At 50.2% G+C, this 71,771-nt stretch overlaps 1 non-coding gene across 1 annotated transcript; it reads right to left on the bottom strand.

Annotated features, from left to right (window-relative positions):
* Positions 1-59,023: 59,023 nt before the first annotated feature.
* LOC129401150 (U2 spliceosomal RNA) lies at positions 59,024-59,216 on the bottom strand. Its single transcript, XR_008628121.1, has one exon. It is a non-coding gene; the product is annotated as a U2 spliceosomal RNA (small nuclear RNA).
* Positions 59,217-71,771: the final 12,555 nt, after the last annotated feature.

The following is a 71,771-nucleotide window of genomic DNA, read 5'->3' as shown; positions in this document are numbered from 1 at the left end:
AAGGACCAGGAATATTGCCCCATAGTTGGAAGCCTGCCTCATGATCAGGAGGAAAAGGCAGTCAGAATGGAAAAGGGATCACTAAGACAATGATGGTTGGAGGAATCGTTCGGGATGGGAGATGTGTGCTAAAAGTAGATAAGGGACCAAACATGATAGCCTCTCAGTATCTATATTGCAGACTATAATGACCAAATGTAGAGAGAGTATGGGAGAAATTGTCTACCATGGAGGCAGGGGAAGGGTTGTAAAGGAGTGGGTATACTGAGAACATTGGTGGTGAAGAATGTGCAATGGTGGAGGGATGGGTGTTTGATCATTGTATGATTGGATCTCAAACATGGAAGCTTTGTAACTGCATCTCATGGTGATTTGATAAAAAAAATTAAAAGGAAAGAAAGAAAGAAAGAAAGAAAGAAAGAAAGAAAGAAAGAAAGAAAGAAAGAAAGAAAGAAAGAAAGAAAGAAAGAAAGAAACAGAGAAAAAGAGAGAGAGAAAGAAAGAAAGAAGAAAGAAAGAAAGAAAGAAAGAAAGAAAGAAAGAAAGAAAGAAAGAAAGAAAGAAAGAAAGAAAGAAAGAAAGAAAGAAAGAAAGAAAGAAAGAGGGAAGAAGAAAGAAAGAAAGAAAGAAAGAAAGAAAGAAAGAAAGAAAGAAAGAAAGAAAGAAAGAAAGAAAGAAAGAAAGAAAGAAAGAAAGAAAGAAAGAAAGAAAGAAAGAGAGAAAGAGAGAAAGAAAGAAAGGCCTGTTTCCCCAAGGTGACCGCCACACCCGAAGATGCCAGTCTACCGCAGGGAATGCCCAGCCAGCTGGGGTAGTGGACAGAGCACATACATCAGCACGTTCTGCAGAATCTTCATCGACCTCCCCTTCCTGACATTTCCCCATGTGTCATGTGCAGCTTGGGGGAAAGAAACAAGCACACACAATCTTGCAAGCTATGCAAATGTATCTAAAAATTAACATGAAATCGAGAAATCCTAACAGATACCAAATTCAGCACGCCCGCCCCGGGAGCCTGTGCTCCCATCCTGGCAGGGCTCGGGAGGGTAGTAGATGTTTGTCCCCCTGAAATGTGAGTCCCAGCCGGGCCAAGGCCCCTGCTTCTCTGACTTGGGTCTGAAACTGGTGTCCAGGCCCTTGTCTCCCTGAGAGTCCCCGGGCCCAGAAGCCCCGGCCACAGCCCCTTCTGGGGTAAAGACGTGTGCATGCACCCCTGTCTGTCACAGTACGGGGGGCTGAGGAGGCTCCGTGGCACCTTCTCTGGGGCCCCTGCCAGGGAGGGCCCTGGGCCAGCTTTGGGGAACTGTGGGCTAGTGCGGGGGACCGAGTGGTCAGTGTGAGTTGCCTAGTTTGTGAGTCCAGCAGAGGTGGTGTGAGACGAGGGGACCGAATTGGGGGTTGGCATGTGAGGTGAAGGTGCTGGCTTGAGTTGTGTCTTAGTATCTGGGACTGGGGTGGCGCCGGAAGGGACTTGTCCCAGCCAAGACCCCCGCAAGATGTCCAAGTAGCAACAATTTTTTTAAAAATAAAAGAATATAAGGACAGTTAATACATATACTCAAAGTTGCAGAAATCAGAAAATAAATGCTTTTGAAAATGAAAAATTAAAAATGTAAAAGAAGAGGAAAGGAAAGAAAGAAGAAAAGAAAGGCCTGTTTATTTCTACCCTGCTAAGGGATTTTATACTTTTTCAATAATGAATTAATACTTCATTTATATTGAATGATCTATGTTCATTCCAATGATCTTTATATCTATAGAGACTTTGATTATAATATTTTTATTATTAGTGCCTATAGTCATTATCTATAATATACTATTTTTAAAGGTGGAGCGATAGCACAGTGGGTAGGGAGTTTGCCTTGCACAAAGCCCACCGGGTTCGATTCCTCCGTCCCCCTCAGAGAGCCCAGCAAGCTACTGAGAAGTATCTCACCCGCACGGCAGAGCCTGGCAAGCTTCCCGTGGCGTATTCGATATGTCAAAAACAGTAACAAGTCTCACAATGGAGATGTTACTGGCGCCCGCTCGAGCAAATCAATGAACAACAGGACAACAGTGCTATAATGCTATACTATTTTTTTAAAAAAATTGGGGGGCTGGAGTGATAGAACAGCAGGTAGGGCATTTGCCTTGCATGTGACCAACCTGGGTTCCATTCCCAGCATCCCATATGGTCCCCCAAGCACCGCCAGGAGTAATTCCTGAGTGCATGAGCCAGGAGTAACTCCTGTGCATTGCCAGGTGTGACCCAAAAGGCAAAAAAATAAAATTGGGACCTCACCCAGAAGCACTCCTAGCTCATGTGCTTGGGGGATATATGTGATGCCAGGATTGAACCCAGGTCGACTACATGCAAGGCAAATGTCACGCCAACTGTAATATTGCTTCGGCCTTGTAATATATACTAACATAAAGCCAATATTCCCTTTTTTAGGATAAAACACTTTTATACTTTTATAGGCACAGTCAGATTTCCCCTTCCAATTTTCCTTATTCTCCTCTCCTCACTTTTATATATACTAAATTTTGTCTCTGTAGGATTTATCTATTTCATGTTAATTTTAAAATGTATTAGCATAGCATCATTCACACTGGGTAATTTTTTTAAAGATTTCTATATCTACAAAAAGAGAAAGATACCATTCTTGAAAAGAAGTTTCAACTCATTGACTTACAATTTTGTGGAATTTTAGGGGCTGAGCTCGAATCATCTTTATGAGTGTCGGCGTCACCATCTCCACAATACTTTCCCTAAAAAAAGAACTTCCTCATATGTGGGACACAAAGAAACATAGTAAGGGAACAACAAATGGCCAAATTCATCAGAACTAAAGGTTTTATGTGGAGAACTGAGTTGGGAGTGGCCCCTGAGACGGGTGGAGAAGACCAGGCTTTCAGGTGATGGGTGTGGTATTAGAATGACGTACTGTGAAAAGTATAATTAACGGTATTTTTTGTGGGGTTCTGCACTGAATGATGTTTAGGGCTTATCCCTGGCTCTGAACATAGGTTTCACTCCTGGCGGGCCTTGGAGAATCATAGGGGGTGTTGGCAGGGATCAAACCTGGCCTGGCTTCGGGCAAGGCAAGTGCCCGACCACTATACTATCACAGCAGCCCTAGTTAACAGTATTGCAAGTCCAAATATTGCAAAAATGGTTAAAAAAAAAATAAAGGTCTTAACTTTTCATTGAGCCTTAATGGAATTTATAAATCAATTTTATGGAAAGAGATTTTAAAGACTATGTCTTTGTCTCCCCTCCCCCTTTCCTTTTTTTTGTCGCTGTTGCAGTGGTTAAGGGTCACACACTTAGCCACCATGCTCGCAGGCTGGGGTCGCACTCATTTCTTTGTGACACTCGAGCACATTCTAGTCAGAGCGCTCACTAGGGGGCGCTGTGGCGCTCATACACACGGTTTAATTCAATTACAGAAACCTGGTAGGATTATGACTAAAATGAGTTGACAGGTGAATTTAGAAAGAATTGGTATTTTGATGCGTTGTGTCTTCCACTTCATGAAATGCACATGCTCATATGCGTATAGGTCTTCAATTTGACTTGTCAATGTATTGTCAGTATAGAGATATTAATTGATTTTTGTTCAATATCATCCTAATTTTATGTGCTTTGTTTTTATTTTTTAGCATCTATTTAATATTTTATGAGGGTAACAGTTGTGCAACTTTTGCTTAATGCTGATAGCGTTTCATTGTGTATTTATACCACATATTCTTTTCTTTTCTTTTTGCTTTTTGGGTCACACCCAGCGAAGCTCAGGGGTTACTCCTGGCTTTTGCACTCAGGAATTATTCCTGGCAGTGCTTGGGGGACCATATGGGATGCCAGGGATCGAACTCGGGTCGGCCACGTGCAAGGCAAATGCCCTACCCGCTGTGCTATCGCTCCGGCCCCCCATACCACATATTCTTTATTCCGTTATTGCTGGGCACTTCGGTTGTTTTGTTATATGTACCTTTATGTCCTGTAACTAGAATTGCTTTGTTTGTTTGTTTTTGAGTCCTAAACACACGATACTCAGGGGATACACCTAACTTGGTTCTCTGAAGTTCTTGTGGCGTCATGTGGGGTCAAATCTGAAATAAGTATGTGCTTAGCCCGGTAAGCTATCTCTTTGGCCCCTCAAATTGACTTTTAAATCCTCTCTTCCAATTATTTTCTATCAACATGCAAAAATCTAATTAATTCTTATATTATCCTTATGTATGATGACCTTGCTAATTCAGGTATTAGTTCTAGTAACTGTTTTGTAGTTTTCTTGAGATTTTCTACATAAACAACTACACATTGCCCTCTGAAAATAGAGAAGAATTTACTCTTCTGTTCTTTGTATTCTTTTCATTGCATTATTCCAATGACTAGGATCTTTAACATAGCGTCGATTAAAGTTGAGTCAAAGAAATAACCCTTTTCTTATTTTTGACATTTGAAAACAATGGTTTTTTTTTTTACCACCTAGTGTTGTGTTAGCTATGTAGCTTTCTTAGCTGCCCTTTATAAGACTAAGAAAATTTCCTTCTATTCTTAGATTAAAACCTTTTTTTACTAACTACATCTGAGTCACCTTAAGGCGATTCTCCACTGGTCATATCTTTATTCTTGAAGATGAATCCTATCGGCATGTTCCTGATACTGCAGTAGTTTGGGACTGTATCCTGGGCGTTGTGAACATGACGCTAGAGAAATGTTCCTTTCTAATATGCTCCTCCTAAAAGTTCTGGTGCGTTTTTGATTTTTAGCAAGCTAGAGTCTTAGTCAAACCCAAAGAACAAACTCTGTATTGTCCTTCTGATTGGCAGTAGAAGAAAATTCAGTGCCGTTATTTTTTTTTGAGGGGGCGGAGCGCTGGACCACGTTGAGCATGCTCAGAAGTCATTCCTAGCTCCACGCATGGGGTTGACCTTTGTTAAAGTTCAGTGGACCATAGGCAGAAATAAGAGTCGGATTGGGGTCAGCTGCATTCAAGGCAAGCACCTCACCTCTTACACTATCATTCCAGCCCCTCGTCCTGTTCTTTCCGTCTTGGGTGGGTTGTGTACAGCAGATGGGATTCAGCGGGCATTCTGAGATTTGAGCAGATTTTGGGAAGTTGAGGCCACACCCAGCAGTGCTCAGGGAGTATCACTGGCTCTGTGCTCAGGAGCGACCCCTAGCAGGGCTTCCAGGACCAAATGTGGGACTGGAGACCAAACAGGATCGCAGCCAAAGTGGCTGCACGCGTGGCCAGTTTCTTACTTTCTGCACAGTCTCTGCAGCCCTGGAGCGGATCTTAAACATGGAATTTGGAGCTTGCTCTGCCGGGCTCGGCTCTAACCCAGGGCCCTCTGCATGTTAGGCTGTGCAAATAGCAAATAGCCCTTTGAGCTATTTCCCTGGCTCTATTTTTTCCATTGTTTTAGTGAGCAAAACTGGATTTTCCACCCAAGTTTTAGTAACGCCACATAATGCTAAACAGGCCTTGCTTTTATGCAAAAAGCTGTTGAAATGTGAAACTCATCCAATGTCTTTTTCTTCTTTCATGTGTTGACTCCCCTCCAGTTTCTGCAAGTTTTTGGTTGCTGTCCAGTCCTTTCAGTTAGGTGTTTATTGTATTTTATTGAGAGTTTATAGTTGTTATCTGAGGCAAGGTTGCTTTGATAGGAACTATTCAGCTGTTGCCAAGTGGAAGCTTTATTTTTTTTAACATGTGTTTTAATTTTCTTGTTTTTTTAAATCAGCACTTGTATTTTATAAGCCTGTTTCTTTAAAAATAATTTAATTCATGCAAAGCATATTATTCAACCATAAAAGAATGAGACAGAAAATGATCACATCTTCTAAATTCTTATGAATTAAAACACACACTTCAATTCTATGGACACAGGACAAAAAAAGTTTCCCACAAAGAAAGAAAATATTTTGGATAGATGGTTTTTTTGGGGGGGCATATCTGGCAGTGCTCAGGGCTTGCTCCTAGGTCTGTGCTCAGAGGTTGCTCCTGGTGAGCTCAGGAGATCATATGGACTGTTGGGGCTCAAACCCAGGTTGGCCAGATGCGGGGCAAGTGCCCTGTTGGCTGTACTATTGCTTTTGCCCCCATTAAGTAAGTTTTTAGTAGGAAATTCTGGTATTAAATGATTATATATATATTTAAAACACATTCAGATAAATAACTTTCAAGTCACCTAGAAAAGGAAGAGCACACGCCCCACTTAAGAAAGTTGAAATAGGATATCGAAGAGCAGAGAACAGCAAAATTTAAAGTAGAAGATAATTCTTTTTCATTTGTTTGTTTTTATTTTTGGGGCCACATGCATTGGTTCTCAGGGCTTACTTTCGGCCCTCTACTCAGGGATCATTCCTATAGGGTTTGGGGGTCATATGAGGTGCTGGGGATTGAACCTGGACAAGCCACATGTGAGCAAATGCCCTAACCACTGTGCTATCTCTCTGGCCCCCAAAGAATGATAAGATCTGTGAAACCAGGGTATATTGCTCCTAGTAGACAAGAAGACCATACCTCTGCCGGTCCTTATTGGATATCAGTAATCAAGCCATGCCCCTATATACAGAAATCACCCTATAGATCTCCCAAAACATAAACAATCAGCAAAGGGTGCCTCTTGGCAGCGACACAACCTGGCCAGCCCATAGTCAGTCAGACTCTGCTCCCCGGCAGCTCTGGGGTTCTTGCAAGTGGTCACCAGCTGGGATGGAGGCCCCAGCCTCCTTAGTCAAAAATTAGCTGACTACATATGTGGGGGTTTGTCCTGGGGTATTTTTTTCTGACCTTGGTCAGAGTCTTTCCTTATTTCAGGTCCACATGGACCATGTAAATAACAGCCTCTTCAACAAATGGTGCTGGGAAAACTGGATAAACACATGTAAAACAAATTATAAAGCTGGATTTGTATCTCCCACCTTCAACGAAAGTCAATTCAAAGCAGACCAAAGACCTGAAGATCAGACCAGAATCTATAAAGTTCACTGAGGAAAATATAAGCAGAACACCCCAAGATCTAAAACTCAAAGGTATCTTCAATGATACAATGCCAGTGGCAAAGGCAATAGAATCATAAATAAACAAATGGAACTACATCGAATGAAAGAGTTTCTGCACTGCAAGAGAAACATGGCCTGAAACTAAAAGACAGCCAACTGAATGGGAGAAAATATTTGCATTCAACACGTCAGATAAAGTACAATATCCAGGATATATTTTGGAGGAGGGTCATACCCGGCAATGCACAGGGGTTACTCCTGGCTCTACACTCAGGAATTACTCCTGGTAGTGCTTGGGGGACCATATGGGATGCTGGGAATTGAACCTGGGTTGGCCATGTGCAAGGTAAACGTCCTACCTGATGTACTATTGCTCCAGTTCCTGATATCTAGGATATATGAAATAACCCAAAGATCATCTACAACAAAAAATTCCAAAAACCCCATAAAAAATGATGAGTGGAAATGAACAGGGACTTCTCTGTGAAAGACCAACAGATGGCCAACAGGCACCAGAAAAGATGTTCATTATTACTTTTTATTAGGGAAATTCAAATACAGATGACAATGAGAGACTATCTCAGTCAGTGAGAATGGCACATATCAAAAGTACTGGGAACAATCTGTGCTGGCAGGAGTGTAGTGAAAAAGGCTCTCACCACACACTGCTGCTGGGAATGTTGCCTGGTTCAAGCCCTGTGGAAAAGAGCATGAAGGGTTGTCAGTAAACTAAGAATTGAGCTGCCCTGCAACCCAGCAATTCCATTTTTGGGTATCTACCCCAACGACACACTGTCATCCCATTGCTCATCAGTTTGTTCGAGCAGGCACCAGTAACATCTCTCAGTGTGGGACTTATTGTTACTGTTTGTGGCATATCCAACATGCCACGGGTAGCTTGCCAGGCTCTGCCGTGCGGGCGCCATACTCTTGGTAGCTTGCCGGGCTCTCCAAGAGAGGTGGAGGAATCAAACACGGGTCAAATGCATGAAAGGCGAACACCTTACCACTGTGCTCCAGCCCACCCCAAGGACAGAAGAGCCTGTATTCAAAAGGACATATGTACACCTTTATTCATTGCAGCACTCAGCACAATAATAGCTAAGACTTGGAATCAGCCTAGATGTCCAACAGTAGGTAAGTGGATCATGAAGACGTGGTGTTTATACATAATGGAACAATACACAGCTGTAGGGAGCAATGAAATCATGCAATTTACTGAAATAGGGATGGAATGGGAAGATATTATGTTAAATGAAGTAAGCTAGAAGAAAGTCAAATCCAGGATGATGTCTCTTATAGGCAGTATTTAGAATAATTGGATGAGCGAATGCAATGGTTTAAAGAGGGGGGAAGTGTCTAGATAACCTTTGGCCCCAGATTTTAGGGAGCAAAAGGAAATAAATCTAGGCGGGAGGAAGACAGATGAGAAGCAACAGGGGGCAGGATCCAGTGGGAACCAGGTATGTCATCGGTGGTATAAAGGAGCAGTCTAGCTAAATATCTAAACCACAGAGTCAACACTGAAAACAGGAGATCCAAATTCAAACAGCCAAATTTTTCATTGCAGTTAAATCAGTGTTTTCTTAATGAATCTGGGTTTTACTTGATTATTTTATTGGGGGGGAAGATGGGGCCACACTCACCGGGGCTACTCCCAGCCCTGCACTCACGGGTCACTCAAGGAATCATACAGTGCCGGAAATCAAACCTGGGTCAGTTGCATGCACTTCTTAATCCCTGTACTCTGCCTTCAACACTACTTTGCATATTTTGAAGTCATATTGTTTGCTACATAAAAGCTCAAAGTTGACTTTGCTTTTTGATGAGTTGTCCAATTCTCTCATTTAATATATTTTTCCGTAAATTAATTTTAATTTAACGCTGATAACATTGTTCTAATAACACCAAACATTAGCCAAGCGGCACAAACGTTGGCTGACTTCGACGGTGAGTGTGGAAAGGTCTGACTGCAGCTGAATCTCACCAAAACAAATGCTCATGAAAACAATGCTCATGAAAAACGAACTAGTCCCTGACGTTCCATTTGCTCTCAACGGAACAAACATCTCCAAATGCAGCAACTATCTGTACCTGGATCGAGAATTCAACATGAGGAACGACTTGGCGCCAGAACTGCGCAGGAGGAAGAGAGCAGCGTGGAACACCTTCAAGAGCTTCAAAGAAGTGGTTAAGAGGACGAAGAACCTCCAGCTCCGGGCACATCTTTTCGACTCCACCATTCTTCCAGCACTAACATATGCCTCAGAGACCTGGGTCTTACGAAAACAGGATGAGAACGCTATTCGGGTATCCCAAAGAGGAATCAGAAGAGCTATGCTAGGAGTATCACGTCTCACTCAAGGGAGAGAAGGAATCCGGAGTTCCGACCTCCATCAGTGATCAAGAATCAGGGATGCTGTCTCGTTTGCCAAAGTGTCAAAAATCAAAAATCAGATGGGCCGGACACGTAATGCGATTCAGAGACAACCGCTGGACTAGAGCAGTAACCGACTGGATTCCATGGGACGTCAAAAGACCACATGGCTGGCCACCTACGAGATGGTCAGACTTCTTCGTCAAAATCCTGAACAAATGGTTTGAGGCTCTTCGTGTTCCTAGAGCAAGCAGATACCATTGGGCTACACTAGCCCTCAACAGGGACAAATGGAGACGTTACTGGAGCCCACTCGAGCAAATCAAAGATCCATGGGATGACAAGTGACAAGTGAATTAATTTTTCTATACTTGTACAGCTTCTTTTTAAATTTTAACATTTATGGAATTAAGAGTCTCCTCATACGGCCACCACCAACTCCCCCAGAGCTTCTAAGGACATCCTTCTATAGAAGCTTGATTCCAACTCTTTGACCTGGAGCTCAGGCTGGAGTGGTGCTTGCACTGGCTCGTAGGATGTGCCAGAAGCATGTGTTCCGTGCCACCCTGTAAGAGCTCCAGCCACTTCCAGGTTTGCGCTCTTGCAAGCCTGCTGATGTGAAATAATTTCAGACAAGACCAGGGAACTCTACGTGGAAACAGAGAGACCTAACGTAGGAGCATTCAGCTACTGGGGAGAGGAAAGTCTTTCTGGAGCTGTCAGCCCAGTCACCTGCTGAATGCCCCCAAGTGAGTGTCTTCAGATGATCAGATGATACCAGGCAGTGCTGGACTCGAAGCTAAGCCCTGGCAGAACTCCTGACACGCGGGACAGTGAGAACCAGGTAGCCATCGCTGTTTTGTGAACCTAACTTTGGAAGTTGCTTGATACTCAGTGAAAGAGTTAAAGAATGTTTCCTATCTCTTCAAATCTCTAGTCTATATAAGTTTTTTTTATTTGGTTGGATGCTTTCTATGATTGAGTTTTTGGAATTCTTGTCTATATTCTGGATACAAATTCTTCTTTTTTTTTTTTTTTTGCTTTTTTTGGTCACACCCGAAGATGCACAGGGGTTATTCCTGTCTCTGCACTCAGGAATTACTCCTGGAAGTGCTCGGGGGACCATATGGGATGCTGGGAATTGAACCCAGGTCGGCCGTGTGCAAGGCAAACGCCCTACCTGCTGTGCTATCGCTCCAGCCCACAAATTCTTTTTTTTTTTGCTTTTTGGGTCACACCCGGCGATACCCAGGGGTTACTCCTGGCTTAGAATTACCCCTGGCGGTGCTCAGGGGACCATATGGGATGCTGGGAATCGAACCCAGGTCGGCCGCTTGCAAGACAAATGTCCTACCCGCTGTGCTATTGCTCCAACCCCCCACAAATTCTTTATTATACATAATTCAAAAATATTTTCTCCCCTTCTGTGATTTGTTCTTACCTGCTTTCAATACTGTCTTTATTATCTCATCGCCACCACCATTATCATCATCATTATATGGTTTGGGGGTCACACCCAGTGCTGCTCAAGGCTTACTCCTGGTTCAGTGCTCAAGGCTTACTCCTGGTGGTGCACTGAGGACCATATAATGTGTCAGGGATCACACGTGGGTCAGTCACATACAAGACAATCACCTAACCTGTGGTATTATCTCTCTGAGCCCTCAATATTGTCTCCTTAAAAGTTTAAGTTCTTCATTTTGGTAAAATAAAAAATTTTCATCTTTTACTTTTGTGTCAAAGTTGATAAAATTTTGCTTACTCCAAAGTAATGAAGCTTTAGCATATGTCTTCCTCTAGAATTTTTCTAAACAGAATGTGGCCCATTTTGAATATGAATACAGTTTTTTTTTCACAGTGAAAGGAATGGATTGAAGCTCATTTTTTGCAAGTAGGTATAACTGTTTGGGTACCTTTTATTGAAAAAGACTATACCCTCTCTGTTGAATTGTCTTTGCACATTTGCTAAAACTTACATAACTGAGTGTGTTTCATATCATATATCAGTGACTCTATTTCAGAATCTATTCTGTTCCATTAATTTGTATATTTATCATTATTCTAATACATTATTTTGAGAAAGCTAAGTTTTAGCACAAGGTATATGAGATTTCCAACTTTACTCTTCTTTAAAAGTTTTTATTTTATTTTTATAAAGTTGTTCACAATAATTTATTACATTCAATATTCCAACACCAGTCCTACCACTATTATACCTTCCCACCACCAATATTTTGAATTTTCTCCATTACCACCCAAACCTACCCCAATAGCAGGCCCTAAATAATTTATTTTATATTGCGCATTATGAATAATTTGCCAAAAATTATCAAAGTTTCCTTAGGAGAAAGTGTGTGAAGATTGTTGTATCTCAGCCTAGAGCCATTAAGCTCTTGTATAAGAGATTTATTAGCATGCTGCTACAGGTTGAGCCTTGTACGATATATATTTATATATAATTATATGTATATAATTTTTAATTTTTTAATCGAGATCAGTTGCCTTCTACTTTACACCCCGTCCAATGTGGTATGCTACTCCTGGTGCAGAGTATGAGAAATTCTAAAATTTTAAATAGGGTGGTACAGCTGGAGCTAAGTTTTCAACTGGATGGTGACTTGGGGGTCCAGAGGCATGTCTGCAGCGCATTGCTCTCTCCCGAGATTTATTTGTGAGTCTCTGAGTCACGGCTATTAATGAGCTTACATGGCAGCAGAGGCAGTTTGTGGGTGTGACTGCCAGGCTCCCAGAAGAACAGGGAGATGGGAGGAGGCGGCCCATTCCTGACTCTGTGCAGGCGTGGGCATTTCAGTCACAAAACCCGCATACCTGAGTGTTTCAGCAGATTCACTCGAGGATGAGGTTCATCCGAGCCTGTGGAGATGGGCCATGAGTATATCGGTGATTCTGGAGGTTTTTGGCTGCCAGGGCTCTGTCGGGGCAGGTGAGTCCCTCAGTCACCTGGGCGGGGTCCAGAGGCATGTCTGCAACTTGTTGCTCTCTTCTGAGATTTATTTGTGAGTCTCCAACTTTACTCTTTTAAAAGATTCCAACTTTACTATTTTGAAGATTCAAGTTCTCTCATCTTTCCACTTACAATTTTGAATCAGTTCGCCCCGCTAAAGTTTTCTTTATTAGAATTATTCAAATCTGTAGATCAATTTAGGGAGAATTGACATATTAGCTATACTGAATTTTTGTATACATAAACCTGGGCTTTGTATTCATTCACATGGCTTCTTTGATTTCTTTCATCGCTGTTCTTTAGTTTTACAAATACAAATCTTGCACATATTTGCTGGCTTTATACAAAAGAATGTTGTTAGTGCTATTGTAATTGATGCAGAAGCAACTGATTTTTTGAATGGACATCATATCTTGAAAGCAAGGTAATCACTTGCTTTCAAAAAATCATTCTAGGGTCTGGAGCACAGAGGGTAGGGCGTTTGCCTTGCACACGGCTGACCTGGGTTTGATCCCTGGCATCCCATATGGTCCCCCAAGCACTGCCAGGAGTAATTCCTGAGTGCAAAGCCAGGAATAACCCCTGAGCATCACTGGGTGTGACCCAAAAAGCAAAAATAAATCACTCTAAATGTAGGGTCTTTTGCTAACTTCTTTCGGATTTTTCAACATGGATTTTTAGACTCTTCCAAATAGGGTTTTGCTTCTTACTCTCAAACCTGAAGTAATAATGCACATCTTTGACTTGTAGTATTAATATTTCTTCATATTAAGGAAAAAGATTCTGCCTTTCATCCCTAATTGCAATTTAGTTGAAAGATCTTTGTTGTTATCTACTATCCCTAACTTGCTGAATTAAAAAAAAATCATAAACCAAATTTTATTAGTAAAGTGTCCTGCATTTACTGAAATGATCCTAATTTTTCTTCTTTGTCTTTTAATATTACAAGCTGTATTGATTTAATAAATTTATAATTTAGCCATACGTAGTAGTACTCAGAGTTTACTCCTGACTCTGTGCTCAGAAATCACACCTGGAGATGCTCAGGGGACCATATGTGGTGCCAGAGATCTAACTGGGGTTGGCTAGAGACAAGGCAAGCTACTCACCCACTATCCTATCTCTTCTATTGATTTTTTTTTAAGAAATATTTTATTGAACCACCGTGAAAACAAGAAAAAGAAAAAAAAATACAAAGCTTTCAGGTTTAAGTCACAGTCAAATACTGATTAAACCACCATCCCTTCACCAGTGCACCCATTCCACCACCAAAAACCCCAATACACCCCCCTCCCACCCCACCCCCATCTAAGTAGCTAATGATATTCCCATTATTCTCTATATATATTGAGTACATTCCATATTTCCATACAGAACTCACTATTATTGATTGGAAATTTTCCCCAACAATCAGGCCTGCTGAATAGGCATCATCTAATAATTTCTCTTCATTGCTAAGAGTGAAGACTGCTATAGAGGCCCCGCGGTTTTAGGTTTCTAATATTTTAGCTCAGTTCACAGTCAAAATGGATGGCTGCAAGAATCCGCTCTGGTGCCAAAATGGGTTAGGAGACCTCAGGATCACAGTCAATAGGCGCGGAGGGTTTGCTTCTCGTGGCGCGGCTCCCAGTTCATCTCTGGGCAGAAGGCGCGCCGGGAACGCCCCCCCTCCCAGGACCACCTACAGGCTACGTCACTAAAGAAAGTCCTACCTCCTGGTGGAGGGGTCTTAGAGGGTGGCTCTCACTGCGTGGCTGCTGCCGCTGCCGCCATTTTCGCTCAGAAAAATGGGGTGGAGAGGGAAAAAAATCCCTCCCCGGGCTGCACGAGGTTGTAGCTCAGTTCACAGTCAAAATGCATGGCTCAAGCATCTGCTCTGGTGCCAAAATGGGTTAGGAGACCTCAGGATCACAGTCAATAGGCGCGGAGGGTTTGCTTCTCGTGGCGCGGCTCGCGGTTCATCTCTGGGCGGAAGGCGCGCCGGGAACCTCTTCTATTGATTGGTCTTAGTGCTCAAGAAGATCTTACTTTGCTTGTATTTAATTGACTTTAAAAAAAAAACTATACTCATGAGGAATATTAGTTTGTGTTTTTTTATTAATGTTTGTGTTGATTTCACATTACAATAATGCAGTCTTTATAAAATGAGTTGAAAAGTCTCCTCTAGTAATATATTATAAAATCGTTTGTATAGAATTGGTTTTATTTATACCTTTAATATAGGATATAATTCCCAACACAGCCATCTGGGCTTGAAGTTAACTTTATAATAAGTTTTTAAAGTATGAATCACATTTTTTAAAAGTTGTAGAACTGGTTAGGTTATGTTTTTCTTTAAGAGATATTTGGCAGTTGGTGTCTTGCATGGAATTTGTCCATTTCAGTTTTTTGGTCAAACTCATGAACACAAGGTTTGTTGTCAAATTTTCTTATTGTCCATTTGATGGATTTGTTGTAGTTGTTTTGGGGTCACACCTGGTGGTGCCCAAGGCTTATACTCCTTACTCTGTTCAAGAATCTCTCCTGTGGGTAAGGTAGGAAATGTGCAGTGCTAAAGATCGAACCAGCCAAGGTCAAGTGCATTACAGACAAGGGCCTCAACCCCCATACTATCTCTCTGAGTCCCTTTTAATGCACTTTTAAGCATCATTTAAAAAGAAATATCCCATTTTTTTAAATTTTTATAAAGTTGTTTATGATGATTTATTACATTCAATATTCCAGCACCAATGCCAACACCATTACACCTTCCCACCACTATTATTTCCAATTTTCCTGACCACCATGTAAGCCTGCCCCAATAGCAGGCCCTAGATGATTTATTTTGTATTGCTTGTTATGATTCATTTGCCAAAAGTAATCAAAAATTATTTCCTTCAAAGAAAATGTGTGAAGATTGTTATATCTCATCCTGGACCCATTAAGCCCTTGTGTAAGAGATTATTAGCATGTTGTTACAGATTAAGTCTTGTGCCATCCCTGGTACATGAGTGGTGTAGAGTATGAGATGTAGAGTATGAAATTTGTGGCCACATGCTTCAGGAATTCTAAAATTTTGAATGGGGTGATGCAGCTGGAGTTAATTTTTTAACTGGATAGTGACTTTGAGATCTGGAAATATCTGCATCTTGCTGATATCTTTCGAGATTTATTTATGAGTCTCCTGATCACGGCCAGTTAATAAATAAGCTTATATGGCACTAGAGACAGTTCACAGGCATGACTGCCAGGCTTCCGGAAGAACAGGGGAATGGGGGGAAGTTGCCTGTCCCTGACTCCATGAGAACTTGGAGATTTCGATCACAAAACCCGCAGACCTGAGCTTTTCGACAGATTTGTACCTGGATGAGACTCCTCAGAGCCTGTGGAGTCCGGTTGTGAGCATGGCGGCAATTGGGTTCTGGAGGTTTTCAGCTATCAGGGCTCTGCATGGGCTATCAGCTATCTGACTTTTTAATTTTTATTTTATTTTTTATTTATTTGGGTGGTTTTTTTTGCTATCCTACTTTTTATTCCTGACATTCTCCTCTCTTTTCCTTGACTTCTTCTGAAGGATCATCTTATAGGTTCATGTGATCTTTTTCTGCCTTGTCTTAAGTTTCCGTTTGATCTTTTTTTCTGTTTCATTGATTTCTGTTCATGTCTTTTGTTCCCCTTTATTTGATTTACATTTTACTTAACTTCCTCATTCCCTAGAGTATAGTAATTCTTTCTTTTTTTTTCAGAGGCGCACCCAGTTTGTTTGGAAACTCAAGGGTTCCTCCCAGCTTTGTGATGGGGGTTGTTCTTCATGGTGCTCGAAAGAGCATGCACTGTCTTTTGAAAGAACATACAGAACCTGGGCTTCGGGCCTGCAAAGCCTGCGCTGGCCTGTGTGCTCTCTCAGCTTTCATCGTCCTTCCTGGTGGATGTTTTGCACCCTCCTGAGAAACAATGTGCATTCTTGCTGTTGTTGAGTTTTCTTTATAAATATGTTTGATAGGAATTTGATAGTACTCTATATAATCTTTCTGATTTTTTTGGTCTACTTGTTCTTTTTATAACCGAAATAAAGATGCCAAAACTCCAAGTAAAATGAACTCATCTTAGTCTCCTTTCAACTCTATCAAATTCTTTGCTCCTGTTTTTTTTTTAATTTTATTTTATTGAATAACCATGTGGAAAATTACAATGATTTCAGGCTTAAGTCTTAGTCATAAAATGCTGAAACAACCATCCCTTCACCAGTGCCCATATCCCACCACTGAAGACAAAAAAAAAAAAAAAGAACCACAGTACACCTCCCATCCCGCCCACCCCTGCACCACCCCCCTGCCTTGTAACTGATAAATTTCACTTTACTTTCTATTTACTTTGGTTACATTCAATATTTCAACACAAACCTCACCATTATTATTAGGAGCACCCCACTAGAGTAAGACCTGTTGTGAAGAGAAATGAGGCCGCGCAGTTTTGTATTTCTGTACTTTAACAACTAAGTCCAGGGAGATTTCTTTCGGATCATTGCAAGCTGGTAAACCCCATCTGTGGTCGTCAGAATATGGCGGTCCCCACGCCCTTCATCCCCGGGAAGGGACAGGCGAGAGAGAGAAATACCTTTCCCCTCTGGGCCGGCATGGGGTCGCGGCTTAGATCTCTGGCTGGAGACAATCTGCAAGGAGCTGCCCATGTTGAAGTTGGTTCAGCTGGGTCTGGATTCACGCTCGTGCAGCTGTGGAGGAGCCGCACGCGCGTGCGGCCCCCGGGGTCACATCTCGGCAGCGGTGGGCTTTGCTCCTGTTTTTTAAATTTCCAATGTTATATGTTCTCATGTTTCTTGGCAAGCTGATCGCTTTATCACTAGGTGGTATCCTTCTTTAGCCACAGCAACACTCCTTTTTCTGAGTTTTGTTTCATCAGGTACTGAAGTAGCCATGAGTAGTGGTGCATAGTTTCCTTCTCTTACTTTTACTACATCCATAACCTTTATATGTCCATATATATAAGCGTGTATATATATATGCATATATAATGCAAAAATCTTGTGGGCAGGACACATGTTGTGTCCTGCTTTTAAAAAAATACTTTCTGACTATATACATATCACAGAACCACAGACATAGATGTGCACTGTAGCACTGTCATCCTGTTGTTCATCAATTTGCTCGAGCGGGCACTAGTAATGTCTCCATTGTGAGACTTGTTGTTACTGTTTTTGGCATATCAAATATGCCACAGGTAGCTTGCCAGGCTCTGGCGTACGTGCGGGATACTCTCGGTAGCTTGCCGAGCTCTCCGAGAGGGACGGAGGGATGGAAGCCAGGTAGGCCGCAGGCAAGGCAAACGCCCTACCCGCTGTGCTATCTCTCTATAAATAAATAAATATATATATATATATGATGCAAAATCTTATAGACAGAGTACAGCTATATCCTGCTTTTAAAAAATACTTTCTGAGGCAGGCTGGGGGAGGAGAGGTTGGGGGAGGGAAACTGGAGTCATTGGTGGTGGTTGGCACTGATAGAGGGATGGATGTTGGATTATTATAAGACTGGAATCTGATCATGAACAGCTTTGTAACTGTGCATCTCACGGTGACTCAACTTCAAAAATAAAAAATTTAAAATAATTTAATTTAAAAAATACTTTCTGATTACTTATTTGCTCTACTTGGAGTATGCACTTTTAGTGAAATCCTTGAAAAGGTTAGGTTAGGGCAGGAGTTATAATACTGTAGGCAGGGCACTTGTCTTACATGCAGCTGACCGGGGTTCGATCCCCAACATTACATATCGTCTCCCCAAGTCCTGCCAGGAGTGATCCCTGAGCATAGAACCAGGAATAAGCCCTGAGCATCACCAGATGTGGCCCAAACAAACCAACAAATGGTTAAATTAAATACAGCACTTTTCTGGTTGTTTTAAAATTTGTTTCATCTGTTTTTTAAATTTTTCTTGCTTCTTCTGGATTAATTGAGCATGTATTTTTACTTATATTTGTTAATAAAAATTGAGGGGCCACAAGGAAATGGCTCAAAGGGTTGGAGTGCATGCCCATGTGTAGGAGACTTGCCCCCAGCATCCCCTGGTTCCCAGCACTGTGCTGACTGCTGTGTCCCCCAAAGTCTTTTGGTGGCTACCTGGGGGTTTTCAGTATGCATGTTTAATTGACACTACAACTAACATCAAGCATAATTATATCAAAACAATAATGATTTCCATCATAATTAGTATAATTAATATTATATTGCTCATATGTAGTATAAAGATTATACAACTATATGCTTCTTTTTTTCATTGAATAATTGTGAATTACAAATATAGGTATGATTAAGTTTCAGGCATATACTGTTCCAACAGCAGTGAGCAATGTGCTTCTAATTTCTCTCTCCCATCCATTGGGGGTTTTTATTACGCATTTTACCACTTTATATGTTGTAAATTAACAATACATTCAACTGTATGCTAACTTTGGCCTATATTTAGTGTTCTTTATTTCTTCATGTGTATCCACATTTGTTATCTGGCATTCTTTAATTTCTACCTCCAAAACTTTGTCTTACTATGTCTTTAATCTGTTGGGAATGGATTTTCCATTTTTGTTTATCTCAGAAAGTTTTCACTTCTTCTGAACCTTAAATGATGTTTTCAGTAGGTAGATCAGTAGAAGTTGAAAGTTTTTCTTTCTTTTGAATGGTGTTGCTCTGGGTTCTGACTTAGCCATTTTGCTGAGAACTTTCTATTCATTTCCACCATTGTTCCTGTTTTGCTAAGGTGCCTTTAAAAAAAATCTTTGGCTGTCCATAACAGTCAAGATTTTATCTTCATTTCTCAGTTCAGCAGTTTGAGTGGCATGTAACTTTATCTTTAAAATAGGAAAAAGCATTCTTCTTGGTGTGCTCTGGGCCTCTGGCTTTGTGGCCTGGTATCTTTTCACTAATTTAGAAACATTCTTCGGTGTTATCTCTTCAAATATTTCTTCTGACCTGTCTGTTTTTCTCACCTACTTACTTCTGGAATTCCAGTTACGTGTACATCATACCATTGACATTGCTCCTCAGCCGAAGTTATTCTCTTCCCCATTTCTGAAGGATGCAAGAATCTCACACCCATTTTGAAATATTTCCTCCTTCCTGGCCTTTGTGGTACTGTCATCTGTTTTACTTGATATAGTTCACAAGCCCATGACATCTTTACATCATTCTTGTTTTAAATAGTTTTATCCTTATATTCACTTATTTTCTTCTTGCTTCCTGAATCTGTCTGGAATCACTGTTTGTTTGTTTGTTTGTTTGTCTTTTTGGCCACACTCAGAAATGCTCAGGGTTACTCCTGGGTCTACACATAGGGATCATTCCTGGAGGTGCTCCCGGGACCATCTGGGATGCCTGGAATCAAACCCAGGTTGTCCACGTGCAAGACAAGCGCTTTACCCACTGTACTATCTCTCTGCCCCCAGGATCATTTTTAAAATGTGAATCTGTGTGGGCTCATTTATCTAACATGAGAAAGTTATCTTGAGTCTAACTTACACTTTCTTCAGTGCTGGGAACTGAAGCCAGACCCTCACCCAAAGACGACAAGGGCTCTACCGCTGAGCTGCATCTCTGAAAACTCTTTTCTTGAAATGTCATGATTTCACCTTAAATTTTAAAAGGTTTAACTCACTTGTATAACATGCTATATTGCCAGATCTTTTTCTTCTGACACTCTAAAGATTTCATTCCATTGTCTTCTGGATTTCATCAAAAAATCAGCTGCACATCTTGCTGTAACTCTTCAAAGATAATAGGGCAATATTGCTCCTGCAATCTGGGTGTCCTACACATAGCGTCTCTTCTCTCTTTGCCTCTTTCCCCTTTTAAAATTATCGCAATCTTGGCTTGAGAGGATTGATCTGTAATGCCCTTGGATGTGCCCATCATGCCGGATAACATCCCCTAGTTTGTTTTTATTTATTTTATTTATTTATAAAGCTTTCCAAACTTTCTCTATTTTGGAGTAACAGTCCCGCCAAAGTTTTGAAAAGTTCTCAGGTAACCACTCTCCAAATATTTTTCCTGCCCCATTTTCTTGCTTCTCTCCCTCTTCAAGAGTGTTACACAATTATAAAAGAGGAAAAAAGAAGGATTTTCTGTTTGCCTTGCACTCCATAGGTCTTTGTCTTTTTTTTCTATGTTCTATACTTTCCCTCTCTCCATGCTTCTGATTTGTTTGAATATTTTCTTCTGACCAATTTTCCACTTCACTAGTCACCTTTTCAGTTGTGTCTAGTCTATACGATCCATTTAGATTTTATTTTAATTTTCATATGCTCGTTTTAGAATTTTCATTGGATTATTCTTGTATAAATTTTTATTTATACAATAAAAGCATCTTAAATGTTCTATCTCTGGGAGGCTGGAGTGATAGCACAGTGGGCAGGGCATTTGCCTTGCATGCAGCCGACCTGGGTTTGATTCCCAGCATCCCATATGGTCCCCTGAGCACCACCAGGAGTAATTCCTGAGTGCAGATCCAGGAGTAACCCCTGTGCATCACCGGGTGTGACCCAAAAAGCAAAAAATAAATAAAAAAATAAATAATTTTCTATCTCTTTATTTGTCTTGCCCCTCTCTCTCATGACTTAGTGTGACATACTCTCGATACTCCTTATCTGGTAACTATAATATTTGATTTATCTCTAAGTTTGCATCTAGAATTAATTTTTTCTATTGGTGATTAATTACATTTTCTTGCCTCTATACATGTGGGGCGATTAAAAAATATACAGGCCACACATTGTCTTCAAAACCACTGGGTGGGGCCGGACCAGGTAGGGTGCTTGCCCTGCACACAGCCATCTGGGTTCAATCCTGGCATCCCATATGGTTCCCTGAGCCTCCCGGAGTGATCCTGAGCACAGAGCCAGGTGGAATCCCTGAGCACTGCCAGGTGTGGCCCCCCCAAACCAAAATAAATAAACAAATGCACCCCAGAGGGGCGAGAAAAAGGCTTCCCCTCCCCGTGCTAGGAAAGGGGAGCTGTTTGGTTCTCGAAAACAAGGGACCCACGAGGCGAGTCAGGGAGGGCTGCGTGCTTGCAAGTCTCCATCCACAGCTGACTCGTTCCTGTTCTTTGGACCAGGCGTGCCTGGGCTTTGACTAGGAAGGAGAGACCAGACCATCACTGGCGCCGCAACACTGGGATTCCGCCTCTCTGGAGGTCGGGGATGTGAGCTGGGCAGCCACAATGCTTGTGGCAGGCTTCTGCCTGGGAGCCCTAAGAAGTGACACACTTCACCCCTCCTTTGAGAAGTTTCTGCTGCAACCAGTCAGCCTTCTGCTGAGTCCCGAAGGCACTGGGGGAGGGGAGGGCGGGGATATGGCCAGGCGCCAGGGACCCCTAGAGGGTCTGCCTGGCACGGTGACTCCACGCAAAACCACTCCATACTTTGCTCTCTTGTCCTTCCTTCGTCCAGTTGAATCACCCAGCTTGAGTCCAGCAGAATCCCTGGACAGAGCCTGGGGCTGGCAAATGCTTCCAAGAAGGAGACAATTCGGAGCATCGCTCCCCTGGGAATTTCCGCTATGGTTTAGTCTGCCTGGTCCTCCTCATGGCCGCAGATCCGAGTCTCTGGCACTTGATATTGCAGTTCGTCTCTTTCCTGGCCCTTGTTGATGGAGTGAAGGGACTGGGCAGACATGTCCTTTTCCTGCCAAGTCTTTGGGCCATACCCACTAGTGCTCAGGGGTTACTCCTGGCTCTGTGCTTAACGGTCACTTCTGATGCTCCAGAATTATGTGGTGTAGGGGATGGAAATGGAGCTGGTGGCAGGTAAAGCCAAGTGCCCTCCCCCCGTGCTATCTCTCGGGCCCCCTCTCTCAGTAGATCATACTCAGAAAGAGAAAATTAGTAATGTCATCCTAGACACAATAAGAAATGCATTAAAGCTTATAGAATTGCTCTCCTGGGGCCATCTCGATCTCAGACTACAGTGCTCAAGCTGGATCAGTCTTTCCTATCCCTAGCAGGGTCCTAGTCTCCTCATTACTTTTGGATCATGACAGCATTTGTCTATGATCAAGCTCTTAACTTATAGTTAAGAATTAGGCACTTTGGCCAGGCCCATCTCGATGCCAGGGTAGCACATAACTCACCGCTTGCCCTGGATCTGTCCCGTCCCTCGTCGGGACCCTGCTTTTGGGGTGCTAGGAACTGAGGGCAACTGAGGCTTAAGTGGAGAAAGCAGATGCCCAGGAGGGAATAATATTCGAAGCCAATTAAGTCCCAAGTTACAAAAACATAATATTGTCTTCTTATGTCTATACAAAAAAGACAATTGCTTTAAAGTAAATTATTCAAAAGGCATAAAGAGGGGAGAAAGGCAATGTTATAATATTCAGTGTCCTAGGAAGGTCTGACCTTACAAATTAGCAGAGTCAGATTAGGGGAAGAAGCTGATTAACTCTTTTTGGGGAAGAGAGCATAGAGAAGTGATTATAGCTAAACAAAGGAATGGGAGAGATTCGGGAACACCTTGATGGGTGAGATTGGGGTAAGCCTAAACTCCGGGAAAACCCGGGACTAGCTCCTCGTGGCAAGGGGGGGAGAGGACAAAGTAATGTCATTCTACAAAAATTTCCTTTCCTTGAATATTTAACATGCACCTAACCTTACTTTGCTTTTCTATTCCTGTTTAAAGTTTCTTGGTTCTTCTGCCCCCTCCTCGGACAAACCAAGAACACTTTCACTCCCCAGCTCTGCGCCGGAATACACACTGCCCTTAGAGCATCTGCAACGTTCACTCTGGGGCTTGTCATCACTGGTGCTGCTGCTGTTGGGTTATGATTAAAAATTAGACTAAGTGGAACTAGAGAGATAGTACAGGCTTAAGGCACTTGCCTTGCATGCACTGACTCCAGTGAGATTCCTGACACCACATGGTACCCCAGGCACCACCCTGAGTGACTCCCAAGCACAGAGCCTGGAGTAGTCCCTTAATACCACCACGTGTCACCCAACTCCTGTTCCCACCCCAAATTAGACTCAATTACAAAGTTTTATCCTGTGTTCACTACAGGATTGCTCACTTATCCTGTGCCCAGCATCTCACTTGGTCTTATATTCACTTTTGGTCTGACATTCATTAATTTTCCTTCATCGCAATACTTTTAGTGTTCCTTTAGAGCAGGCAACAAATTTGAATAATACATTGTTTTTGTATTATTTTGGGGCCACAGTTGACTGTACTTAGGACTTATTCTGATTCTGTACTAAGGGATCACTGCTGGCTGTGTTCAAGTGTTGTGTACGTATGCAGTGTCGGGAATCGAACCAGGGTCAGCTGCATGTAAAGCTAGTGCCTTACCCCTGTGTCATCTCTCTAGTCATTGAATAATAAATTGTTCAGGGTCCGTGCAAAGCATCTTTACTTTCTTCTTATTCTTGAAGGCTAGTTGAGTCTTAGGATCAAAACATTTCTTTTTCCCGGGAATTTGAAGCTCCATCCAGCATGGCCAAAGAAACTATTTGCTAACCTGACTCTTGCCCAGACAATAAACAGTTCTCTCTATCTTTGTCTCTCTCTGTCATCTGGCTGTCTCTCCATCTTTGTCTTTATCTCTGTTTTCTCACCACATTTTTTTTTCTAAAATGTTACCGCTATGTGTCCCAGGGTTAGCGTGCTTATAGCTTACCTCGCATTTGATTGGTTTTCACAAACTCAAGACTCTGACCTGTGGGGCTGGAGTGATAGCACATTGGGTAGGGCATTTGCCTTGCACGCGGCCGACCCGGGTTCAATCCCCGGCATCCCATATGGTCCCCCAAGCACTGCCAGGAGTAATTCCTGAGTGCAAAGCCAGGAGTAACCCCTGAGCATTGCTGGGTGTGACCCAAAAAGCAAAAAAAAGACTCTGACCTGTCTCCATCCTGAAATGTTTTCCTCTCGATGGACCACTCACCTTTTCCCCAGCTTCTGCTTATGGAACTGCAGCGCATGCTAGAGCCACACTGAAACTTCTGTAGCTTAATAATTAGTATGTTCTCTTTGTCTTTCAAACATCTTGCACTGTCAACAGAGCGAATATCTCAGCTTATTTTATTTCGCCAATTCACTCTTCCCCCCCCCCAAAAAAAAACTGCTGGGGGCTGGGGGCTGGGGTGTGCGGGAGGTGGGCCAGAGACATTGTATAGTGGGTAGAGCTCTTGCCTTGCATGTGGCTGATCTGGGTTTGATCCCAGTCACTGTAAATGGTCCTCGGGTCCCACCAGGAATGGGTGTGGCCCCCAAACAAAAACATCCCCAACCCCCCAAGCAGGGAAGGGTTGAGCTAGAGCTCGTCAGGAGAGCATCTGGCCTGCAGGCATGAGGACAATGTGCCAGCCTAGTGGCACTGCAATTTGGGGTCCCTGCCACCACCACGGCAGCCTGAGTTCTCAACACACTGCAGCCACACATGTCAGATTCCAGCAGGTACCACGACGAAGGGGCAGCCCTAGGGCCAGGAGGGCAACCCCCATGGGCAACCCCACCACAGGGCCCAACTGCACCTGCATGTGTGAACCCCATGACCAAGAGTGCGAGCCCCGGCCACTGCCACAGCTGGCTGAGGGGAAACAATTTTGAGAGGCCCCGACAGTAAAGTGTGAGAATGAATATAACAACGGCCACTCTGGTCCTCGCTCCGTCCAATCTTAATATTTTGCCATATTTGTTTCATATTTTTTTTTTGCTTTTTGGGTCACACCCAGCGATGCTCAGGGGTTACTCCTGGCTTTGCACTCAGGAATTGCTCCTGGCAGTGCTTGGGGGACCATATGGGATGCCGGGGATCGAACCCAGGTCGGCCGCATGCAAGGCAAACGCCCTACCCGCTGTGCTATCGCTCCGGCCCCTTGTTTCATATTTTGAAGGAATAATAGATTGCCAATATTGTCAGAGATTTTTGTGTTCTCATCCCAATCCCAACCCTCCCCTCCTTGCCTCTCTAACAATATTAAATTTTGTCTTTATGATTTTGAGGGGGCAAGTGTTTGGGGTCACACCTGGCTGTGCTCAGGGCTTTCTCCTAGCTCTGTGTGCTCAGGGATCACTCCTGGTTGTGCCCAGGAAATTGTATGTGATGCCAGGAGTAGAATACACACTATCTGTGTGCAAGGCAAGTGCCTTACCTGCTGTGTTATTTCTTTGGCTCCCTTTATAATTTTTAAAATTCAAATGAAGGTATTGTTTGTTCTATAATTCACTTTGTGGGTCATTGACAACTTTTGGTGTTTGTATAAAATTTTGTTACCACCGCCCTTATTGTAATATAAAACGATTCCATCACCCCCAAATTTTCCTTGTGCCCTTCTGGACTTGATCTCCTGCTCCTACTCCAGCCCCAGATCACATATATATTCTGTCTCCAAGGCTTTGTTCTTTCTAGAATCATATAAATAAAATCATACAGTGCGCCGTCTTTTTCATTTGGTTCTTCCTTCTAGGAGGGTATTTTTGAGATGCGGCCATGTTGTTTTGCACGCATTATTAGTGTATTTGCTTTCTATTGCTGAGTGGTGTTCCCAAGGAGTATAGATATGCAACTATTCACTCATCCACTGCCAATTGATGAACATTCAAATTAGTTCCAGGTTAGGACTATTCCACACGCTACATCTATGAACATTTGTGTACAGATCTTTGTGTAGACATATGTTTTAATTTCTCTTGAGTAAATACCTGGAAGTAGAATTGCAATGTTATGGAGTAAATGTGTGTTTGACTTTATAAGATGCTAACATACTGTTTTCCAAAGTGGCAGTGCCATTTTGCGTTCCCGCCAGCAATTTCTGAGAGTTCCAGTTGCTCCGTATTCTTGCCAACACTTGGTATTGCCAGTCTTTTTAACTTTAGTGTGTGGTGGTAGTTCCTTATTATTTTAATTTGTATTTCTCTAGTAACTAGTGAAGCTGAGAATCTTTCCATGTTTTTCCTGCTGTTCGCATGTCTTCTTTTGTGGAATTTCTATTCAACCATTGCCCGTCCTCATTGGGTTGTTTTTGTCTTCCAGTCACATCGTAAGCGTTCTTATCTGTTGTTGGAGACACACATTCCTTATCTTTAATGTCAATTATATTGAGGTAGAACTATCAAAATTATTCTAAATGTGTAAAAAGTATTTACTATTGTTTTTTAAGTCTTAAGATGGTATAATAGATATCCTGATCTAGTATTCTGTAATTTGTGGGGCTTTTTAATTCAGCATTATATCTTAGTCACGGATACCTGGGGATATGTGTAGCTCTAGGTAATAATTTCACCTCTAATACGGGATTCTATAATGTGGTGAAAACACAATCCCTTCTCGGTTGGATTATAGGTTGTTTCCAATGTTTTGCCACTACAAATGGTTCTGCCGTCAACACTCGTCTGCCTTCCTCCTTACACATACACACATACACATACACACAAGTTTCTCGACGCGTACACCTAAATGTGGCTCAGAGGCTGCATATCTTGAAACATATTCCAATTTTTTTCTTTCGCTGTGTTCATCCAAAGATTCCGCCAACCTACTGAGTTCTAAATTATTTTGAAATTTCAACATCTTTCCGTGACTCATCTCAGTACCAACCTACTGTCAGCGTGGGGGCCCGCGTTCCACTCTCGCAGGGGAGGGCCTCGTATACGCCCTCTTCAGTTTTTGATTTGAGGTTTGCTTCCCTGATTCTACTCCCTTGGGTCTTAGATGATCTGTTTCAGTTTGATGCCTCAGAGCATTGACTTCCTTGAAGGTTTGGTTTTCTGTTCACTTTTGCTGGGGATTCTTCTCTGCTTGGCCAGCTCTGACTTGGACCATAAGCATCATTTCTGATAAGCACATGAAGGATCCCTGTGGAAAGAGGATGGGAAAAGGTCTTCCTTCCCCTTTTGACTGTGTCACTAGCTCGCTAGGGCAGGTCCTCAATGCTCGGACACCCCAGACACCCACATATGGCTCTGACAAATGGGCACACTCCCCGACTGACAGATGTTTTACATGAACAATGGGGGGGTTAGGTGAGAAGTTGGGTAGCATCTCAGTGCTCACTCTCAGGTTTCCCTGGGACCCCCTGCTGTTCCAGTGATTTGAGGGTCCTATTGGCTCTGAGTTTGGAGATTTCCTGGACCAGTCACTCTCCCTGGTTGATGCTCTCTGCATGCATTTGAGGCTACAGGCACCTAGGCCAGGAATCTGCCATTTTGGGCCTAGTTTTCTGTTAGGAATTGAAGGGGGTATAGTTGACATCAGCCCAGATTTGTGGGAGGGGGGGTTAATGAGAGATTTGGGGAAATAGAATTGGCCCCAGCCTGTCACTCTAGTCCCATCTTTCGCGTTTCTCTCTCTCTCTTTCCTGCCCCTCTCTGCTCTTGGGGTCCCCAGGGCACTCCTTATCCCTGTGGACACCTCTCGGTTCTAGTACTTTCTCTCCATGCCATCTTTTCTCCTTGGTTGAGCTCAGCCTCTCTGCCTTCTCCCCCCCTCTCATCTTGGTGGCGGTTCCCCCATCACTGCGTGTCTCTGGCCCCATGGCTGGCTGGCTCCGGAGCAGTTTGTGGGTGGGGGGGCCCCAGATTGCTGCAACGTGGAACAAGGATTTCTAACACATGCTCGCACTGGCAGCCTGCCACCTCCGCTCACTGCCTGCCAACATCACACTTCAACTTAAAGAGGGAAAACTGCCAGACCAATGTTTTAGCTACAGCCCTGTGTCAGGGCTGCATGGGGAATCTCACAGCAGCCCCTGCCAGAAGCTACAACTGGGGGGCGGGGGGACAGGGGAAGGGGCTTGAGACTGCTCGGTGCTGCTGGCGTCTCCTGCCTGCCCCCTACTCTCGGCCCTGCCAGCTCTCAGGACGGGAGGTTGGCTGGGGACCCATCCCGGGCCTGTCCTGGGCTGGGCTTCTTTTCCTTCTGGGCTTCTGGGGCAGAGAGGGGGACCAGTGATGCCACTTCCCTCTCTCTATTGGCCACCCCTGGCCCAGATTACCACCGTGACTGCCGCCTTCCCTCTCGGGGGACACAGCCTGAGTAACCATATGCTGGAAACTGAGATGCCCTGAGCTCAGGGAACGGGCTGGGACTGGTTGCTGGCCCAGAGTCGGGAAATGTCAGAGACCCATCAAGGAAGTCCCTTCCCTGGGTCCCGAAGCTCCCTTCTCTAGGACATAGCCATCCCGGTGTCCAAGTACTGTCATCACGTGCGTCTCTAGACACACTCATTCTAGCCAAGGTAGAACCCCGGTGAGCTGCGTGCAAGGCAAGTGTCCTACCCGCTGTACCATCTCTCCAGGCTCACTGATTCTCCCTTTCGTGGCCATCATACCCACTCCCGTGCCAAGAGGCCATTGCAGCTCAGCACCATCTCCCCGAACATCTGCTTTGGTCCTCAGGGCAGGAGAAACCCGCCACTCTGAGCTCTGCTCCTTTCCCTGCCATGGTGCTCCCTTGCTGATGCCCCCGGGGATACCAGGTGGCTGCGTCTTCCCTTCCAGCAGGGACGGTATCCTCCCTGCATGGAGAGGGCCCTCCGTCGGGGCAAAGAAGAACTGTGCCCACCTTCTGCACTAAATGTTTCTCATTCTTCCCAGATGGATTCACCCAGGATTCATTCCAGCAGAGACGGGTCTCCCCCAGACTTGACACAGTGCCCTGGTTTCAAGGCACAGAGCCTGAGAGCCGCACAGACAAAAGTATGCAGAAGCTGGGGCCGGAGCACAGCAGGTAAGGTGCATGCCTTGCACGTGGCCAACACGGGTTCGATTCCCAGCATCCCATATGGTCCCCCAAGCATGGTCAGGAGTGATTCCTGAGTGCAGAGGCAGGAGGAACCCCTGAGTGCTGCTGGGTGTGGCACCCCAAACAAACAAAGTGTGCATGCTTTGGAGCAGAGACGTCTCTTTGCTAGCTCACGCAGAGACGGTCATACTTGAGAAATACACAGGTTCCTAGTCGCCCCATGCCCATGGCTCCCAATGTGACAGCGTCCATCTGGAGAACACACAAGCCCCTGCCCTGCCAACACGGACATGCCCTGGCCTGGTGGCCCAGAGCGGGCAGGCCCCCCCTCCCGCCCCGAGACGCCTGCAGACTCAGAAGGAGCTCATGCCGGCCAGGAAAGGCAGAGTGGAGAGGTGGGAGCTGGCCACGGAGCCTCTTGATCAGCCCGACAGCCTGGCAGAGGTGCCGGCTGCCAATATAAACAGATAAGCACTAATAATCACTCCTTCTTACAAGCCCACTTGCGTGTCCCGTTTCCTGGGGACGCCACCTGCACAGCTGCTCCTAATCAAGGACCATTTAATTCATTCCCAGATCATTGTCTGCACTAATTGTCTTAAACAAACCGAAGTTCATTTCACCTTATTCCCTGCGGGCCTGGAGGGCATCTAATTACCTGTAGGTGGTTTTCCACGCGGCCCCGCTTCATTAAAGATCACATATGTTCCTCTAATGGGTTTCCCATTAAAATCCAATGGGTTCCCATCAAAATGAGTTATGTCCCAGGGAAAAAAAAATCCACTCAAATATATTTTAATTAACATGAATTAAATATTGCATATGCTCCATTTCTGCCAACAGGTTGCACTTCAGGCGGGGCTGCCAGGAAGTGGAGGGGAGCAAGAGCGAGAGGAAGGGGAGGGGTGGGGGTGGCCAGTGGTGGGGTGGAGGGCTTGGAAACCCCACAGCGGCATGGCCCCTCATGCCTGCCTGACTTCAACCAGGGAGTCGTCTCGCCTCTTTGAGCTTCAGCGTCGCCATCTCTAAAATACAGATTAGAATCCTGAATGTGTTTACTAGGAGACCAAAAATGTAAAGTTTTCACACAGGAAAAGTACTCAGTGGATGTCACCCTTTAATCTAGAACGTGGCTAATAAGTACCGTGTTCGTCAGCTGTGCTGGGTAACAAAAAAAGCCCCCAAACGGCTCAGAGGTTCTAACAGGTCCACGTTTGTCCCCAGAAATACTGACTAACACAGCCCCCAGGTATCACCTGGTCTTGGAACTCACGCTGAACGTCTTCCCCGGGGATAGGCCAGAGGGCAGAGGGCAAAGGGCAGTGGAACTGCAGAGTCATGCAGCCACCTGGGATGTGATGTCAGTGCTGCTGTGTCACCCACTCACTCTCCCAAAGCCAGAGCCGCTCATGCCACCCGATCCAGCCAGGTGCTTAGAATAGGCTGGTCTCCTGGGGGGCAGGGGAGGGGGGGCTGCATAATCCTCTCACGGGGAAAAGGGGGATCATCGCCCACAATAAATAAACCCCATAATCCTGCTGCTGGGTGTTACGACAGGTTTCCCAGACATCTCCTGGGGATCCAGTTACAGGCCCCACGCCCCAGTTCCGGGCTGCTTCGATAGAGCGATGCTCCAGGGGCGGGTCTGGGACCCTCCAACAAGGACCTCAGATCGTCTCCACCATCCGAAACATGGATGGCAGAACACCTGCTTTCTAGAACACGGGGGCGGAACTTTGGATTCAGACAGAGCTGAGATGACAGCAGCTCTCCCCCGATGGAAAGAGCTTCTCGAACGGAATCTCGGGTCCCCTCCTGCGTGATTTCACACGGTGACGGCAAAGCACGGAGTGCAGGGCGACACGGACCCTGTGTCCACTGGGACAACACAGTTCCTAGGGAGAAAGAACGAGAGAGATTCAACGACAACTTCGCTGAGCAGGAAGGGGAAACGCCCGGCTCAGGGCAAAGCTCCATCCGTGGTAGCTCGGGGACCCGTTGGCGCCGGGCGGGCCCCAGACAATAAGCACACACGTGATGTGACTCTATGATAATAGTGGGCACGGAAGGCGCCGCACCACCACCAACACCGGCTGGAGTGCTCATCTCCTTGGTCACCGTCCCTGACCCCCGCCACACAACGGAGTCACCTGTGGAACCCAAACAAGCCCCCCTGCTCGGCCCAGCCCTGGGGAGTCTGGTCCAATTAGCCTGGGTCAAGCTCCCCAGGTGTTCTATGGCGCCAAGTGTGAAAACCACCTCCCGCCTGGGGGGGACCTATGGGTGGTCCAGGGACCCGCAGCATCACCTGGGAGCTTGTTAAAGCTGAGGCCAGAGGAAGCAGAGTTCGCACCTGAGCAAAAAAACCCTGGAGGTGCTTTTGTGCTCTCTGAAACGTGAGAAGTGCAAAGACCTCACACCCCTCACCCTAGGCCCGGCGGGGGCTGCACAGGGCTTGGCCTCTGATCCTCGGCGCCCCCCAACCGGGGTGTCCCCCACTAAGTCCCAGCTTTAGATATCACTAACTTGTAGCTCGCCCCCGCTTGCAGAAAAAGAAGCCACCATACTCCCCTGCAAGGCACCTTCCCTAAGCGACATCACCCCGCACTGCACCTGAGGCTGCTCCCCGCCTCCCAGCTCCCCTGCAGTGATGCTGTGGACCAGTTGGGGCTGTCACCTCTTCCCCAGGTCACTTGTTGTGCCTCCATTCCCACCAGCCCCCCTCTGCCCGCCCCACCTCAGCCATTGCCCCACTCCCCGTTACCCTGGGGGGGCCCAAGCCATTCTCATCCCCTCTCAGTTCCAGACATCTGCCTAAAGCGCCAACGGGCCATCGTGGGAATATTTGTACCACGGAGACCGGCCGGCATGCACGGTGAGTCACGGCTTGTGTGTTGGGGAGCCTGTGGGCTCTGTCCTCGCTCGGGCGCCTGGACTTCATCACTGAGACCCGGGGCTGGAGTGATAGTACAGCGGGAGGGTGTCTGCCTTGCACGTGGCCGACCTGGGTTCGATCCCCGGCATCCCAGATGGTCCTCCAAGCACCACCAGGAGTAACCCCCGAGCATCGCTGGGTGGGACCCCAAAGTAAACAAAAAGAAACAAACAAACAAAAATCCCCCCGATGTGAGGCTGGCCTGGATCCCCGTGGCTTGGGGGTGCAGCCACAGAGCAGCCCCCATCCTCACAGAGACACTCTAGCCCGGTGCTGGAGACACCGGGCATCAAGATAGCAGGGCTGGGGGCCATGTGGGTGTGTGCTGGCCTGCGGGAGCCTCAGCATTTGCCCTCTGAGCGCTGCCACCCAGTGCCCCCCCCAAAAAAAACCAAACTCAAATCAATGAGCTAAAATGATCAGAAAATAGGCTTCTGGGGAAAATAGATGGAGCCCCAAGATACAGACTCAGGGACCCATCTTCTGTGGGAGAAGAGATTAAGGTACATCTTGGAGCTGGACCCAAAGGATGAGAAAGAGCCAGTTGACAGGAGCAGCAGGAGGAATAGTTTGGGCGAGACAGAGCAGGTGCAAAGGGCCTGTGGCAGCAGGAGGCAGCCCATGGAAGTGGGGAGCAGGGGAGCTCTATAGGGGGTCAGACCAGGCAGGGCCTTCCAGGACTCCAGTGCCACTGGCTCCCCCAGTCACCTGAGGTGGAATCCAGCCGAGGTGTGGAAAGCGAGTGGGTAGGAGAGGCCCCTCTGGAAGAGGCGGGGGTGGGGGAAGCATGGAGCAGGGGTGAGGCCTGGGATGGGCAGCGGCTGGCAGGGCTGGGACGGGGAGGAGGAGAGCCAGGCGCTCTTGCTGAAGGAGGCGTCAGGGCCTCTGTAGGTGGCTGGAGCTTCTGGGGAGCCCCAAGCTCTGGGACCAAGGGTTTGGGGGGGCCGGGGGCGGCTGATAGACGGCCCTGGAATGACGGGCACGGGGAGGTCCCGGGGGCTGCTGGGTGCTTCGTGCTCAGCTCATACCAGCCGTTCAGCTCCACGCGGGCCGGGGAGAGAGCACTGTGGGGAGCTCGGGTCCCCGGATGGAGAGGCCGCGGCAGGGAGGGGCACTTGGCGAGGCGCCCACGGGAACAAAGTGAGCCGGCTCCAAAGCCTCTTGATGGTGGCGTCCCCACCTGGCCGGGGTCTCCTCTGTGACCTCGTCCTTCTCCTTCCCTCTGTGGGAAACACCCCGCCCCACCTCCCCCCTCCCCGAGCCCGAGCTCCACGTGGCGTCTCTGGGCGGTCAGCAGACCCAGAGCGAGAGGCACCCGCGTCCCTGCGACTCCGCGCCCAGGTCACGAGCGAGAGCTGCTGACTGCCCAGGGCCAGCGTCACGTGACCCTGGCAGGGTCACGTGTCCGCAGGTATCAGGGCAGCGACGAGGGTGGGGGGCGGGGGAGACTCGAGGGCGGCAGGGGCAAGGCCCAGGGAGGTCAGGAGGAGCTCGAGTCGAGGCCGCCCCCCTGCCCTCTTCCCCCCAGCCCTGCCCTTCCCGGCTTCTTCACCTGGGTGACCTGCGGTGGCGCCCCTCCCACCTGCGTGGTCTCCAGAGGCTGCCGAGACCCCGAGGGCCACATCCCTGCCCCGCTGTGTCCAGGACACGCCCGAGTCCCCGATGTGGCCCTGGTCGTGTGGCCTTGGCTCTGAGTTCCTACCCGCCCCTCCCCCTACACGCCCCCCCACCCCACCACCTCCTATGGCCACCGTAGCCCCATAGTCACGGCCCTGGCACCCATGTCGGGGGGCCCACTGCATGCCAGGGGCTCCCCAGTCTCCACCGAGTCCCCCAGCCCCCCATCTGGAGCCATGTGAGGGGGAGAAGCAGGAAGCAGGAAGCAGGGGGACACCCAGCGCCCCGGGCGTCCCCTGGTCTCCCGGCATCTGTGGCCGGAGCAGCTGCGGCTCTTGTTTTGTTGTTTTCTCACCTACTGAGCCAACAGTGAGGGGCCTGGGGGGGTGAGGGCCGTGGGGGGCTGGAGGGGCAACAGTGGGACTTGGGAACCTCAGTCCCTGCCCAGCCTGGCAGAGCTGACCCAGGCCCAGGCCCTCCTGCTAGCCCCGTGGGACAGACGCGGCCGTCCCCGAGTGAAATCTGCGAGGGGACCCTGCCAGCCGCCGAGACGCGGGGTGAGTGGCCTCTGCTCCACTCTGACCCCCGGGCCTTGCACAGGCCCTCTGGGTGGGCTTGGTGCTGTGCACATTGGGCTCATCGTGGCTGTCCTGTGGGGGCACTTCCGCCGATGTTCCAAACTGCACGGTGACATTCTTCCTTGAATGTGGCCGTCCCCGCGGGGGTGGGGGGTGGCCGTAAGCTGGACTCTCCTTTGCCGGCTGACCCTGGCGCTTACCCCAGAACCCCACTTTCTTTCTTCTGTCTTTATACGGGGTGCCCACCCACCAGTGCTCGGGGATCACTCCTGGCTCTGTGCGCAGAGATCACTCCTGGCAAGGCTCGGTGGGGGGGTGATTAGAGGGTGCCGGGGTGGAATTCGGGGTCAATTGCAAGGCGAGCGCCCTCCCCGCTGCACTATCTCTCGGCTGCAGAAGCCACATTGTCTACGGGCAGCTCTCTCCAGGGGCCACACGCCCACCTGTTAGGACACAGGCGCGGGGCCGGAACCTGACCGGGCACTTTCTGCCTCTCCCACGAGCAAACTTCAGGGAAACGGGCTGGGGCTGTGCAGGCTGGAGCGTGCAGGCTGGCAAATACTCACTCTCCTCTCTGGGAGCCCACCCACCTCTTCAGCTGGCCCCAGTCCCTCTCTCTCTCCCTCTCCCTCCCTCCCTCCCTTCTCTCCCTGTCTCCCTCCCTCTCTCTCTCTCTCTCCCTCCCTCTCCATCCCCCTCTCCCTCCCTCCCTCCCTCCCTTCTCTCTCTGTCTCCCTCCCTCTCTCTTTCTCTCTCCCTACCTCTCCCTCCCCCTCTGCCTCCCTCTTTCTCTCCCTCCCTTTCTCTCTCCTCTCTCTCCATCTCTCCCTCTGTCTCCCTCTCTTTCCCTCTCTTTCTTTCTTTCTCCCTGCCCCTCTCTCTCCCTCCCTTTCCTCTTTCCTGTCTCCCTCCCTCTCTCTCTCTCCTCTCTCCCTCCCTCTCTCTCCCTCCCCTCTCTCTCCCTCTCCCTCCCTCTCTCTCCCTCCCTTTCTCTCTCCCCTCTCTCCATCTCTCCCTCTCTCTCCCTCCCTCTCCCTCCCTCTCCCTCCCTCTCTCTCTCCCTCCCTTTCTCTCTCCCCTCTCTCCATTTCTCCCTCTCTCTCTCCCTCTCCCTCTCTCTCCCTCCCTCTCTCTGCCCCTCCCTTTCTCTCACCTCTCTCCATCTCTCCCTCTCTCTCCCTCTCTTTCTCTCTCTTTCCCTCCCTCCCTCTCTTTCCCTCCTTCTCCTCTCTCCCTCCCTCTCCTCTCTGTCTCCCTCCTTCTCTCTCCCTCCCTCCCCTGGCAGGGCTGAGGGACCACATGAGGGCAGGGTGGGGGCGAGGCTCAAACCCAGCTTGACCACAAGCAAGGCAAGCGCCCTACCCACTGTACTACCTCTCTGGCCCTTGGCCCCATTTCTTTGACTGTTGGAATGTGAGCAGGTGTGACATGAGCTGTCTTCAATGTGCTGATGCCATTGGTCGGGTGACCTGGAGACAGGGTCTCCCCTGTGCCCAGAGGCTCTGTAAAAGCAGGGGCCCCAGAATAAAACACAAGGGGCTGGACCGAATCCAGCAAAAGCAAGTGGCCCACCCGGGTTTGGTTGCTCTGTATGCGCATAGCAGCGCTGCAGAGTGTGGGTGCTCTGGGGGTCCCCCTTCATCCCCAGCCTGCCCATCTCCATGACTCCGTCCTAAGAAGGCACCTCCTGGTGGCCTTTGGCTGTGAACCAAGGCACACCCCTCCCCCACCGTGGTCCTCTCCCCCCATAACGGCCCCCTCCTGTCAAATGCGCAGTCTCTTTTTTTGTCTCTTTAGGTCACACCCAGCGATGCTCAGGGCTTACTCCTGGCCCTGCACTCAGGAATCACTCCTGGTGGTGCTCGGGGGACCATATGGGATGCCAAGAACTGAACCCAGGTTGGCCGTATGCAAGGCACACGCCCTCCCTGCTATGCTATAACTCTGGCCCCTCAAATGTACAGTCTTGCCCCAGACCTAGGGCTCAGTCCCCCAGCCCCCATGGGTGCCCGGCCAGAGGGCGCAGATCCGCCCCCCGCCCCCCACCCGAGACCTTTTGCATTCGTGAACAATTCCTCCTGCTCGCGGTGGGGAAGGGGGTCCATGAATCATAGAACCAGGCGCCATGACCAAGCAGGGGGAGGGGAATGGGCCGCAGTGACAGACAGGGGGTCCCACAGGGGAGCGGCAGACTCCTGCTGTCCCCAGGAAGCGACAGTCATGGCCACGGCATTCGGCTCCCGGCTCTGGGGGTCCCTCGGCACGCTCAGTCACTGGGATCCACATTCCGTCTCGCGTTTGCCCGGTGCGCACGTCAAGCCCCTGAGCCACCCCCTGGGGCCTGGCGGCCACCTTCATGCCTATGTCCCCAGCAGAGGTACCAAAGCACCTTGTCGCACCGATTCAGGAGGCCCGACCCACACAGCCCGCGGGCCACAAGGGGCAGCGGCTGCCAGACTGGGGCACATATAAAACCCAGACACCACCCGGCGCCCTGGGGTGCGCTCAGGCATGGAGTGGGCTGGGCAGGGGGGAGGGGGGAGGGGAGGAGGGCCAGTTCCAGCCCTACTTGCTTGGCCCCCCTCTCTTCCATGCCACCGAGCCCCTGGGAGATTGTCAGAGAGCCCAGGGTAGCCCTGAGTCAGCCAAGAGATTTTGCCCCAGGTGCCACTATTAGAAGCCCAAGCAATGAGACTTCCCAAGCTGCAGGGGGCGCCATTGGGAAGACCACCCTTTCTGTATCCAGGGTGAGGTGTGGGGGGCGGTGGCCTGGGCTACGCCTCAGCTGTGATGGTCCCTTGGGGGAGTCTCTGGGCCTCTGCATCAGCTCAGAGGCAGGATGAGCCGGTGGGTTCTCCCGCTGCCACATTCCAGGACCCCCGGGCCAGCCCACCCGGGTGGGCCTGCCTGGACGCCTCGGCTGGGGGATAAGACAGAAGCGGCCTGGGCGGGCCTGGGCCAGAGGGAGGAAGTGCACCCCCCACGCGCCCCCACGCGCTGCACCATCTGACCTGGTTTAAAGGAGCCGGTGACTCAGCCTCCGCCCTATCTGATTGTCTGGTGGATTCCTAGAAGCTGAGAGTCACTTCTCCGCACTGGCCGAGCCCTCCCCGCACGGGGCAAGTCCTAATTCGGTTCTCTGCCTGCAGACCGGGGCGGGGGGGGGGGGGCACTGGAGACACCAGGAGAGTTCGGGGGGGGGGGGGCGCAGGGAGCCTGGAAGGTGGGCCAGGCCAGGCGGGGGCGAGAGAGGGTCCCAGTGAGGGAGAAAGGGGGGAACGGTGAGCACCAGGCAGGGCACGCTGCTCCTTGCAGGCCGTGTGCCCTGAGTCACCACAGAATTTCCTCCACCTCTGCTGGCGGGGACGGGGAGAAAGTCGCCTTCCCACTTTCTCTGCTGCGGCTCTGATTCTTCCAGACTCATCTCTCAGCAGACGAAAGCGGGCAGTGGGGGTGGAGGGGAGGTGGGGGGAGGGGCCACAGAGGGCTCAGTGTGGAGCTGCCTGTGGAAACTTGCGGGGAAGGAGCCTGGGAAGCCCCCGCCCACCCACCCACCCGCGTATGCCCCGTGAGCACCGCAGACAGGGCTGAGGGCAGGACCTCTGGGAAGTGAGGCTGGGGAAAAAAGAGGTTTGCCTCGGCCCCTGGTCATCCTAGTGCACGGAGGTGGGAGCTGAGCAGTGTCCCCCCAAGACGATGAGACAATGAGTCACATGTCGGACAGCACCTCGTGCCCTGCGCCCACCTTCCCAGGGCGCGAACAGGCGGCTGCTCCACTCCCGCCACCCAAGCCCCTGCAGGCCTCTGACCCCCACCGCCCAGCGGTGCCCGGATGCCAGTCTCCCGAACAGATGTTCCAAGGGGGTTGGAGCGTTAGCACAGCCTGGGGGCAGGGGAGACGCCCCCACTTAGGCAAGGACTCTCCCCTCCCTCTGAGGAGATGGAAGTGAAGTGACACATTCCACAGACCCATGGCCGCCAGCTAAGGGACCACCTGACAAGGACTCTGGTGGCCCCTGCACTGAGCTGATGGTAACTCCTGTCGCCTGCCACCCGCCCGCTGGTTTCACAAGGTCTTTACTGACAAATGGAGTGGGGGTGAGTGGGTAGGAGCCCCCTCCTGCTTCCTTCCCAGCCTGCAGGGGGGCGCTGACCGCTGCTGAGTCCTTACCACGTGGCAGGCGCTCTGGGCTGGGCACGGAGCGAGATCTACAGCTGGGGACTCTCCTGTGGTTACCCACCCCAACGACATACCACGGACTGAGTGTGGACTCAGGGACTCACCCAGTGGGACCGTGGGAGATGGACGCAGGCCAGCACCTCTTTCGTGGTCTCTGTATCCCCAGGATGGCCCGTGCCATAGGCCACATTCCATATGAATACTCCGTCCCCCAAAGGGGCTGCACCACACAGAGCAAAGCCCCGTCTTTCTCAGATCCCTGTGCCATCGCTACCGTAATTCTCAGATTCTTGGGAACACTGCCATTCCGCAACCCTGTGTATCAGTCCACCCATCACTGTCTTCCTCTGGTGAACTGAGGGACGATGCCTGTGGGGTTTCCCTCTGATTCCTGACCACACCCCCCAAGGGCCCCCGGGCAGCCCCCTGGAGCTGCTGCGCTTCTTCTCTTCCTGTTTCCCAGCTTCTCTCCTTCGGACATGTTGGCACCGGGTGTCCAGCCTGCAGCTCGTTCCCCTGGCACCGCGGAAGACCCTGGAGCGGAGGGTCCCCATGCTCCGAGCCCGGCTCCCGGCCCAAGGCCCTGCCGTTTCTGCTTTGCTTTTCACTTCCTTCCTCCAACCCCTCTGACTCCGGTTCCTCCCACCTCGCCAAGAACACGCTTCCCTCTGGGCCCTGCCCTGCTCCCCGCGACTCTAGGTCCAGGCCAGAGGCAGCCGATTCAAAGCCAATTCGGAGGTGGTTTGAACCAGCTGCCGAGGGCTGAGGCAGCTGAGACCCTTGGAGGGGCTCAGACCTCCACAACCCAGCCCGGACGGGAGACCCTAAACAGGTCAGGCAGCCCCCGGCCATGGCTCCAAGCCCACCCAAACGTCCCTGCTCATCCCACCTGGGGTGCTCCATCCCAGTGAACTCGAGGTATCCCAAAGGCTACCGGAAAGTGCTTGGAGTGTGAGCGCCCGGGTTAGAAGCCCGGGGCGGGTGCTCGTCAGCCCTGATCATCCTGGGGTCAAGTGCTAAAGAGGCCAGACTCTCTCCTTCCCGTGTTTCTTCTTAGGAACTTGGAGAACTTTACTTGTGTTTTGTTTTTAAATTTGTTTTGTTGGGGGGCCACACCCCACGGTGCTCAGGGCTCACCCCTGCCTCTGCACTCAGAGATCACTACTGGTGGGCTCTAGGGACCACAAGGGATGCCAGGGACACAACCCAGGTGGCCGCATGCAAGACAAGTGCCCTACCCACTGTGCTATGTTTCTGGCCTCTGGTTTTCAATTTTCAGGACTTGACTTTTTTTTTTTTTTGCTTTTTTTTGGTCACACCCGGTGATGCACAGGGGCTACTCCTGGCTCTGCACTCAGGAATAACCCCTGGTGGTGCTCAGGGGACCATATGGGATGCTGGGAATCAAACCCGGGTTGGCCGCATGCAAGGCAAACGCCCTACCCACTGTGCTATCGCTCCAGCCCCAGGACTTGACTTTTTAGATAAAAGGGGCGGAAAGCACCTGAAATTCCCCAGAACCCCTCTCCCTTGAATCATCTTGCATTCGTGTGGTTCATTTGTACAGCTGATGAATTGATATAATTAATATGTCAATATCATTGCTAACAAGCCTCTTTTCCATACAGCAGGTCAATGAGTATAAACAGCCATGTTACTATCAATATATTGATACTAATGTTGTGATTCGCAAGCCCATGGCTCATAGTGGGATTCATTCTGTGTTACACATTCTTTGGGATTTGGCAAATATATCCTAACACGCATTCCCCCCGCATCGCAGACTCGTGCACGGTGGTTTCATTGTCCCCAAGACCCCCACCATCCCTCGCTCCTTCCCTGGCCTCACTCCCGATCCCCGCCAACCACTGATCTTTCTACTGTCTCCACAATTTCACCTTCTCTAGGTCATCATGGGGTTGTGCTCATACGAGGAGCCGGTGAGGATGCGTTTCCTTCACACAGAAGCCGTTCTCGTTCAGGGTCCTTCCTTCTCTCTTCGCTGCCGGCTGGTGTGTTTCTAAGGTGTGAGTGGCCACACACAAACGGCATAACAACGTTTCCCTCCTCTCTGTAAGTGCTCCCTGCTGCAGCCTCGTCTTCCCAAACGGAAACTCCATCCCCACGGTAGCCCCATCCCGTTCCTATGGCGCGCTTCTTCTCACTCGGCTGCTGTCTGATGGACCTTAGTGCATCTGTCTGCTTGCCAGAGGAAAGAACTGCTCCCGAGCACTGCTAGCAAGAGCACTTCGGACACATCATGGGCAGTTTTTCCCACTCAAGCCAACGATGCCTATGGAGCATGACAGCTGGATCCCGTCTGGCCAGACCCTCCACACCCACCGTGGCTGGGCACCTGCAGCCATTTCCAGCGCCCGATGTTCCTTCTCTTATTTCCTGGCTTCACCCTGAAAGCAGGCCCTGTTCTACTCAAACCACAGATGGGCAAACTAAGGCCCAGAGGAAGCAAAAACAATGCCCTAGGTCCCGTATCTCCCAAGTGGCAGAACGTGGACCCCCTTCCCAGCTTTCGGGTGGAGAGAAACACTCAGGATGCAGAGAACAGGGTGGGAGGGGGAGAGAGACTATTTCCAGCACCCCGTTCTGGTCAGCTAGGCATCCTTCCTCTTCTCCTTTGAACAAAACACAAACAAATCAGTTTCCCAACGTGATTGTTCTTGGAGAAGTGTCCCTTCCTTCCTGGCTGCTCTCTGTCCAGTGAGACGGGGTTTTGCTTTTTTGGGAAGTTTTGTTTTTTGGGGGCCACATCTGGCATTTTTGCTCTGGGCTGACTCCTCGTCCTACACTCAGGAATTACTCCCGCCAGTGCTCAGGGGATGCCAGGAATTAAACCTGGGTCGGCCGCATGCAAGCTCGGCGCCCCCCGTGCTGTGCTATCTATCGCTCTGGCCCCTAACTCGAGTGGGCCTGACTCAGAAGTCAAGGACCTGCTTTGACTAAAACAGGCATCTGCATCCGCAGGTCCCCTCACGTCCCCACCTGACCCCTGGGAAGCAACAACTCAGGACGGGGGGCAGAGCCACATTTTCCAGTAGACAAATGCGCTTCTCTTGCACCCTGTCCTGGGCGTGCCGTGATGGAGGGGCCTGAGGGGAGAGACCAGGGCTGAGCCCCAAAGGGGGGAAAGGTGGGACAGAGACTTGTAAGGGCACAAGGTGCTCTGGGTCAAAGGAAACTTCCTCCAGCCGAAGGACGGGGCCCACCCGGGCCCACGGCTCTGCGTCCCGGCGCCGTCCAGGCCCCCAGATGGCCGCCCTCCCCTCCCTCCCCTCGGCCCACCCCCTCCATCCCCAAGCCCCCTTAAGCACCAATAATGGAAGTGCTTACTAGGCCCCGCAACAATTCACCCTTATCTTTTATTTATAGCTGACAAAGCTCCAAGCAGGAAAAATATAATCACACTTTAAATAATGGAAGTTGTAGGTATTAGAGCTACACGGGCAGTTACGGGAGCCTCGGCAATGCCTCCCTGCAGACCCCACGGGCCGATGCCAGCTGCATTTTTAATTTTTCAAACATATTTCTTCCCAAATTATTCCGCGTTACAGAGGAGCCACATTTATGGGGGTGATAAATTACTGTAATAAAGTGCCTCTTCCTCAAATATATAGGACGGAGCCACGCGGCGCCGAGCCCGGCACGGGCGGCCCCGGGAGAGCCAGGAGCAGTCCCAGCACCGCGCGCCTCGCTTTAATTATCGGGCGGATGTGCCCTACATTTTTAATACACTCACAAGTTTTATTTAAGCAAAGACTTCGAACCGGCCACTAATTTGCATCTGTGTGGACCCGTGTGCGTGCACACATGCGTGAGGGCAGGCGGACGGGGGCCCGAGGCGTGCAGTAAACCTGAAATGTGCACGGCACATAGACAGAACCGTGCAAGGTGGGGGAGAGTAGACCTCACCCCCCCGCACCCCCCCTCCCATGCAGGCACATGTGTTTCCACAGTCCCCCCGAGCCCAGGTTACTGCACGGACACATGCCACACATCTCCGTGTGCACTGGCCAACCACGCAATTTCCGGTCGGCTGGTGCCAACACAGGCCCAAGGGACGCCGTGCCCGGCAGGCTCGCAGGGGTGGAGACGTGTGCTCCGCTCTGAGCTGCCGGCTCCCCTCCCTTCTTCTTCCTTCTCGCAGCGGACTCACCCCTGCCCTCCCGCCGTCCCTCCTTCCTGGGCTGTGGCACGCACAGGTTTCTCAGGGCTGCCGGGAAGGCGCGTGGTTGGAGGCCTCGGTGTGTGTGGCACGCGGGGGTCCGAGCGGAGACATTCCCTGCTCTTCCTGGCCACGGCACAGCTACTGGCACCTGCCCCGGGACCGAGTGGGAGAGAGCCGGGGCTGGGGAACGGAGGCTCATGAGGAAACGTCTTTGCTTGGCTCGGCTCTTGGCTTAGCCTGTCTCTGCTTCCTAGGTGGCACTGGGGGGCACCCTGTGAATTTCGGGCTCCTGGAGACCCTGCGTCCATTTATGCACATTTGTCTGTTCTCTGGGGCAAAGCTTCACCCCGCACAGGCCACAGGCCCAAACATTTGCTCTTCTGGAAACACTGATGACCTGGAGGGACCTGGGGTACCTGGGCGCAATGATGGGGTGGAGGCAGGGGGCGCCTCACGGCCAATAGTGTGTGAGTGGTCAGTGAGCAGGTGGCTCATCCCCCAGTCCCCCGAGGGGAGGTGGAACCCCCTCTCAGACCGTCCCACCAGAGGCAGGCAGGCTTGTGGGAGCAAAGTCACAGCTGCAGCCCTGGTGCCCGGGGGGGGGGGGCACCGAGAGGTGGGGTGCCAGGCCTGGGGGGCTCACCTGGGTAGGAACAGCGCCGTCTGCTGGAGCTGACGGTTTTGGGGTGTAACCGTTGGGCAGGAGGAAAAGGCTGGAGCTGCGCAGTCTCCTCTCTCCAGAGGCTCTGAGAAGGCTTGGGGGGGGGGGGCAGACACCCCCAGAGAGGCTCAGGGAGGCAGCTAGGAAGGGAAGAGTCGAGGGTGGGGATCTGAAGACCTGTCACACCACTCACTCAGGGCTCGGCTCTGGCTCCTGCTGTGTCTCCATCTGTCTCCGTCTCTCCGTCTCTGTCTCTCTGGCTATCTCTGTCTCTCCCTCCCTCAGTGCCCTTCCCGCCTCTGACGCCTGGCACGGTGCCGTAGGAGAAGCTGACACGCCGGCTCTGATGCGTGGCGTCTGTCCCCTCGGAGCCCAACTGCCCCTCGCCTGGCCGTGCCCACGTGAGCTGGGCTGGCCTCAGTTTCCCCACCAGCTCCGGGGTGCTCGGGCCCCCTCCGCAGGCCGCCTCAGCCCCGGGAAGCCTCAGCCTCTTCTGAGATGAAGAGGCTTGTGAGCCCAGGGCAGTAGGACAGCGGGAAGGCACTGACCCGGGTTTGGTCCCCGGCACCCTCCGGCGGGTCCCCTGAGTGATCCCCGAGGGCAGAGCCAGGAGTCAGCCCTGAGCATTGTCAGGTGTGACCCCAAACCTCCAAATAAGTAAATTCATTGATCAAAAGTCCTTTCTTAGTAAATTTCGGACTTTTTTTTCTAAGAGATGGACCCCCCAAACATCTAATCTGGCAGCCCCCCACACCCGGTGGTCTCCCACAGTCTCTGGGGTCCTTCCACCTCCCAGGGGGGCCTGAGAAGAGGGTGGTCAGCTCGAGGCGCCGAGGCTGCAGGGAGGGGACGATGCGTCCGTGTCTGAGCCCCTCACTCCGCTCAGGCGGGAGGGGGGCTGCCCCCCTCCGGGTGCAGAGATGACTGGGTGTCTCCAGAGGGCTGTGCCAGGGCAGCTGTGGGTGGGGGTGCCCAGGGACCGCAGCTAAAATAAGCAGCAGCTGCCTCCGCACCCCTCTGCGGTCTGAGCGAGGGAAGGAAGTGGAGGCCCCGGAAACGGGAGGGGGCAGGGGGCAGAGTGTGAAACTGCTGCCAGCGGCGGAACCAAGCTGGGCAGCCCCCACTGCCCCTCCCGTCGGCCAGACAGGCCGGGGTTACGGCTAGGAAACCCCCCGGGCACAGGCTCTCCGACTCGTCTCACCTTTGCATGTGCCAGTCCCGTTAGCTGGAATATGGGCCTCTTCACCCTCTCCTGTAAGACCCAGCACCAGAGTCACATCTTCCTCTTCCGGGAAGGCTTCCGTGACCACTCCCTGGGCACACACACTCTTCACAATTACCGTCCTAACTCACATTCATACACACTCTCACATTCATACACACATTCACCCATGTTTGTGCACATTGGCACAGACTCACATACACACATTCATGCACAGACACACACTCACACTCACAGACGCATTTGCACAAACACGCATATTCATACATACACATTCATGCATATGCACTCACACATCCATATACACTCACCCATATGCCCACTTGTGCATATGCACTCACATGTGCACTCACACTCACACATTCCTAGGCACTCCGGTATACTCACATTACATTCATACGTGTATCTCCATATTCATTGACACTCACACATTCATATATAGAGTTTGTGCAGATACACTCACACATTCATAGACAGACACACATATATACACACACTCATGCATGTACACTCACATATGCACCACACTCACACATTCATATACACAAATACTCATATACATATTCATACACACAGGCACACATTCATTTTCACACCAATACTATCCATATACAACTACATTCATTTACACACACACACTCACACACTCACATTTAGATCCACTCACAAATGCAAACACTCTTACACAACTCACCTGCTCATTCACACACCCACATTCCATGCATTCTCATGCACACATGTGCTCATATGCACATTTTTTTCTTTTTTTGCTTTATGGGTCACACCTGGCAATGCTCAGGGGTCACTCCTGGCTCTGCACTCAGGAATCACCCCTGGCAGTGCTCAGAGGACCATATGGGATGCTGGAAATCGAACCCAGGTCGGCCGTGTGCAAGGCAAACGCCCTACCCGCTGTGCTATCGCTCCAGCCCCTCATAGGCACATTCTTACCACACACTCACTCCTTCACTCTCACACAGACCACGTAGGCAGGGCGGAGCGCCCCAAGCCCTCCTAAGCAGGGCTCTGTAGTAGCTTCAGTTCCTGAAGAGAAGACAAGGCCCAAAGTCTCCCAGGGCCGCCGCCAGCGAGAGCCACTCCGGGGGCTGAGCCGGGTGGTTTCTCCAGGCTGGCACAGGAGTTGAATGTGCCCCCAGAGCTGTGCAACTTCCCTGCACTTGGGAAGCTGCCCGAGACCGGGCACCTGGACGTCCAGCCTTGCTCTTGCCTTGCCCCCTTAGTGGGAAGCACGGAGTGCTTAGGGGCGAGTGGAGGGGGGGGCAGTGGAGAAGGGAGAAGCGTTTCTGTGATCTAGACACATCGCCAACACTTCCCTCTGGGCCAGAGTTCTGGCCTCTCGCCCAGGTTCCTGTCAAGGAATCTGCCCCGCTGCCCGCCACCATCCACGCTACCCACCCCCCTATCAAATAGGAAGGGAGGAGGGTGGGAGGGAAGGAAGGAGGGAGGGAGGGAGGGAGAGGGAGGAAAGGAGAGAGAGGGAAGGAGGCAGGGAGGGAGAGGAAGGGAGAAAGAAAAAATCAAGGGGAAGGGAGGGACAAAGGAATGGAGGAAGGGAAGGAGGGAAGAAGGGAAGGGAGGAAGGAAGGAAGGAAGGAAGGAAGGAAGGAAGGAAGGAAGGAAGGAAGGAAGGAAGGAAGGAAGGAAGGAAGGAAGGAAGGAAGAAAAAATGAAGGAAGGGAAGAAGGAAAGGAAGGAAGGAAGGAGGGAGGGAGGAAGGAGGGAGGGAGGAAAAAAGAAGAGAAGGGAGGGAGGGAGGAAGGAAGGAAGGAAGGAAGGAAGGAAGGAAGGAAGGAAGGAAGGAAGGAAGGAAGGAAGGAAGGAAGGGAGGGAGGGAGAAGGGCGGGAAGGAAGGAGGAATAAGGAAGGAAAAACAAGGGGAAGGAGGGAGGGAGGGAGAGAGGGGGAAGGAGGGAGGGAGGAAGGAGGAAGGGAGGGAAGGAAGGAGGAAGGGAGGGAAGGAAGGAGGAAGGGAGGGAAGGAGGGAGGGAGGGAGGAAGAAGAAAGGAAAAGCAAGGGGGAGGGAGGGAGGGAGGAAGGGGGAAGGGACGGAAGAAGGGAGGGAGGGAGGAAGAAGAAAAAAAAAGCAAGGGGAGGGAGGGAGGAAGGGAGGGAGGGAGGGAAGGTAGAAGGGAGGGAGGGAGGAAGGGTGACATCTGATGCCATCTGAGGGCCAACTCCAGCTTGAACATGCTAGACCCGCCTCTCTGTGTGCCAGCCTATAGGGCTGCGGGCTGAGGGGTTGACCTTCTGGTCGGGGTCCAGCCCAGGACCCTCCTGGCCCTGCCATCCGCACAGGCCCCAGCCACGTTCTAGGTCCCCTGCTGCCTCCTGACGCCTCCCAGAGCCTCGGTTCCTTCAGTGGAAAACGGAACCGGAAGCGCCCAGAGCAGGGGCGGACTCTCGGGCGGGCCTCAGTCCGTGAGGACCCCGGGGAGGGGGGGGCTCCGTCAGTGCTGCGCCCGGTCCACGGATGGGAAGCCCACGTGTCGTCGGGGCTGGAGTCTCGTAGGGGGTCCCGCGGGCTGTCCCTGCTGCTGCCCGGCCCGGCCTGGCGTGGCTCCTCCTCGTGAATCTACGTGGCTCTGTCACCCCCGCCCCTGCCACACACGCGTCTCACCCCCTTGTCCCTGGGACCCCCAGGCCCGTGTCTCTGTGGTCCTGCCCCCTTCCCCTTCCATCCTGTGAATTGCCCCTCCTTGGAAGCCCGGCCTGTCCCTCCCTCTGCCCCCCGCACACCGCCCTCAGAGGAAGGGGCTGGTGGGGGGAGAGGTAGGGAAGCCCTCCCCCCAACACTGACGACCCTGCTCACAATGTGCACTGGAGCACTGGAGCACTGTCCTCCCATTATTCATCGATTTGCTCGAGCGGGCACCAGTAACGTCTCCATTGTGAGACTTGTTGTTATTGTTTTTGGCATATCGAATACAGGGAGCATGCCAGGCTCTGCCGTGCGGGCGGGATACTCTCGGTAGCTTGCCGGGCTCTCCGAGAGGGGAGGAATCGAACCCGGGTCGGTTGCACACAATAGGCATGGGCTTTAAAGTTCCTTCCTCCTTGATTATAAAAAAACAAATTTAAATCCTGAGTAGTTGTTTTTTGAAAAAAAAAATAATAAAAAGATTATTAAAGCACTGTGATTCACAAACCCATTCCTAGCTGATTTTTAGGCCCACCGTGTTCCAGCATTGGCCCCCCGGCTATCACTGCACCTTCCCCGCCCCTCCCCGCCCCCCTCCAGCGTCCCCAGTGTCCCCACCCCAGTCTACCTCCTCGACACTCTTTTAGTTCTGTTGCTCCGGGCTTCCTCCTGGCTCTGCCCTCAGGAATTGTCAGGAATTGTTTCTGGAGGTGCTCAGGGACCCTATGGGATGCCAAGGACTGAACCTGGGCCAGCTGCACGCAAGGCAAACACCCCCCCTGCTGTGCTACCACCCCCGACAGACACGTTTTAGACCTGGTTGTAGCCTGGGGTGTGACAGCCAGCCCTACGGGGAGTGAAGGCCAAGCCACGTGCTGCGAGCCCCCAGACGGGAGGCTCTGGGGGACCCCTTCGGCCCCTCCTGCGGTGCCCCATTCTGGGCTGGCACCTTTCTCCACCACTCCAGCCCCTCTCCCTGCGGTCGGGTACCTCCGGGGCTGCCTCCTCTGCAAGGGAGGGACCCCGAAGCTCCAGCTCGGCCCCGATCTCCACATGACAGGGGGCGGGGGTCGGCCAGGGCTGAGAAGGGCTGACTGGGAACTGCAGGATCATCGTCAGCTTCGGGAGACAGAGCTGTGACAGGCTGACACCCACCCCCACTCGGACTCACGAAGGACCCCGGAGGCCACGACCCCCTACTGACACCGCAGGCACAGGGGTGGCGGCGGGAGGGGCAGGCCTGCAGACCTCGAGCACTTCAAGTGCTCACAGACCCAAGCACACACGTGCACAGGGGTGCACCCACACGCACATTTGCCAGCACACTCATAGCCACGCGCCCCCCCCCCACACACACGGTCCTGCACAGTCTCACATACGTGTGATCTGACCTGAGACCAGGTCCCCAGCAGGCGTGCATGCAGCAGGCACCTGGACACTCGTCCTGCCCTGAGGCCCTTCCCGTCTGGTGCCTCCCCAGCGGCGGGGGGGTGACTGTCCCCCGTAAGTGGCATTGACCTGTGCCCTTTGCCCACCCGTCTATGTGTCCAGGCAGCGTCACGCAGCCCTCACCTGAGCCTTCACCCTCCCCGCAGTCCTGCTCCCTCACCCCTCCTCCTCGGTGGGACCGTTCTGGGCGCCCTGGAGGATGTCCCCTGCCCCGCTGTGCCCTCACGTACCCCTGCCCTCTGCCCCCACTGCCGCCCGTTTTCTCTAAGCCAGTGGCCGAGGCTCTGGAGGGCTGGGAGCTGCCCGGAGCTCGGCGTCTGGGGCCAAAGTCCCTGCGTGCGGCCGGGCGGAAGTTACTCAAGCCGCCCGTGGCCGAGACTCGGGCTTATTGTCTCCGGCTTCCCCTTGGCTGCAGGCCCGCACAGCCCTCGGCCTGCTTCTCTGGGGGAGGGGCAGGAAGCTGCCGGGGGCCTGGGGACCCCCAGCCTGACAGTGAAGCTGAGGTCGACAGACAGAGCCCTCCCCTTCTCCCCCAGCGGGGACAGCCGGCGGGGAGGGTGGGCAGGGAAAGGGGGGCGGCCCGGGGGTCCCGCTAGCTGAGGGCAGAGCGAGGCCTGCTTGCCTGTTTCCTTAGACCTTCTGTCAGCAGAAAGATCTCGCAGAGGCCTGGGGGATCCAGGGCAGAAGTGCAGGGCTGAGCTGGGGGCGGGGGAGGGGACCTGACCCCACTGGGGCTGAGATCAAAGGGTGGGTCTGAGCTGGAGAGACCCCAGCACGAGGCTCCATCCGGGCATCGCGCAGTTTCACACACACTCACACACACACACACACACACACACACACACACACACACACACACACACACACACACACACACACACACCCCGGGGGGCGCCGCCCTGGCACTGGCTCCAAGGGGGCCCAAGCATAGCCTCAGCCTCAGATCCTATATAGAGCCCCAGGCTTGCAGCCTGAGCCTCACAGGGAGGGTCCCCCGGCTTCCGGAGGACTGCCTGAGGTCCCCCTGCCCCCCACAGAAAAAGATGAGTTTGCAACATCACCGCACCCCTGGCTTCCTGACCAACCCACCCTGCCTAGAGAGAGTTGTTACGCAGATTGGGTTTAAGGTATCTCTACTTTTTTTTTAGTCTCAAGAAATTTTTCTTGGGGCTGGAGTGATAGATAGCACAGCGGGTAGGGCGTTTGCCTTGCACGCGGCCAACCCGGGTTTGAATCCCAGCATTCCATATGGTCCCCTGAGCACCGTCAGGGATGGTTCCTGAGTGCACAGCCAGGAGTAATCCCTGTGCATTGCCAGGTGCGACCCAAAAAGCAAAAATAAATAAATAAATAAATAAACATAAATCTTTTATTTAATTATTTATTAATTTTTTAATTGAATCACCATGCCTCCGTGAGATGCAGTTACAAAGCATTCATGATTTTCAGTTATACAATGTTCCAACACCCATCCTTCCGCCAGTGCACACTTCCCACCATCACTACCCGTCCCCTCCCACCACCACCTCTCTCCTCCTCTTCTCTCTCCCTCTCTGTCTCCCTCCCTCTCGTCCTCTCTTCCTCCTTCTCTCTCTCCCTCTCTCTCCTCTCTCTCTCTCTGTCTCTCTTTCTATCTCTCCCTGTCTCTCTCTCTCTTTCTCCCCCTCTCTCCCTCTCTCCCTTTCCCTTTTGGGCATTATTATTTGCGATACAGGGTATCTGTAAAGTTTTGTGTTTTCTTTTTACACATCCTGGCTCTTCCACCATGCCCACCACCAGAGGGCCAGGATCCCTCCACCAGAAAGTTCTATCCTTACTTGTGAAGTCTGAGCAGTGGAGTGGCATGAGACGGCCGGGCCTGGAGGGCCGTGGGCAGCCAGGATGTGGTGTCTCGAGACCTTCAGAACTGGAGCAGCGTTCCCGGGTTTACCCCCTCCCATGGGGCTGGTGAGGGGAAGCAGCCACCAAGGAAAGGCCCCGCGTCTCCAGAAATCTTCCCAGCGCCCATCCCCGCCCTCCCTCCCTCCCCGGCTCCTCTGCTCCCTTCCCGCCTGCCACTGCCAGTCTCTGCTGAGGCAGCTGAGAGGCACCCGGCAGGTCCTGGAGCCTTTCAGAGGTCAGAGTTAGAGCCGGGCACACCGGAGTCTGGGGGCGTGCAGGGGATGGGGCACACACAGACAAATACCTGGGCGCCGGGTGGGTGCTCATGGCTCTCCAGCAAGGTTCCTGTTCCTCATCAAAGTAGAAGGAAAAGGGGGCTGGAGCAATAGCACAGTGGGTAGGACATTTGCCTTGCACGCGGCCAACCGGGGTTCGATTCCCAGCATCCCATATGGTCCCCCGAGCACCGCCAGGAGTAATTCCTGAGTGCATGAGCCAGGAGTGACCCCTGTGCATCGCCGGGTGTGACCCCCCAAAAAAAAGACAAAGTAGAAGGAAACGGCCTGCAAGATACTGAAAAGAATGTGAAAGAATGTGTGTTGGTACAAGTCAGCGTCGACAAAGCCACATGCCCCATGAGAGGAGGCCGAGAAAGCAGGCCTCACGCCTGTGACCTGCCTGCCCAGAGACCAGTCAGGGCCTGATCCTAAGGAAGCAGAGACAACGCAGAGTGAAGGACATTCTGCAAGAGGCCTGCTAAGCTCTGAAACAGGAGTGACCTTCCCAGTAAGATGGAGAGGCCAGGGCTGGAATGATAGCACAGCGGGTAGGGCGTTCGCCTTGCACGCGGCCGACCCGGGTTCGATTCCCAGCATCCCATGTGGTTCCCTGAGCACTGCCAGGAGTAATTCCTGAGTGCATGAGCCAGGAATAACTCCTGTGCATTGCATCGTCCAGTGTGACCCAAAAAATAAAAATAAAAAGAGATGGAGAGGCCACTCTGGGCTGGAGAGGGTCTGCTATGGAATACTTTGTCATTTTCTTGCACATTCCCATTGTTTAAAAACGCCTTAAAATCAAGTGTGGGGAGCCATGGCCAGTGGTGATGGGGACCATGTCGTGCCAGGGATCAAAGCCAGGGCTCCAGATTCAAGGTCTGTGATCCAGCCCTTGCAGCCATATGCGGGGCCCGGAAAACCAAACTGTATTTCATCTCAGGCAGCACAATTTTAGAAATGTGTTGAAGGAGATTCATTGGATGAGTATCTCCAAGAAGAAAAGGGGAAGAGGTGCTAGCTGATGGCTACCTCCTGCCAGCTTGGGTAACCTGGAGTGAGCACTTGGAAACCTAGCAAGCAAAAACAGGAAACAAACAAACAAACAAACGAAAAACAATTCAGGGAGAGGCAGAGAGAGAAGGGGTCAGAGAGATAGATTCATGGGCTGGATGCCTGGTTTGTGGAAGCCCCAGCCGAGTTCCCAGAACTGCACGGTCCCCCATGCACCAGGCAGGAAATGACCTTCAAGTACCCTGTCCGGAGTAGCCACTGAACACCACTAGACGTGGCCCCACCCCCAAAGAAAACCTAAGTACCAACAGACAAACAAAACAATAATGCTCTATGTGATTGTCAATGATATTTGCATTGCTGCAAAATAGACCCAGAATATTCATCCAACCAAAAACTCTGACCTGATTCCTTAAGGAAGATGAGCAGCGAGGAGGTGGAGAGTATGGAAAGAAAAGGATCTTCCAAAGTGGAAAGACAGTAAGTTGCAAGTCACTGTCACTGTCATCCCGTTGCTCGTCGATTTGCTTGAGCGGGCACCAGTAACGTCTCCATTGTGAGACTTGTTGCAAGTAAAACTGAAAATCAAGGAATAGGATTCGGCACCATCTCAGCACATCAACGGCCTTGATCCAGAGACACAGCAGTGAATCCCGGCAGACAGCAGCTCGCCAGAGATCTCTCTGGACCCCGTACTGAGCCAATTCCACCAGGGCACCTCAGATTGGAGCGGGTGTACCCTCTCTGCCTGCTCCAAATGAAACCCCAGTGGCCATGAGCTTCCAGAAGCAAAACCCAGGTACAAGGGTTCAGGGACTAAGGCTCCAGGCCACATGGTGGCAGCGAAGATGGGTCACCCCTTCCCGTCTCCCCTCCTCACTGGGGTCCTGGCCTTCACGCTCATGATCTGCCTACAGGCGCCATCTCAATGCATCAACAGCCTTGATCCAGAAATCCCCAGATGAATCTCAAAATGGATTAGGTACCTACAGAGATATCTCTGGACCCCAACCATTTACAATTTTAGAATTCCAGAAGCACGCAGCCGCACAATCTCTCATGATATTCATAATAAGCAATAGAAAAAAAAAACTATCTAGCTTCTCTGCCCCTGGCAGACAGGCTTGAATGGTGGTGCAAAAATTTAAAATAATGGTGGTGGGAAGGCAGAATGGTGGTGGGGTTGATGTTGAAATATTGAATGTAATCAATTGACGTGATCAATCTTATGAAAATTATTTTTTTTAAAAAAAAAGAAAATCAAGTAATACTATATTGAGGCTGGGAAAGGACTCATTGCTATAACTGGCATTCTGACTTTTAACAAAATTCTTTATACTTTGATGCATCGAGTCCTGCTTATACATTGCTATTTTATGCATTAAATTCAATGAAGAAAATAAATCAAGAATAGATGTATAGGGGGCTGGAGTAATAGCACAGCGAGTAGGGCGTTTGCCTTGCACACAGCTGACCCAGGTTCGATTCCCAGCATCCCATTGGTCCCCTGAGCACCGCCAGGGGTAATTCCTGAGTGCAGAGCCAGGAGTAACCCCTGTGCATGGTCGGGTGTGACCCAAAAAGGAAAAAAAAGAATAGATGTATATAACATGTTTTACAAAGGAAACCCAGTATAAGAATATGGTTTAGAAGCAGAGAAAACCATGTAGGAGAAACCTCTGGATGTTGTGAAGATCAATTGCCCAGGAACCCTAGGACAGCAGGTAAGGGACTAGCTTTGCTTGTGGCTGACCCAGGTTCAATTCAGAGCACTGCATATGACCCCTTAAGCCCCACCAGGAGAGACACCTGAGCACAGAGCCAGGAGTAAGCCCTAAGAAACAAAACCAGATGTGGCCCAAAACCAAAAAGGAAATTAAAAAAAAATTGATCACCTCTCAGCTAAGATGGAGAGTGATCAGAAAGCAGAATGACTGCTGGCTTCCAGATCAAGTCTTGCAGGACACAATACATACATTATTTTAATAAAAGTGGATATCAAGGGGCTGGAGCGATAGCACAGTGGTAGGGCGTTTGCCTTGCACGCGGCTGACCTGGGTTTGATTCCCAGCATCCCATATGGTCCCCCGAGCACCGCCAGGGGTGATTCCTGAGTGCATGAGCCAGGAGTAACCCCTGTGCAACGCCAGGTGTGACCCAAAAAGAAAAAAAAAAGGTGGATATCAAGGGCTTGGAGCAATAGTTCAGCCAGTTGGGCATTTGCCTTCCATACGGCTGATCAGGGTTCAATCACAAGCAATTCATTTGATCGCCTAAGCCTCATCAAGAATAACTCCTGAGCACAGAGCCAGGAGTAAGCCCTGAGAAATGCCAGGTATGGCTGCCAAACAAACAACAACAAAAAAAGTGGATATCAGACTTGAAAATGCATAATGAAAAGAAATACACTTTGAGCAAACAATAAATTTGGACAACTTGTAGAGTTGACTATTTCAGCAAACTCTGCAAAACATCTTGCCCCCCACCACACACACACCAAATTCTAAAGTGCTGATATAACATAAAAATGCTTTTTAAGAGATTCTTTTTTTAAAATATAATTTCAAATGGGAATTTCCCATGTGATACAAAGAAAAAAATCCACGACATACTATTTTAAAAACAAAGCAATTCTAAAAGAAGTTTTAGGATCCATCCTTAGCCCTGGGCCAGTTGTATCAACTTTGAAACGCTATAATGAAAAACATCACTGTATCACTATATCACTGTCATCCCGTTGCTCATTGATTTGCTTGAGCGGGCACCAGTAAGGTCTCCATTGTGAGATTTGTTGTTATTGATTTTGGCATATCGAATACCCCATGGATAGCTTGCCAGGCTCTGCCATGTGGGTGGGATACTCTCGGTAGCTTGCCGGGCTCTCTGAGAGGGGCAGAGGAATCGAACTCGGGTTGGCCAGGTGCAAGGCGAATGCCCTACCTACTGTGCTATCGCAGGTAATAGAAAAAACATACACTTAAATATAAGCAAAAGGAACAGAATTTTGGGAAAATCAGTTAATTTAATGATTTGGGACAGCAATCCTTCAAGGAGCCCTCGGAGCATGAAATCTGGCCAAACTCGCACCTGGAGGTTCGGTGGCTATTCCTGCTCCCGAAGTCTTAGTACATAGAGATGAGAGGCCAGGGAGATGGCACGAAGGGCTGGAGCCCAGGCTTTTAATGCAGGAACCCCAGGGTCCATCCTCAGCACCACAAGTTCCCAGGAGTCACTCCAGTCACCAGACCTGCCAGGTGATCTACCACCTCCCCAAAGGTGTCAAGTCATCAATTCCATAGGCGACCTCCACGAAGAAGAGGATTCTTCCAACAATTTTTTGTCAGATAGATGACTATCCCCATTTTACAGATCAGAAAGTAGAGGCTTGGAGCAAGGACTTGCCTTGCCTCAAGTCTCAGTCCTGAAGTGGCTGAATGAGATTGGGGAGCAACAGGTGGACAACCTCTCAGACCAGGACTCCGGGTTCCCCCGGTGGGCTCTAGGCTTGATGGATTGGGCTGGGAGGGAGGGAGGTGAAGGTGTCGTTAGAGCATGAGACCCTGGAGGCTCCCACACTTAGCATTATGTCTAGTGACATGAATGCAGGCTCCCGTGTGGGCTGGTGCAGCCAGCGTGTCTCCATACCCAGGTGCCCGAGAAATCTCTGCAGCACAGGGGCAGGGCTGCCAAGGAACCCTCGGGACATCGGGGACAAGCCCTCAACCCACCTGGGCAGGAAGTGGAGGAGGAGCAGTCCCAGCCCCTGGTGACAGACACACAGACACTGCACAGACAGCCTTTCACAGACCAGAGAGCTGAACCTTTTCGTAATGAACCCCCACACGTCCATCAGCGCCAACATGTATCTACTTTTTGGACAAGGGCACTTTCCGAGGGACCTGGTACAGGGAGAGGATCCCTCCCATCTGCCAGGGCAGGGATGGCCGGTGGAAACCACCTCGCTGATGGTTTTAGCAGCAGACAGTGCACGACCTGTATCCGGGCATTCTTTGAGGCCCTGGAGTGAGAGAAGAGTCCGTAGTTTCCGGGAGTTTTCTTCTTACAGGGTAGAAGGATAACAAACGTATCGATAAGTGCAAATCAATGACACCCCAGAACTTACAAGTGCAATCAAATTCTCCTGCATTAATCAGGAGAGCCTGGGCCATGCAGGTCCAAATCTCAGTGGCCTTAAGTATAAATTTCTCTCTTGCTTTCTGTACATAGTGAAGATTGGTCAGAGTGAAAGAGAGAGAGAGAGAGAGAGAGAGAGAGAGAGAGAGAGGTCTTGGCTATTTGGGGGAACTCAGACTGCTGGGTACTCTGCCATTTTATGATGTTCTGAGCTCTACAAGTCTTTGGCATTCACCACACAGGGAAGGGAGCCTAAAGATTCACACGTTGGGTTCTTAGGGGTTCTGTTTTGATGGGATACGGCAATTCACTTCTGCTCGTTTCATTGGCTAGAGCTAGTCATGTGACCATGTGACCATGTTCCTCTTCAAAGAGGCCTGATTGTCTAGTGATGTGCTTAGATGAAAACTGAAATGTTGGTGAGCTTTGTTACCACTCACTACTTCTCCATCTCATTTCAATCTCTCTCTCTCTCTCTCTCTCCCTTCCTCTCCCTCTCTCTCTCTCGTTCTCTTTCTATCTCTCTCTGAGTGTCACTCTCTGTCTCTCTCTGGTTCTCTCTTACTCCTTCCCAGGGATAAGACCTATCTGGAAGCTGTTGTGTATATTTGTCATCTAAAGTATTTTAAAAATTATTTTAATATGGGACAGAGAGAGAGAGTTCAATAGGTTGAGCATATAATTCGCAGGAGAGGATTCAGGTTCATCCCCAAATTAATACTGGGAGCGACCCCTGAGACAGAGCCAGGAGTAAGCCCCAAGGTCTGTTTACTGTGGACCCAAAAAAACATACAAAAAACCTTTTAATATTTCTATGTGCTTCAACAAATAATAGTTGGGAAGAGATCACATAGAAAACTGAAGAATACTTGGAGTCAAGAGAGTGGAACATAGCATATTAAAGTCTGTATGCTGCAGCTAAAGTTGTATAATAGAAATTTCTAGTGTCACATGGTTATAACCAGGAGAGACAGTTCCAAAATCAATGATCTAAACTTCTCTCTGAAGAACGTAGCCAAAAGATTGGGGATGTAGCAACAAAAATACAGAGGTGACAGAGCACAATTTCACATGGTTTGAAGTTCTGGAATCAATCTCCCTTCCCCAACTAGACAAAGTTAAAAACATTAAAACTAAAACAAGCAGAAATAAATAATAAAAAATAAAAGTAGAAGTCCAATAACAGCAAACAAAACAATGGGGAGGATAAATTAAACCACAAATGGCTCTATGAAGATGCCAACAAAATTGATAAGCCCTAGCCAGATGGATGGGGAAAAAAGAAAAATACAAATTACCAATGTAAAAAATGAAAGCAAGAACATCTGTAAGATCCTAGAAACATTAAAAAAATAAGGAAAACTTCTGCCCAACTTTATGACCTTAAATTTGATGACTTATATTTAAAAAACAAAAAACCACAAATTCCTTAAAAGACACCATCAAAGCTCACTCGAGAGGAAACATATAACCTGAATAGCCCTGTGACTATTGAGAAACATAAATTTGTGGGAAAAAAATGTGTAAACCCAGATGGCTTCACTGATAAATGCTCCACATTAAGTCTATTTTGGAAAAAAGAAGTATTATTTCTATATAAACTTTTTCCAAAAGAAGGAGGAAATATACCTCCCAACTAGTTCTATGAGCTCAGAATATATATTACATAATATTAGAAAATAAAATCTAGCAATATAAAAAAGGAATAAAGATTAAGGGCGGGGCTGGAGTGATAGCACAGTGGGTAGTGTGTTTGCCTTGCAAGCGTCCCACCGGGTTCAATTCCCAGAATTCCATTTGGTCCCCTGAGCACTGCCAGAAGTAATTCCTGAGTGTAGAGCCAGGAATAACTCCTGTGCATTGCTGGATGTGATGCAAAAAATATATATATCAAGGGCATTGGAGTTTCTCAGAAATTCAAGATTGGTTCAATCTTCAAACCTCTATATAATCATTATAATCATTTTTGCAGGTGCAGAAAAAGCATCTGGCAACATTTGAAATCCAGTCATGACAGAAAAAAAGAAATTCTCAGCAAACCAGGAATAGACAGAAATCTCGATGATCTGATTAAAACGGTATGGGTTTCCCCCTAAGAATGGAAAGTGTGCAGGGAAATCCACTGTTACCAATTTTTGTTCAGAATAGATGCTCCAGACAAATATAATTCATTGACAAATTGGTCATTTATGTAGACTTCTTTAAAAAGCTGATATAATAAATATCGAGTAAACTTAAGAAAGTGACAGGATAAGGAGTCAATATGCAAAAATCAACAAAAATATTTTTCAGTCGCAACAATTGAATCTAGATCTTATACATGGAAGAAATGTACTTTACCTTTTGAGCCCTATTCCTGTCTCATTACTCCTTCTAAATCCAGTGGTTAACAAAATTGAAATAAAAAGTCAATAACAGATAATAACATGAAAAGCGTAAGAAATTAAGATATAAATCTAATTGAAGAGGATTTTATACACAGAAAAATAAAAAATGTTTAATGAGAGAAATCAAAGAAGACCTAAGCATGGATATCTGTGTTCATAGATTGGTAGACTCAGAGCCTGAAGATGACAGTTTGGGGGCTGTAGAGAGAGTACAGCAGGGAAGTTTCTTGCCTTATGCACAGTTGACCTGGATGGATCCCCAGCACCCTATATGGTCCCCTGAGTCCTGTCAAGGGTGATCCCTGAGCACGGAGCCAGAAGTAACCCCTGAGCACCAGCAGGTATAGCCTGAAAGAACAGACAAAATATATGTCAGTTCTTTTTCAATTAATGCATTGGCAATGCACTTTCAATCAAAATTCCAGCCAGCTCTTCTCTTTTTTTCTCTTTTGAGGGGGCACAACCAGTGGCACTCAGAGGCTGTTTCTGGCTCTGTGCTCAGAAGTGACCCCTGGCAATGCTCAGCAGACTGTATATGCGCAGTGGGATGTAAAACAAGTACCTTAACCCTTGTATTATTTCCCCAGTCCTTTTTTTTTAATTTTTTTTTCTTTTTGGGTCACACCCAGCGATGCTCAGGAGTTACTCCTGGCTTTGCACTCAGGAATTACTCCTGGCGGTGCTTGGGGGACCATGTGGGATGCCGGGGATTGAACCCGGGTCGGCCTCGTGCAAGGCAAACGCCCTACCCACTGTGCTATCGCTCCGGCCCCTTCCCCAGTCCTTTACTCAGGCTCTTTTAGAGATATTGACAAGCTGATTCTGAGTTATATATGGAAAGAACCAGGATTTCCAAAACTATTTGGGAAAAAAAAGAAGTTGAAGAATTCACTCTATCTGTTTCAGTGCTTACTATAATCCTACACAATGTAAGAAACTACACTTGATCTTAGCCAAAAGGCCAAGAAGCGATACACAATGCAAGAAACTAATTTGTCTACTTATACCTCAAAATAAGTTACGGTAAGCAAGACTATGTAGTATTAATTGCATATATAGAAACCCATGGTTCAACGGATCAGAAAAATAGGGTTCAGAAATAGGTCCGTACACACACAAATAAGCAACTGATTTTTATCACAGGGACCAAGATAATTCAATGAAGGGAGAATAGTCTTTTCAGCGCATGGAACAAAAGCAGTCAAATATCCATATCAAGAAATGAAAAACCCCATAAAACCTCTCATAATACAAAGCAGAGGGAAGGGTGGGTGGGTTGTGGGGCTTCCCTAGTAAATGGGGGGTATGCTGCTGGAATGTTGGATGCAGAAACCCTCTCATGAATAGCACTGAAAATCACAGTGTCTCAAATTTTAAAAAAAATATTTACTCCAAAAACGCTTATCACAGACTTGTAAAAAAGAAAAAGAACCTCTAGAATAGTGGTTTTTCTACTGCTAATCCACAGCCCAGAGCTAAACTACAGGATAAGAGGTTGAAAACCACTGTTCTCTAGATCATAAAGGAGAATAGCTTTGTGACTATGCTAAAGATTTCTCGGTATGCAAATAACTCAAAATGTAAAAGACAAAAATCGAGAAATGAGACTCCCAAAATTCAAAAACTTCAGCTTTATGAAAGTCACAGGTTTGTGCTTTTTTTTGTTTAAATGAAAAATTAAGCCAAAACTGGGAGAAAGTATCTGATAAAGAACTGGTATTCAAAATTTAACGAGATCTCCTAACTCAAAAATAAGACAAACAACTCAATAATAAAATGGGCAACAGCTTTGAAGAGACACTTCTCCAAAGAAGACATATGGGTGACAAATCAGTGCTTGAAATGCTCAGCATCATTATTCATTAGGTACATGCAAATTAAACTCCCATCGAGTTAGCACTACACACCTACAGAATGGCTAAAACTTTAAATACTGACAATAAACAGCAATTAAATTGTTTCAGCAATTAAACCCAGAGAACTACTGAAACGTGGAACAATATGGACAAGTCTCAAAAGCATTAGGCTATTTAAAGTCAGACATATGGGGCCAGAGAGAGAGAGAGGGAGGGAGGGAGGGAGGGAGCAAGGGAGGGAGGGAGGGAGCTCAACGGGTTGGAGCTCATGCTTTGCATGCAGGCAGCTCGCAGTCTAGTTCCCAGCACCACCAGGAGTCACCCCCAAACATGGGGCTGGAAGTATACAATGTTCTCCACAACCCAAAGTTATGGGAGCTGAAACCAGGGCAGAGATGATAGGAAGTGGGAGTGAAGAAAGGAGACTCGAAGGAGCAGGAAGGAATATCTTAAGTCCTGGAAATGTTCTATATCTCCATTATGGTGACAGTTACACGCCTGCATCCAATTTTCAAGACTCGTCATTCAGAAAGAGTACATTTACCATATGTAAATGATATCTCAATCAGCCTGTATTTCCGAAGGCTCAGAGATAAATAATTTGTATGTATATGCATACCCCTAACATGCACGTAGATATGCAAACACAGAGACAGGGTAAAACAATGTGTATATTTACACGTATGATAAAAGAAGTGTGGTACATTATGAACGTCATTAATAATAACATTGGGGGAATCTGAGTCAAAGTGCGTAGAAAATCTTTTTCTCTTTGGGGCTGAAGAGATAGAAGAGAGGGTAAGAATCCTGCCGTGGTTTGGTGCCCGGCTCTCCGTATAGTCTCTCAAGCCCTTCCAGGAATGATCCCTAAGCACAGAGCCAGGAGTAAACCCTGAGCACTGCTGGGTGTGATCCAAAAACCAAACCAGAAAAAATCTCTTTTTCTTCTTTTCAGCAGCTTTTCTCTAAGTCTGAAATTGTTTAAAAATAAAAGGTCCTATGACTGTTTTGGTAGGGCAAAATGTTGCGTGTTTAGTATTAGACTATACGCATTCTCCTGTCACTTGATTTTTTCCATGCAACATCTGTCTTTGAAATAAGTCTGAGCAGTCCTTCCATTTCACTGTCCTGTAATAGACCATGGACTGTGTGTTCTAGAACAGTTTGCTTTTCCCCTGTGGAGGGACACAGAGGTAGTTTCATGCACTGCTTTATGGCTGTCATAACCAACCCCCTGCTTAGGGACTCAAGTTTCTCAAGAATTGGGGCCAGAGGGCCAGAGCGATAGCACAGCGGGTAGGGCGTTTGCCCTGCACGCGGCCGACCCGAGTTCGATCCCTGGCATCCCATATGGGTCCCCCAAGCACCACCAGGAGTAATTCCTGAGTGCAAAGCCAGGAGTAACCCCTGAGCATCGCTGGGTGTGACCCCCCACAAAAAAAAAGCAAAAAAAAAAAAGAATTGGGGCCAGAGCTATAGTACAATGGGTAGGGCATTTGCCTTGCGTGCAGCCAACCCAGGATTGATCCCTGTCATCCCATATGGTCCCCTGAGCACCTCCAGGATGACTCCTGTGTGCAGAGCGAGGAGTAGCCCCTGAGCATCGCCCAGTGTGACCCAAAAACCAAAAAACAAAATCAAGAATTAACCCAGAGAGAGCTTGTGAATTGATAGAACCAATCTTTCCTTTCTCTGAGATCTGGGCTGGCCGCTCTCTTCAGTGGTCTGATCCAAAAGACCGTGTTCACCCCAGAACAAACAGGACAAAAATGCCCTGAAAATAAACACAGGGAGAACTGTGACTGTCAGGGAAAAAAAAACAATTTGAAAAGTTTCCAGATTTATTGACATATAGGTGTAACAATTTATTTGGTGCATGTAAATATTGTGAAATAATTTCCACATCAGTCACTTGGTCACATTGGCACCATTTGGGTCAATTGTGCGTGTGTGTGTGATGGGGGGGGGGTTGGGAACTTTTAGGGTTTTGTTTTTGGTTCCGGTGGTGTTCAGGGCTTACTCCTGGCTCTGTGGTCAGGGATCACTCCTAGCAGAATTGGGGAACCTTATGTGGTACTGGGGGGTCAAACCCAGGCGAGCCACATGCAAGGTAAATATTGTATTTGCTGTACTATCATAATGGTCCTGTTGAGAATGTTAAAAAAATTTCTTTTTTAAAATTCACAATGAGACACAGTTGGGCTGGAGCGATAGCACAGCGGTTGGGCATTCGCCTTTCACGAGGCTGACCCATGTTCGATTCCTCTGCCCCTCTCGGAGAGCCCGGCAAGCTACCGAGAGTATGGAGCCCACACATCAGAGCCTGGCAAGCTACTCATGGCGTATTGGATATGCCAAAAACAGTAACAATAAGTCTCTCAATGAGAGACGTTACTGGTGCCCGCTCGAACAAATCGATGAGCAACGGGGTGACAGTGACAGTGACAGTGATGAAACACAGTTACAAAGTTGTTCATAATTGGGTTTCAGTCATAAAATGTTGTTGAAAGTTTTTAATAATGACTATCCTTTTTTGGGGGGAGGGGTCACACCCGGCGATGCACAGGGATTACTCCTGGCTCTGCACTCAGGAATTTCCCCTGGCGGTGCTCAGGGGACCATATGGGATGCTGGGAATTGAATCCCAGTCAGCCGCATGCAAGGCAAATAACCTACCTGCTGTGCTATATGTCTGGTTGTTGAGGTACTGCTAGCTGGGACAGAAGATGCCACCCCCAGAGAAGGAAGGATTCCTTTGTTTATTTGGGGGTTTGGGACCATACTCGGCAGTGCTCAGGTAAGACATGATTGTTGCCATATTGAGATTCAAGTGCAAATTAAAGTTGAACGCAATATATTTTAGATGCCAGAGTTGAAAACTTACTTATGTAAAGGGAACAGTCATTTTAATTAGAGCAATAGCACAGCGGGGCTCCAGCCCCAATAATGACTATCTTAAGATGAATACTGGATGATGTCACTTATATGTGGGATATAAAGAAGCAAAGGGAGGGAAGAGATAAAACCAAACGAAAACCGCCCCTAGGACTGGGACTGCAAAGTGAGGGTCCCAGAGGGGCAGGGGTGCAGGGGTGTCAGGATACTACAGGTATGGGCAGGGGTGCAGAGACGCTGGAATGAGAGGTGTGGCATGGAGACATAGGTGAAGAGGGGTAAAAGTTTATCCCTAAAATAAATAAGGTCTTGGACACCAATGCCACCTCAATACAAACAAGAAAAGGAAATGACTGTTTAAAGACATTGTTTTTTAGGATCTACTCTGAGAGTTCCAATTCTATGTGACCGTACATACTGCCAGCTCTAGATTCTGGAATGTTGTACATAGGATTCTGGCATTTACTCATCTAACCGGAAGTCTAGGCCTCTTGTGTCCTATTGAACTGTGTGCTTTAGGTGGGTGGGTTTAAATTTAAACGGCATATGAATTACACCTCAAAAAGCTGTTTTTAAAACGAAGGCTTTTCTTTTCCTCTCCCTTGTCATTTCTTGTTTTTTTCTTTCCATTTTTTTGTTTTTTGTTTTGTTTTTTTGTCTTCCCATTTTTAATGATTGCTCTGTTTTAACCTATGTAGATGAGGAAATTAAATTCATTTAATATAGCACTGCACTGTAGCACTGTTGTTTCGTTGTTCATTAATTTGCTTGAGCAGGCACCAGTAACGTCTCCATTGTGAGACTTGTTACTGTTTTTGGCATATAGAATATGCCACAGGTAGCTTGCCAGGCTCTGCTGTGTGGACGGGATACTCTCAGTAGCTTGCCGGGCTCTCGGAAAGGGACGAAGGAATTGAACCTGGGTCGGCCACGTGCAAGGCAAATGCCCTACCTGCTGTGCTATCGCTCCAGTCAAAATGACTATTCTCTTTACATAAATATGTTTTTAACTCTGGCATCTAAAATAAATTACATTCAATTTTAATTTGTACTTAAATCTCATATGGTAACAATCATGTCTTAGTCATCATTAATAAAACTTTAAAATTCTGTACTAATATATTTGGAGATTACATGAAATAGGTAAGGCCTATATATTATAAAAAAAATTTTTTTTACCTATTTCTTCTCTCCATTTTCTCCTCAACAAGTTATTTCTTGGCAGTTGCAAGCAATCTTTCCCCCCATTCCTTGTCTCCCCCTCTTGAGGCCAAACATCTTTCCTCTGCATCGGCGGTGGACAGAACTGTCTGGGAGTTCTGTTCTGGGGACTGGTGGGCGGGAGAGAATTTGGGGAACAAACATGGCATTTTCTTTCGAAGGCCAGGGTGCGGGCTGTGGGCACCAGTCCCAGAATGGGGGTTGGGGGGGTGAGGTCCCCAGGGCAGGAATGAGAGGAGGTGATCCCGGGGGTGTACGGCTGTGAGTGTGTCCTGATGTTTTTTTTTTTTTTTTTTTTTTCTTTTTGGGTCACACCTGGCGATGCACAGGGGTTACTCCTGGCTCTGCACTCAGGAACTACCCCTGGCCGTGCTCAGGGGACCATATGGGATGCTGGGATTTGAACCCAGGTCGGCCGCGTGCAAGGCAAACGCCCTACCCGCTGTGCTATCGCTCCAGCCCCATCCTGATGTTTTTCTTGACCATGGTACAGCTCATACCATGGTGCAGCTCACACATTTTACCTCTGAAATCCTTGTGGGGGAGACCACGCAGTGGCTCGGGACAGCCACAGTGTAACAGTCAATGTCTGAAGCCAGAGCCATAGCACAGTAGAGAGGGCATTTGCCTTGTATGCAGCCAACCTGGGTTCAATCCCCGGCGTCCCATATGGTGCCCTGAGCACCACCAGGAGTCATTCCTGAGTGCAGAGCCAGGAGGAACCCCTGAGCATCACCGGGTGTGACCCAACAAGCCAAGAAAAAAGTCAATGTTGAGTTCCACAGCATTTCACCACCTCAAGGGTTAGCACCCCCCTCCTACCTCTCCCCTCCTTCTAGCTCTTGGAACCTAGGCACCTGCTGCTCGTCCCATTGGCTCCTTTCTTTGGAACACTCTCTGCAGCAGATGTAGGACATACAAGGACTTTAAGGTCTGGCTTCTTTCGCTTACAGCAGTTTTTCCATATCCCAGACTTTATCCACATAGTAGCAGCAATCAGCCTTGCATTTCTCTCTTTCCTTCCTTCCTTCCTTCCTTCCTTCCTTCCTTCCTTCCTTCCTTCCTTCCTTCCTTCCTTCCTTCCTTCCTTCCTTCCTTCCTTCCTCCTTCCTTCCTTCCTTCCTTCCTGCCTCCCTTCCTCCCTTCCTTCCTCCCTTCCTCCCTTCCTCCCTTCCTTCTTTCCTTCCTTCCTTCCTTCCTTCCTTCCTTCCTTCCTTCCTTCCTTCCTTCCTCCTTCCTTCCTTCCTTCCTTCCTTCCTGCCTCCCTTCCTCCCTTCCTTCCTCCCTTCCTCCCTTCCTCCCTTCCTTCTTTCCTTCCTTCCTTCCTTCCTTCCTTCCTTCCTTCCTTCCTTCCTTCCTTCCTTCCTTCCTTCCTTCCTTCTTTCTTTCTTTCTTTCTTTCTTTCTTTCTTTCTTTCTTTCTTTCTTCCTTTCTTTCTTTTGAGGAGGTAGGTTTTGGGGTCACAACTGTCAGTGCTGGGGGGGGGGCTACTCCCAGCTCTGTGATCTGCGATTGCTCCCAACAGTGCTCAGGGGACCATGGAGTGCTGGGAATTGAAATAGAGTCAGCCCCAGGCAGGGCCACTGCCTTCATCCCCGCCTTCCTTTTTCTTTTCTTTTCTTTAATACATTTTGTTCCCGATGCAGGAGATGGAGTCCTTCTGTCCGAGGAATGAATCAACTCCTGCTCTGAAGAGGATTCAGCAGCGTCTCCATTTCCCCCGGGAAAGACCGGGAAGGGCAGGAGGCGGGAGAGGACACAGGCTGAGGCCCCCTTCTCTGCAGAGGGCAGTTGCCCACCCCTCACTCCCTCTCTCGTTTACTCATCTGCATCAGCCTTCACTGTTAGAGCAAAACAAGACAGCCTCTCAGGAAGGCAGGGAGGGGACCTGGCAGGACAAGAGGGGCATTATCAGGGGGTGGGGGGGGGCAGTCACTGTTTCTGCTCCTTCCGTGCTGGGTCTCGTAGCAGCTGTGAGCCAACCACCTCTGCTGGTATCCGCGCACACCACAGCCCCGAACCCGAATCAGGGCTGAAACCGTCTTCCCAGATAGGGGTGGGACATCTCAGGGCCTGTTTGATGCTGAGAGACTGGCCCACAGAGTATAGAGTTCCGTTCCTGAGTTGCACCCTCCCATCCTTGCCCGAGAGGGACGTGAAAAAGGAATCGAAGAGCCTGGTACGCAGGCCAGACCAGGAGGAAAGGGCCCGAGGGTCGTGGGCGGGAGGCAGGGTGGGAACCAGAGCATGAACCCACGTGCAGGGCGAGGCTGCTTTCCTTTTTATAACCCAGTAATATTCCATGTCTGGGAATTTTGTCCCTCCCTCCACCTGGGCAGACATTTTCATGGTTTCCTCCTATAAGTTACCGCGTGCAGAGCTGGAAGCAGATATCGGGGTCCAAGTCTTTGTACACGTATTTCCGGTTCTGGTTGCCGATTCTCTGTGACTTGGGAGGAAAGATCCATCTTCGGATCTTCCGGGGACCCCCCTCATCTGTCTCTGTCCCGCCTCCCTATGGGAGCTGCCGTGAGCCAATCTGAGTGCCTCAGTGTCTCCCCGAGAGAATGGGCTCACAGGTGCCCCACCCCCTCGTCTTGGCTTGGTGATCCAGAGAATGCGATCTGGAAAATACCGGGTAGAAACTTCCACTTGGAGTGTCTGTTGGGAATCTTCTAGAACATGGTAGCCCAGCTGCAGCAACTCCCTGATAGGACTTCTGGGTTGACTAAGTCAGACTTTTCAGATGTTGCATCTGCGTCTTGGACAGGCTCTGAAAAGCCAGTCTGAGCTCTGTGGGTGGGGGGATAGGGGGGCAAGGGACACTGCCTTGTCTGGCTTGTAGGGACTTTCTCCCCTACACCTCTTCACCCCGGGGAGGGGGGGGCGGGGGGGCCGGGAAGCTGGGTCGGGAGTGCTTTCCCCACCCACAGGCCTGAAAGTCAGAGCAGCTTCTGTGAAGGGAGGGAGCTGGGCTCTTTCTGGGGAATTTGCTGATGCCAAGGGGTGCCAAGAGGTGGGAGGGGGGAGTGGAGGTGGGGGGAGGGGAACTTTCTTTGGTTGACGGTTGACGGGGATGTTTGGGGTTCCCATGCTATCTCTATGGTTGGAAGTAGCTTTATTTTTTTTTTATTAATTCACCGTGAGGTACAGTAACAAAACTTTCATTGATCTTCGATCATACAGTCATCAAACACCCATTCCTTCCCCAGTGCATGTTTCCACCACCAAAGTCCCCAGTGTCCCCCCCACCCCCCCATTCCACACCTGCCCCTGCCTGTGTGGCAGACAATTTGCACAATGCTCTCTTACTCTCTTTCTCTACTTCAGTTACCTTCGATATTTCGAGACCCGTCCCGCCACCCCTCATACCTGCCGAAAAGGCAGTGCTAGACAGTGTGTTTTGTATTGCTTGTGATGGATGCAATATAATGTCTAGGAATTCTAAAATTTTGCTAATCAGGGTCTGAAGAGATCGCTGCAGCAAGTTGCTCGGGTACGAGATTTGCTTGTGTGTCTCTGGATCCTGGCCGAGTGGGAACTTAAGCAGACGGTGGCCGGATGTGGTGTCATCTCGGAGTCCCACTGGGGCAGGGGGAAGGAGGAGAGCCCCCTCCTCTCCTGCCGCGTGAGGCTTGGGATTTGCCCCCACCGCCACTCGTACCTGGACTTGTGGCTCACTTCTAGAAAATGGCGGGTGCCTGGGCTCCTCGAGGGCAGGCGGAGGGACGGCACCTGCCCCCGTCTGGAGCAGCCCGGCGGGGAAGGCCCATTGCAGAGTCCAGGGCCATCTCTGCAGCAAGTTGCTCGGGTCCGAGGTTCGTTTGTGTCTTGGAAGGAATTTTAACCCCATGCCAGGCACTGGCCACTGTTGACCTCAACAGATGTTTCCCAACTGACCCTCCCTTTGCAGACTTACCTCTGGCTTGCTGAGGTCACAGGATGGCTTCAGTGCTGGGTTCGGAATTTGTACCCGGGAGTCAGGCTGGCTCCCCCCCAGACTCTCACCCACCCCCAATCCCCGGCACGCGGCAGAGTGGGCCTAGAAGTGGGACTAGAGGCCCGTCCTTCGTGGGTGCCAGTGTGATCCCCTGAAGGCGGGGCGGGGGGGTGTCGTCCATGTCCTCCTTGTCTCTGTCCCGGAAAGCCCCAGCTCTTCTGTGGAACACGCTTCCCAGCCTCTTATCTGGAAGTGACGCTGAGGGCAGCCAAAGGCCAGGCTTGTCTTGGAGGCCCAAGGAGGGAATTCCGGCAGAGGGTCAGCCGGCCAGTGCAGCCCTCCTGGCCTGGGGCCTGCAGGCAGGGGGGGGCAGTGAGGGGTTCACCGGCCCCCCCTCACTGTCCTGAGTCCCCCACACTGCCACTGCCCTCACCCCAACAGGCTACCTGGGGCCCAGTATGCCTGGAAAGAGCAGAGAACCTTGCTGGGACTCAGGCCCCGACCCCAGGCCTGCTGCCCCCTCCCCAGCCCCCACCACCCCGGGCTGTCCCTCTCCATCCGTAAAGTGGGTCGGACACTGGCAAGAGGGGCGGGAAGGAATGATGGGTGCACACCAGGGTCCCTCCCGGCAAGGAGTGGGCACTGTTAGGAGGTCTTGGGCGCACCCCCTTCCCAACACCCTGGCAGTCGCCTTCAAGGATCTTCAAGGATCAGGTCACACCTCCCCCGCCGCCTGCTGGCAAGACCCCCAGGTACTCCCGAGGCCCTGGCAGAGTTTAAGCAGCCCACAGACACAGAGATGGAGAGAGGACGCAGCTGGAGCCAGGGAGGCCTTCAGGAGGACTGGGCAAGGCCAGCGAGGCTAAATCCACACAAACCCACAGGACTTCCCACAGGAGCCCCCTCAGGGGGCGTCAGAACCGGGTTCTGAGAGATGAACACTTCCGGGCAGGGTGGGGGGCAGAGTCCTTCAGGCCACGGACAGGGAAAAGCAGGTTGCACGTAACCCCTGATGGGGACAGGGTGAGCGGGGGCTGAGAACTTCTGAGGGGACCCCCCCAGGCTGGGACTGATGCAGCATCACTGCAGCTGCCGAGGGTCCCGGGGCCTGGACCCCACTCCTGCCCAGGGCCGGCAGCTTCTCCTGAAGAAGATGGAGGGAAGCCAGTCCCGGCCAGGGGGTTCTAGAAAGTCTGAGGGCACAGCATGCAGAAGAGGGTGTCGGTGGGGCCCCATGGAACAAGATGGAGACACAGTGCCCCGGACCCCTGGGGATAGGCCTTGGAGGTGGAGGGCAGAGGAGGACCCCGGGCATCGAACTTGGGGAACAAGCCAGAGGGCCCGGGGGTCCGGGCTGGCCCTTGAAGGTGTGTTGCACAGTGCTTGGGAGTCTGTTTGGCCAGGGTGCTCTGGGGGTCTCCGGCTCCCCAATGAACCATGCCTTCATGCTCTCCTGGGGGGGTCTCAGCCTGGCCCCCCACCCCTCCCCTAACCTGGGGGAGCACTGGAGCCAGGCCTGGCCTGTCCTGCTCTGGTGAGGAGGCCCCCCCCAGCTGGGGAGCAGCTGGCTGGAGGGGGCGGGCGGGGAGGCTCCTCCCGACTTTCTCTGCCCCCTCAGCCTGTCACACCCTACTCTGCATTCCTTCTTCCTTAACGCCTCCTCTGAGAACCGAGAACCGGGCTTTCAGCAACCTGAGCAGCCGGGGGGACGGTCTGTCGGTCTGTCGGTTGGCCAGAGACGGGTGCGCCCAGCAGGGTTGGGGGGGCGTTATTTCTGCCCACACTGGAACCGGAAACCGTGCCCCTCCCCCTCCCCCTTCAGGGCTCTGGGCTCCCCCCCACCCCCCGCCTGGCTGCAGAGCCTGTTGGCTGGTGCCCAACGCGCGAGGTGTCGGAGCCGGAGGGGGAAGCGAGGGGGTGTTCTCGGAGGTGGAGGGCCTCTCGCCCTGCCTCCCTGGGGTGGGGGGGCGTTTTCCAGGACCATAGGCCCAGCTGCTGGTGGGACCAGCAACCACCGGGAGAGGCGATGCTCCTAGCCAGGGCCACACGGCCTGTCAGCGCAGGCACTGGGGTTCCGGCCCAGTGGACTCCCCAGAACCTCCCTGCCGACAGGTCCGCGTGTCCCGGTTTCCTGCGACCCCTCCAGCACACCTCCCGCCCCCTCCAGCCCTGCACCGTGGAGCTCTTTCCTGGGGGGCTTCCTCCTTCCCCAGAGGGAAACCCCCAAGCACCGCCCCACTGAGCTCTGGGAATCTTAAAATTGGGGCTCAGGGAGGCCTGAAAGGATCACTGGGAACACACTGGTCTCATGCCGCGGCCTTTCAGAGGACGGGCACTAAGGCCCAGAAAGGGGCCCAGGCTGGTCAGCCTCAGGCCCAGCCAGCGTTAAGGGGTTCAAATCCTGAGTCTGCCTGTCCCTCCCGCCCTGACCATGGTTGCTGCTTTCGCTGCATCTGAGCTTTGTCGCCTGTGACACGGGGCGCCTCCACCTCGCTGGGTGGAGACAACAGGATGTCCTGGCTTTGGGTGGGGGGCCTTGGCAGGAGGCACAGAGTGGCTACTCAGAGGGGCCTTGCTCGGCTTCCAGAGGACAAGTGAGTCTCTTCTTTCACCAGGTTCTCCCGGGGTGCTCGAGGCCCACTCCCAGCCAGGCACAGATGGGGGTGACTCGGGCCTGGTGCTCCTATGGCAGGGAGGGGACACGGGGCTGCGGGTGGGGATGGCACATCCTGATCTCAAGCCTGGAACTGCATCTCTGCGCGTTCTCTCCCTCCCTGGCCCTGGAAAAGTGAATCTTGAAACTCTAAGACCAGGGCCTGGAGGGATAGTGCAGTGGGTAGAGTATTTGCTTTGCATGCAGCCGACCTGGGTTCAATTCCCGGCATCCTCAAGCACCAACAGGAGTGATTCCTAAGTGTCGAGACAGGAGTAACCCCTGAGCACTGTCAGAAGTGGCCCCAAGAAAGCAAAACAACAACACCCCCCCAACTAAGACCCACCCCTTAACAGAGCTGGGGGGGGGGGCACCTCCAAGGGCTCCAGATCTGGGAGCTGACCATCTGGGAACTGCAAGGCCGTTGGCATTGGCCAAGTGGCCCTGCATGGCATCCTTCACTCCCTGGACACGAGCAAAGTCTACAAATCAGGGACTTGAAAAAATAACAAATGAGAGGCCGGAGCGATAGCACAGCGGGTAGGGCGTTCGCCTTGCACGCGGCCGACCTCGGTTTGATCCCCGGCATCCCATATGGTCCCCCAAGCACCCCAGGAGCAATTCCTAAGTGCAAAGCCAGGAGTTACCACTGAGCATCGCTGGGTGTGACCCAAAAAGAAAAAAAAAATGAAGGAGCCCTGTATGGGACTTGCCAGAGGCAGGAAGGAACGTGTGACACGGGGACGGTGTGGCACAGGCAGGGCTGGGGTGAGCTGGCTACACACCTGAGGGTATCCGCATCATCTCCCTCCGTGGGGCCCAGCTGTGTGACCTTGGGCAAATGTCCTTCCCTCTCCGAGCCTTTTCTGTCAGGTGTGTGAGCACCTGGGCAGGGCAAGCGAAAGCCCCGGCCCCTTCCCCATAGGCTCGCGGGGGGATAATGCGGTGAGATGTTAGAAAAGC

Source organism: Sorex araneus, chromosome 1, assembly GCF_027595985.1.
Source record: "Sorex araneus isolate mSorAra2 chromosome 1, mSorAra2.pri, whole genome shotgun sequence".
In the NCBI taxonomy this organism is placed as follows: Eukaryota; Metazoa; Chordata; class Mammalia; order Eulipotyphla; family Soricidae; genus Sorex; species Sorex araneus.
Note: the sequence above shows the minus strand (reverse complement) of the source record. Positions and strands in the feature narration are given on the sequence as shown.